This window comes from Phascolarctos cinereus, unplaced genomic scaffold (assembly GCF_003287225.1).
Source record: "Phascolarctos cinereus isolate Bilbo 61053 unplaced genomic scaffold, phaCin_HiC Scaffold_726;HRSCAF=1367, whole genome shotgun sequence".
Classification (NCBI taxonomy): domain Eukaryota; kingdom Metazoa; phylum Chordata; class Mammalia; order Diprotodontia; family Phascolarctidae; genus Phascolarctos; species Phascolarctos cinereus.
In genome coordinates, this window is record NW_027556098.1 from 349,408,958 (window position 1) to 349,481,046 (window position 72,089).

The window sequence follows — 72,089 nt, forward strand, 5'->3', positions numbered from 1 at the left end:
AAGTCACATTAAAAATTAATCTGTTATGGTCCATCTTATGCCCATAAATTGGGGAATAGATAAATAAGTTTTGGTGCATAAACATAATGGAATATTATTGTATTGTAACTATGCATGAATTTGAGGAAGTGAAAAAAGTGTGCGAAGATTCATATTAACAGATGTAGGAAAAATATACATAGTGGTTATAGGAATATAAGCAGAAAGAATGACAATAAAAGAAATGGAGATTGACTAAGCTTGACCCTAGCTAAAAGTTGAGAAAATAAACCTCTCCATTCTCTGCAGAGGTGGAGGCAGAACGGATGTGAAATCTAAAATGTGATATTGGACATGATGGCAGTATTGACCGATTTCTTTGAACAACTCTTTTCTCCATTTCTTTTTTTTTTTATCTTCATTACATGGGATGATTCTCTGTGTGAGGAGGAAGTGGGGAGGAATATGTGATACAAAAACAAAAGATACCAATAATACTTTAAAAATGAGGTCCATCCTACATCTCCTACTGTAAAAAAAACCAGGTAAATGCAGAGGTTAGCAAAAAACAAATAGCAAATCTAATGTATGTAATATGCTGAAATGTTGACTAGAATCAATCATATGGCATGGCAATAAAAACATTAATACAATCTTAGGCTTTAATGAGGGAGACATCCTGTCTAGTTCAAAGTGGTTGATAGCCTCATTATACTTGGTCATAGTCAGACTTCATTCGGATTATTGTGTTAAGAGCTATGCACTAGTTAGAATAAATGACAAGCTGGAGAGGAGGAGAAACAAGGATGCTGAAGTCTTGCTGTATGAGTAATGATGGAAGAACCTGGATGTATTTAGCCTGAAGCAGAGACAGAATAGCTGCTTCAAACATTTTTTTCAGAATTTTACTTTTAAAATTTCTGTGTGATAGGCTAATTAGAGAATATTGGGGTTGGTAGCTTTTGGGCTTATGGATTCAAGAAAACCAAGTATAGAGCTGTTTCATATATGACTGAAGATGAGGCATCAAATCAGTGGCACATATGAGAACACAGCTTCATATATATCTCCCAGCCTAGCATTTCAAGATAGGCACAACTAAAGGCACATAGAGAGGGAATGGGAGATAAGGGAGAAAGTACATGCACAACAATTTGTATAATAGTAAAGAACATGTTCCTTTTCATTGGAAATCTTTGAGCAGAGGCTGGATGGTCATTTATTATATATGCTATAGAAGAGATTCTTATACAAATATATTTGGACTAGACAGGCTCTGAGGTTCTTTTCAAATATGAAATTCTGTGATTGTGTGAAATTAATCATCTGGCAATCAACAAACATTTATTTAATGTTTACTGTTTGCCAGTCACTGTTTTAAGTGAGAGGTATACGAAGAAAGGCAAAGAGAGTCCCTGACCTCAAAGAGTTCATTTTAATGGAGGAAGGCAACATGTAAATAAATAATTCCATATAAGATATGTACAGAATTGATGGAAAATAACCTTTGAGGGGAATATTGTAGTAGCTAAAGGAACCAGGAAAGGTCTCTTGTTGAAGGTGGCTTTTACTCAGAGTTTTGAAGGAGGCTAGGGATTTTAAGAGGTAAAGATGAGAAGGCAAAGAATTGCAGACATCCAAGTGTATGTTGGAACCAGCCCTAACCAGCAACCTAATTGTTAAATTTCCAGTATAAGCATTTTTACTTCAGAAATTGAAAATATGAATCATCTTATTATTTTGTTTTGTTAATTTTTCTTGATTTAAGAAAGTGTTACTAATGCCGATTAAACTTAAAAGTATGTGTGCATATATTTTCCTCCTATTCCATTTACTAGAACATCCCTGAAAAGCCCTATAAACATTATTTGAGTCTTGCAAATGTGCAATAGAAGGCTTAGAGAATGAAGTCATCACCAGACTGGAGGGCTGTAACTATCGGATGATAATAATCATAATGATAATAATAATGATGATGATGATGATGATGATGATGATGATGATGATGATGATAATGGTGACAAAAGTTAGCATTTATATAGTGCTTTAAAGTTTTCAAAGTGTTTTATATCTATTATATCATTTGAGTCCCACAACATCCTTAATTACATCCAGTGCAAAGGTACGATATTGAGAAACAGGGCATTTATTATATGCAAGAATATCTGCTAATCAAGTTGCCTATTGGATAAGGTAATTTAAATTGCTTTGTAAAGTTAGCAAACTGTGAATGCACTAATTTCAAAAAATGATAATCACAGGGATTTCTGCTGTTGGTCATAAAGGCTTCGGTATTCACTTCCCTTCCTTTTCCTCCTCTCAATTTTTTCAAAGCCTTGGGTAGAGGAATTAGGAAGCAGAAAACTGTACACATAAATATGGCCTTTTCTCTAAATTTAATTCTACAATTTAATTAAACAAATGTTTATTATTAAGAATCGCTAGTTTTCTTGAAAACTAGTCTCTCTTGATTCTTGCCCCTTCCCTACCTCAAGTTTTAGTGCTCCCCTAATTACCTTGTTTTCATTTTGAATATATTTTGTATATGCCTATGTGTGTACATGTCCTCTTCCCCAGTATAATGTAAGCTCCATGAGGGCAAGGATTGTTTCATTTCTGACTTTTTATTCTCAGTGCCCAGCACATAGCCTGATGGCATTTACTATTTGATTGATGGATTAATTAATTAAGGTCCCATTATGTGCAATCAATTATCCATGGAATTCTTGACAGGAAATGTATGTGGGCTGATCATTTTCCAAATGTGAAAAATAAAATATCGATAGTCTAATACAATGGCACACCATTTTTCATAAAGTATGAAGAAAGGCAAATGAGAGACACCAAAGTATTGCCTGAATTCAATGTGGAGGATTTACAGAGACACAAAAATCCTATGGGACAAGAAGGTGTGAAAGGTTTCAACATGGACCAGTGATGGGTGTATCTGTATTGTTGAGATGATAGATCTAGTGAAGTAGAGTTGACATTTGGACAAGATATTGTGCTGAGTAGTGAGATTATAGAACTAAGCAATAAGATTACCATATCCCACTTTCAGACCAGAAGCTTCTTGAAGGCAGGGATTTAAAAAATTTGTCTGGATATTTTCCTTGTCCTTCTCACATTCTGCCTTTTATTATAGTTCATCTTCACTATCCACAAGCATTTATTAAACACTTGGTATATGTCAAAAATTGGTGCTAAGCAGTGGAGACACAGAGAAAAGCAAAAACAAAGCCAGTCCTCAAGTTGCTTACATTCTAACAGCATGTATACTTTTTTAGGTATCTATGGGCAAACAACTATGAAAGCATAAAAGCTATACTGTGCAAATGGGAAGCACTAACAGGGAAGGACTAGGAAAGTTTTCTTGCAGAAGTGGGATTTAAGCTGTCTTGAAGGAAGCCAGAATATGAAAAAGGAAAACATTCTAGGCATGGAAATTCACAGATTATGAAAAGGCACAAAATTAGGAGATGAAGTTTTTTGTCTGAGGAACAGCAATGAGGAACAGTGTTGTTGGATTGAAGAGTACTCAGAAAGTAGGAAAGTTTAAGTTGGTCTATGCAAGAGAATTTGAGGGAGAGACCAATTTTACCTGGGCAGAGTAATCAGGGAAAGTTTCATGGAGGAAGGAGCCCCTGCTTGGAGCCCTGAAGGAAGATCGTAGCATAGTGCATTAGAAAGAGTCCTCTGGCAATCAGAGAACCTGGGTTCAAATCCTTTCTCTGGTGTTTACTGACTGTATGACCTTGAAAAAGTCACCTAGCCTCCAGAGGCCTCAATTTCCCAAAATGTAAAATGAGATGGTTGGACTAGATGGTCTCTGTGGGTCTCCCCTACCTCTAGGTCTAGGATTATACATAAATTTCAATGAATGGATTTTGTATCGAATAGCGCTCTACAAGCAATAGATGCTTAAAAATGTCAATTATTTTGTATGATCTCTAGAAACAGTTAATAGCAAATGAAGACAATAATATTAAGCAACAACTAGTCAACTAGTAGTCCAGTTTGGATAGAATGTAGGATGCATGAAGAGGAAAGAGGGCAAAAATTCTGGAAAGGGAAGCTGCAGGCAAATTATAAATTACAGAAGATCCTTCAAATGCCAGACTGATTAAGGAGTTTACATCACATCATAATAGAGAGCCAATGAAGGTTTCTGAGCCAGAGAGTGGCATGGTCAGTTCTGTATCAGGAAGAACACTTTGGAAATTATGTGAGGAATGATAGAGAGGGAAGGGACCAACTGTAGGAAGGCCAATTAGGAGACTATTATATTGCCTTTTCTTGAGTTTAGGCCTTTGTTTCTCATCTGGGTTATTTTGCGTAGAAAGACATTCAGAGAGGTAGGTAAGAGATATTGCCATTGGCTTTTTTCTCATCCGGTTGACAGGTCCAGTTGAATCAAGATGACTAAGAGAGATTTCAAACCTAAGGGAAATGGAAGTTTGGTGGTAGAAGGAATATATCAACACAAATAGAAAGTTTGGAGAAGGGACAGGTTTTGAGTTGAAGATAAGGAGATTTTTTTTGAGGTATCAATGGAACGTCAGGTGGAGAAATCCAGCAGGTTGCTGGTCATGAAAATAAGATCTATTGTTTGATTTAGGTTGCATCCCCTTTGATAATGCTGGCATTTGGTATGAATCATCCCTTTTATGAGTATATTCAGAAATGCTATATTGAAGCCTAGGAAAAAAAATGTGAAATCCTTCAGTGATCCTTCAGGATTCAGAGAGAGGCCTAGGTATCATATGAGCATGGTAGTGAAGAGGATAGGAGAGAACTAATAGCAACAGACAAAGTGAATTTCATCTCCCCACGAGGAAGTTTTTCCTAACAATCATCTTATCAACAACAGAATGGACTACCTGAGGATGTAGCGAGTTGTATCTGAGGAGGTAGTGAGTTCTCTGTCATGATATTCAAATAAGGGGAATTACTGGTCATGGATGTTGCAAAGGGGATTTCTCTTCAGATGGGGTTTGGACTCTGTTCCCTCTGAAGCCTTTTTCAGTGGAAATTTTTTGATTCTGTTATATCTATATCAGGGTAATGACCAGGTACTGAGGAAAACCCTATTTCCTTCTTCCTTTCTGCCTCCCTTCTCTCTCCATCTTGGCCCCCACTCCTAATATTCTTCTTTCTCTTTGTTTATCCCATCCAAGGTAGAAAGATGAAGGAACTGAGGACTAGGAAGAGGCACCAGGTTTCCCTCATATCTAACCACTTTGTACCAGGCTGTAACGTAGGGAAAAAGGACTGGGAAAGGAGTGAGAGAGCAGAGGAAACACTATATACTATCAGTCTTCATATGCATAAATACTACTTTGGAATAACATTAGTAATAATAGCAATGATACTGGTTATAATAATAATATAGATAACAGTATTTGCCTTTGAAAAGTACAAAGTATAGAACACTGCACTTTCAAAGCCACTATTTCACTGATTCTTCATAACATCCATCCCACTATCCAACATAAATAAGATTTTTATTTTATAGAAAAGGAAAGCGTAATACAGAAAGAAGATTCAATAAATAGATTACATTTGTTCTTAGAAACCATGATTCCTCCCCATAGTGAACTTATAATTTGGTTGAGGAGAGGGGAGAAGAAATATCTGTCCAGGAAGCAGAACTCATTTTTCCTTCTATGAACCTTGTGATAGCACATAGCCCTGAACATACAGGTGGTGCTGACTTGTCCAATGCCTGTGCGTAACATATCTTCCTTTACAGACACACACATGTACAATTCCTTTTTCATTGATCCCAACCATCTTGCCCCTCACTCACTCACTCACTTAGTAATTGTCCTAAGATGCAGCAGAAGATTTGGAAAGCTGGTACATTTGTAGATACTGTTCCCAGGCCCAGACAAATTTCTAATGCAATCTTCTCATTCAGTTGTTCTGCCTTTCCAGTCTCCTCCCAGGACCTAGGTGTTTTGCTTTCTATTCTCTTTCCAGGATCTAAGGTTCCAGACTTATTATCTTGAGAGGAGAAGCAAGTTTCAGGACGTCTGGGTTTTAGGAGAGGAAATTTAGGTTAAGGTACTTGGATGATAGAAGAGGAACAGTGTCTTCAACACTTCCTCCTCGCTGATCTAATACATCCAGGCCCTGACTGGGGTAAGAAATACCCAGCTTTCCTCTGGATATTCCTTCTATCTTGGCCATACCATGCACGGTATTGAACTTGGAACATGGCATTTAATGCTGTCATTCTCTCGCTGGGTCCAGCTTATCTGTCAAAGAGACTAGCAAACCACCAATAATCATGAAACAATTATAGTGGATACAAGACTACCCTAAATATGTAAGAGAAGGAGATCAGATATAGGAAACAACCTCTCAAGGGTATCCTTTGTTTATCAACATTCACTGAAAGGTATGAAGTATAGTACCATATGGAGAGAGAGAGAGAAAGAAAGACAGAGAGAGAGAGAGAGAGAGAGAGAGAGAGAGAGAGAGAGAGAGAGAGAGAGAGAGAGAGAGAGAGAGAGATTGTTAGAGACTTAGGAGCAAAGACATTTCAGAGCGCCCATTCGATTGGAATACTTCGGTCACTCTCAAACTCGAGGTGACCCCTTGAGGTCCCTTTCAAGAGTTTGAGGTGTTTAAAAATGAAAAATAGTTGATTTTGAGGTTTTGACAACAAGATTGTTTTCTCTGCCTCATTCCTTGATTAAAAAAATGTCATATATTCATGTCTCCCAACATGTAGTTACTCCAAGAAATCCCCATATATTCTCCTGAGACAATCAAGCTGTTTAAGGTCATGTGCTTCCCTATGTGTTTTGGCTCTGTCCTCCTTAGGAGGTCTCAACTCTCTTCTGCCAGAAGCGTCGCAAGAGACCCTGTCGGATCTGCTTGGACTTGATGCAATAGATAATGGGGTTCATGAAGGGTGGGACCAAGAAATGTAGGTTAGCCATGAGCACAGCCAGAGCAGGGTAGGTGTGTTTCTCTACACGGTGCAATATGGATAATCCCAATTTGGGCATGTAGAAAATAAGCACGATGCAGAGGTGTGAGACACATGTGTTGAGTGCCTTGAATCTCCCTTCAGGAGATGCAATGCCCAGTACTGTGTGGAGGATTAGCACATAGGAAACTATAATGAGGGTGGAGTCAATGCCCAAGAAGAGGAGGATGGAGACCAGGCCAAAAAAGCTGTTGTTCTTGGCGTCAGAACAGGCTAGTCCCACTAGGTCACAGTGTAGACAGTAGCAATGGGAGAGGATACTGACTGGAGGGAAAGTCAGCCTCTTGAGCAGGACAGGACCTGGGATGTTGAGAATAGCTGCCCTCACAAGAATCCCAGCCCCTATCTTGGCCATAGTTGAGTGGGTGAGGACTGAAGCATAGTGTAATGGATCTCTGATGGCAACAAAGCGGTCAAAGGCCATAGCCAGGAGCACACCTGACTCCACATAGGTAAAGGCATGGATAAAGAACATCTGGGCTGCACATAAGTCCAAAGAAAGCTCACGGGCACCCAGCCAGAACAGCTGCACCATGGTGGGAAAGGTGGAGGCACAGAGACCTAGGTCAGAGGCTGCCAACACTGAAAGAAAGATGAACATGGCCTCATGGAGGCTGGGGTCTGTGCAGATCAGGAAGAGGATGGTGCTGTTGCCCAGAATAGATATTATGCAGATCAGGTTGATGGGGATGGATACCCAGTGGTGAGAGGCCTCCAGGCCTGGGAAACCTGTCAGCAAGAAGGTTGGGAGATCATAGCTGCTGGCATTGCAGGAAAAGATGGAGGGATCCATATTCAGAGATACTTTGGTTCCCTAGGGGCAAGAGGACAAGAGATTGATTCAGAGCCCTTTCCAAATAATCGTGTTTCCCTTCTGGTGCATCTCCATTCCCTCCTTTGCCTCTTGCTGCTCAGGGGGGACTTCTCTGTTTCTTTTGGCTCACAAAAGCATTGAGCAAAAATTCTGGATTCAGAGCTCGGACAGAGGGATAAGAGGGTGTAATAGAATGGGATTAATGAGAACCACAGGCTCTAGAACTCAGCACAAGGCTTTATATCTAGGAACCCTTCACCTAAGCCCATAATATGAATTCACACCCATAATTACCTTATAGATGTAGCTTAACAAAAGCTGTCTCTTCCCATTCTAATCACTGCCCAAAGTACCCTTTCTGCCATCAGGCCTCCACAAAAAATAGCTTTTTATTAGAGGGGATAACTTTTTTTTTGTGGGGAAAGGATTTTGCCAAAGTCATATAAATAGTAAACAGCATAGACATGTTCAGAATCCACAGCCTCTGACTTCAAATCTATTGCTCTGCCTTTTCTACCACACTGCCTGAAGTTGAATGCCAGAATTCATCAGGTTAAGTTGGTGAGTTTGGGGGCAGAGGGATTTTTTAATATGGCATTAAAATAAGCCTTCAGATCTGTACAGTGTGAATATTTCCTAAAGTTCTTTCATCAAACAAGCTTTCCATCTATGTAAATAACCCAAAATTGGTATTAGACTTCTAGGAAGAGTTAAGAAGTGGCTTGGCCAGTTAAGAAGAGACTTATCTAGTTATTCATTCATTCATTTTTAAATTTATTCAATCATTCATTTGTTCATTTATTCATTTATGCATTTGCTTATTTGTTTATACATTCTTTCATTTATCTATTTGTTCATTCATTCATTTAGTTTGCTTTTTTTTTATCAGCAACAATTAGTAAATTGTCTGGTATGTAGTAGGCACTTAATAAATGTTTGTTGGATTGACTTTGAGCCAAATCTAGAACCCAAGTCTCCTTTCTCCAAGCCTAATGTTCTATAATCTGCCTTTTTTACAGAGCAGATTTATCTGAGGGGAAATAGTTTTCCGTTATTGGACATTTACTTTAACCTGTGGGGAAAGGGCTGCTAAATTCTCTTCCAGGATTACCCAATCTATCCCAATAAAAGGATTGATTAATGGCCTTCTGGAGGAGATTAAGCCAGATTGTTCATTGATCACATCAATGAATTGGGATGGGTAATAAAAAGAACTAGAAATGAGTCAAAACAGTAAGAGTCAGAGCATCCATATCAGTCCAGAGCAGAGGTTCTTGAACATTTTTGTGTCATGGACCCTTTTGGCAGCCTAGGTGAAACCTTCTCAGAATAATTTTTAAAGAATCATAATTGAAGGAGCTTTTAAATTTCAATTAGAGGCTAGTGAAAACAAAGATGATTTTTTTCTCCATCCAAATTCATGGATTCCTCTATATTTCCAACTAATATAGATTCTATGCCCAGCATAGATCTCCTGGAAAAAATGCCCTATTAGACCTCTCTCTAGATTTGGTGTGCACAGAGAGAATTTCAGAGGGGGGAACAATTTATGGGGGAGGGAAACACACCATTATTTTCACTAATTCCTAATTTACTATTAGCTGTTACATACATGTAGAAGCATCGTCGATGAAGCTACAGATTGTCCTCTAATGAAGCTGGATGTGTGAAGGGAAGTTGTGGGGTGTTACCCAGAGGCTATAGATTTATTCCCAAATAATGGTAATTGGTGGGAAAAAGTCATATTTGGGAATAAATAGGCAGGTTCTGGATAACAACCTTTCTGTCTTCTCTCTACAATCTCTTCTACATATGTACTCTCATGGCTACTTCATATTTCTTTTAGTAAAGCCTTCTAAGCATAGGAATTGAGCGGCTAAATTTGGTTCCTTCTTGTGAATTTCTCTCTCAAGAATCTTTTCTACTGAACATACATACCTGTGTAATAAGTATAGTCAAGACAGAAGTTCTCATGCCAAAGTTCAATCACCTACATTTGGGAACAGAAATAAAAACTGAAATATAATTTGTTGACTTTACATTTCACCCTATTACTGATACAGAGTTTTAGGCTAGATAGATGGTACAGCATATAAAATATTAGACCTAGAGTCAAGAAGACCCATCCTTAGATACTTACTACCTGAGTGACCCTGGGTAAGTCACTTAGCTTTTTTTCAGGCTCAGTTTCCTTAACTGTAAAATATAGATAATAACACCTACCTCCCAGAGTTGTTAAGATCAAATGAGATAATATTTGCAAAATACTTTGCAATCTTTAAAATGCTTTATAATAATAACAATAGCTAGCATTTATGTAACACTTTAAAGTTTGTAACATGATTTACATGTTATCTCATTTCATCTTCACAATAACCCTGGGAAGATAAGTGTTATTATTATCTCCAGTTTACAGATGAGGAAACTAAGGCTGAGAGAGATTAAGTGACTGGTCCAGGGTCACACGGTTAGTAAAGCTATTATTATTATTATTATTACTATTATCCTTTTCTAGCTAGGGAATGTTTTCCTCTCCAGGTACTTCAAGCTACATTTGTCCTTGCGTTCTGACCTTTAGAAGATGATCTAGTTAACTGGCAATAGCCAGATGTCTAAATTAACCTGAATGAATTTCAGTTACATACTTCAGGTACCTGCCCTTTCCCACTGTGGGTCTGCGCCTTCTGAAGAATTAAAAAAAACAAGGTGGGGGGAGTAAGGGGTTGGCATGGGCCTCGCAAACTGAACCTGAACTTGTCCTGATGGCATGGTTCCCTTCCAGTGTGATTTCATAAGCCTCAGAGAGCTCAGATACTTACTAGAGTCCTGGATCATGCGCTGAGCTCCGCCATGTGAGAGGGATATGAACAAACTGAGATGCCACCCAGAGGAATGTAATGAACATGATCTGTAGGGAAAACAAATGATCTGAGCTCTGGAAATGCAATGTATTATGTAAATATGATGCTGAATTTAGAGTCAGGAAGATACGAGTTCAAATCTGGCTTCAGTCACATGTGTGATGCTAGGCAAGTCACTTAACTTCTCTGTGCCTTGATTTCCTCATCTGTAAAATAGGGATAATAATAGCACCTCCTGGGGCTGTTGTGAAGATAAAATGAGATAATAATCATAAAGTGATTAGCATATAAGAAATTATAAAGTGCTGGCACATAGTAAGCACTACATAAATGTTAGCTATTATTATATTTGTGAGGCATTTTGTAAATCTCAAAGTACTATACGAATGCATGCCATTGTTTATGATGAAAATAGAGCAGCTGGGTGGTGCAGTGGATAAAGTACTGGGCCTGAAGTCAGGAAGACATCTTTGTGAGCTGAAATTTGGCCTCAGAAACTAACTAGCCTTGCAACCCTGGGCAAGTCATTTAACCCTGTTTGCCTCAGTTTCCTCATCTGTGAAATGAGCTGGAGAAGGAAATGGCCAACCACTTCAGTCTTTGCCAAGAAAATCCCAAATGGGGTCAAAAAGAGTCAACAAAAATTTTACAACTGAGGAAACTGAGTCACATAAAACTGAAATGACTTGCCAGTGACATAACTAGTAAGTACCAGAAGTGGTGATTGGATCTAAAATCTATCTAGTGCTCTTTCCACTCTACCACAGTGCCTCTCCCTTCATAACATAAGAGAAAGACTCTCTTCATCCCTATAATTAAAGTCTTGACTTGTTTTAATAGTGAAACATAACAATTTTCACTGACTCTTCTGTGGAGGGCTAGAGAAAGATAGAAATATACCTATCACTGTGCCATACCTATCATTATTATGAGGAAGGGGGTGGGGAGCAAGAATGACATGTCTGGCAGAGATACTATGATGGGAAGGGGTAGTCAATGGGGGAGTTGAAATATAGGGGAGACTTTCCTTGGCTGAAGGAACCTCAGAGGAATGTTTGTGGAAGACCTGAAATACCTCTCCTCAGTCTCCCTCTATCATTGATATCATTCTTGGCCACTATCTTAATATGCCTTTGTGAGTATGGTAGGATTGAGATGGGGGAGGCAGAATTAGTGTTTGGGGACTATCAGGGGCCAAGGATCAATGTTTTTGCTACTAACCAGAGCCCTGATTTCCTATTCACCCATCTCTTCATAGCCCTTTTTTGTCCTCTACCTTTCCAGAATAACCCAAGCTTTAGGAACCCTTGACCTCAGGAAAAGAATAGACTCATCTCCCAACCAAGCCAGGATATCTACATTGATATCATATAGGAAAATGTAGCCTGTACAGCTCAAATTAGTCATGCCTGTGAGAGTTTCCATGGCAACAAAGTCTAGCTTCCCTTATTTAGGCTATTTCCCTGGGAGAATTTGAGGACTTAAGCCTCACTCATTATTTACCATCTGTGTCCTGAAAACTGGTGGATATACCTGCCCATCAGTAATGCTGGATATTTAGGCACTCCTGGGTAAATGGGGAGGTTATAGGTGTGCCAAGAGCCTAGCGGCACAAAAGGACAAGGGCTCAATCTATTCCTATCACAGGACCATGAGATGATGGGAGAGGGGGATGCTAAGACCTAGAGAATCCTTTATTAATATAATAGCTCAGGGCTGCCATCATCTCCATTCTCCAAGCTTCTCTCTGTCCTGCAGTCTAGGGGAGGGGGTATTTTTGTCTGGGATTCTTTGTAACATTACAATGCTAGGACATTGAGTTTGGCTGTGATAGTCCTCGGAAAATCTCATAAGACAGAGCCACTGAGGACAGATCTCACTGACCTCCCCTTACTGTGCCTCTGTCCCACATACTGCCATCCCATCGCTCCCCAAGGGACCCTCAGATCACTTCATTTGTCTGAATGATTGCCTGCTTCTGGGGACTGCTTCTGTTCTGCTCATGGTCAGGGTGTGTGACTGAGTTCCTAAGATCACAACTACAAAATAAAAGAGTTAGATTAGATTTCTGATTTCCTCCCAGCTCCAAATACTATAATTCTGAGGTCTGGAGATGGGAAGTGATTTGTCTTAGGCAATATAGGTTGTAAAAGGGTCAGGATTGGAACTTAGAACATTTAGGAGGCAGCCAGGAACAATTAAAAGAACATTTGCTGGGAAGGCAAAGGGTCTGAGTTCAAGTCCTATCTCTGTCACTTAGTATATGTATGACACATAAATTTTGGGGGCCTCCAGCTTCCTCATTTGTAAAAGGGAGGAGCTGGAGTAAATGCCCTCTAAATCTAGGATCCTCTCATTTTAAATCCAATAATTTTCCCACCATGCCACGGAGTTCTATTTTTTTAGGGACCTGCTGATATGAAAAGTCAAGGAAGAGTGAGTCCAATAACTGAGATCTTTTCACCTATCATCTGGTCTCTTCCATAAGCTTAGCTCCACACTCACCATGGCCCCAGAGGTCTTGCTTTCTGTCCCTTGGTTAGCCAGAAGTATTTCTTGCTGGAATCAGGCACAGGTGGATCTTATATCTTCTCCTTAATTTGAGCTTAAGTAATGGGGGTGGGAAACTGGGTCAGCTGGGATCTGGGTACAAATCCAGGAGATTTTCTTTAAGCCCATGAGTGTTAGGGAGAGTGGCTCTGAGGTTAAAGTTGTGTCCAGGGGCCAAGTATGCCCAGAAGAGGATGGAGATAGCAGAAAAAGGCATCGAGGGAGGGCTGGATTTAACTTCAGCATGTGTTGCTCTTTGTTTGGGAGCCCTTGTGGGCCCAACCCCAGATCCATTTCTTCTGAAGGAGCCAGGACCCCTCCGCTCACCTTAATGGCTGTTTGGGATGGGGAGGTAGAAGAGGGAATTGAGATATAGGTGAGGTTCTTCTTAGTCGGAGGAAAGTCAGAAGTGAGGCTGTGGAAGTCCTAAGACTGAGCCTTTCTTCCCCTCTCTTCAGTTTCCTCCTTCTGTTGATACTATCCTAAGATACAATCCATGGCTTTGACAATATGGTGGGGCTAAAGGCAGTGTTGAAGGGGGTGGAGTTAGTGTTTGGGGATTAACAATGAATAAGGAGCATGATTGTGTTACCAACCAAGGCCATGATTCCCAATGGACAACCCAGGTCCTTTCGTTTTGCCTACTCCCTAGATTCCTCAGTGAACCAATAGATAGGCAAATGTCCAAACCTTCAAATAGTTCCCTGGCCCAGTGAACTGTCTGAGGACTCAAATGTATCACGTACTTAGATAAATAATTCTAGTAAAAGTATACCAAATTATCTGAGAAATCTAGGCAAAGTAACTCCTGTCTCAGTCCTAGGCTACCCCATTCAGTGTTAGATGTATCTAGTCTGCCAACATTCCCAATCAAGGCTTCTTGGTTTCTGAACTGAACTTCATTCCTCGGGCACTTTGGTCACTTACTCCTTCCCCTGTCCTGGATTGAGCCTGTCTGCATTTCTTCTTCTTCCTCTTTCCAAAGGGAAGATATTCAGCTGCGGATATTTAGCTTAGAGAAAGGAAGGCTTGAGATAACTATCATCAAGTATCAAAGGCTACCACTCAGAAATGACTTTGAGGTCCCTTCTGACACTTTCTGTGATATTTATAAGTATGTCATTTTAGACTTCATTGGAGGAGCCATAATAGAAATCCAATATGGACCTCCTCTTGGGCCCTAGAAGCAGAATCAGAGGCAATGATTAGAAGTGAAGGAGAGTAGGGATATAAGGATAAACTTAGCAACAATGAGGGATTCCACAAAATGGAATGAGCTGTCTCAATAATGTAGTTTTAGAGCTGGAAGGAATCTTAGAGGTCATGTAGCCCATCCCGCTCACTTTACATTTGAGAAAACTGAAGCTTAGAGAGGTGAATCAATTTGTTCAAGGCCACACAGCTAGCAAACAGTAGATCCAAGTCCAGTGCTCTTTTCACAACATCATGTAACCTCCCTGGAAGGTGCCTTAATCACTGAGTCACACTGCTTCTACCTCTAGAGATCTTTACATAGAGACTAGAGAACCATTTGTCAAGCACATTGTAGAGTAGATTTCTGCTCAGGTATCCTTTGGACTAGATGATTGCTGGCATGCTTTGCAATTCTCCTTGAGATGTTTCAAAGTATACAAAATTCTGATTTCTGTGGAGAGACCAGATTTCAGTGAGGAACACCATCATAATGACTCAGATGTATATTATATTTTAATGCTTATAAAGCTTTCTTCACTCTGCACCCAGGTAATTAGGTAATAATAAAATTATTATACTAATTTTATATGTAAGAAATTCAATCCAATCGAATGAATATTTATTAAGCTCCAACTCTATGGGTTAGCTATCAAGGAGGCAGCATGATAGAGATAATGAAACACCAGATCAGGGTTTAAATCACTTGAGTTCCAATCCTCATTTTGCAACTCTTCCTGTACAGCCTTGGAGAAATCACTTTGTTTCTCCTGACCTGTTTGTAAATTATATTAATTTTTTTTCAATTGATGGAAATCTGCCTTCCTTATCTCCTATCTTATCCTCCAACCTTACTGAAGGAAAAAAAATAACATCAAAATGAACTCCCATTACCAGCTTTCTCATCTGTAAAATGAGGAGGAAGGACTAAATAAATTCTGAGATACCTTGCAGTTCTCAGTCTATATTTCTGTGAAATAGAAGATCAGAAAGAATAAATGATCTGCTCATGGTAATGTAGCTAGGAAGTACCAAAGCAAGAATTAGTTCAAATATCCCTGATACCAAGATCAGTAGTTTCCTGTGATACTAGCAGGAGTGGGGAATCTGTGGCCTTGAGGTCACATGTGATCTTCTAGGTCCTTTTGTGTGGCTTTTTGACTGAGTCCAAGTTTTACAGAGCAAATCCTTTTATTAAGAGGATTCTGTAAGGTTTGGATTCAGTCAAAGGGACACACCTGAGGATCTAGAGGACCACATGTGCCTTGAGGCTACAGGTTCCCCACCCCTGTAAGAGTGTTTTAAAACCATATCCAGAGAATTCAAGTGAAACATTATAATCATGGGTTGATCTACATAGGTTCATAATCTTTTAAGCAATTCCTACTTTCAGTCATTTAGCCTTTCTCCTTATTGAAGACACAGTGGAAGTCAATCAGCTTTTTAACAAGCACTTATAATGCACCTGCTATGTGCCAGGTACTATGGTTATTAAGCTTTATCTGAATGGAGATTGACTTGCTGAGGTAAAGTGTGTTTATACTGTTGAGAAGTTTCTAGTCCAGAGCCTCTTGTCAAAATCTGCAGTTTTGCATGCCCTTCAGGGTGGGAGAGCTTTGATAAACAGCTTCGGTACAGTAGATAAAGTCCTGGGATGGGAGGTAGGGTACTGGGTTTGAGGATACCTCGGCTACTAATTCACTAAATAAATTTGTGTATCTTACTTTATATCTCTGGGCTTCATATTATTACATGAATATGTTAAGGATCTATGATCTGTTACCACGGTGGGATCCTTACTCTACTTGTTCCCTCCCCTCCTGTAATGTGGACTATCTCAGAACCAATCCAGCATGGTAGTAAGGAGACGGAGGACAGAAAGACTGCTATGATCAAGGGATCCCTACTCCCCTTGGACCTCACCCTTGTTTCCTTTCCTGATTTACAGCTATCCCAGAGACCATCATTGTAGCTAATTGTGGAATGGATAACCATCACTCATGGCACTTTTTCCCTTTACTGTCTTGCATAACTGCTCACAAATATTGCATGAGATAGAAGTTAAAACTATATTCCTGAGAGCAGAGCTAAGATGGCAGATTAAAGGCACTGAACTGGGGCAGCCAGGTGGCACAGTCGATAGAGCACTAGTCCAGGAGGACCTAAATTGAAATCTGGCTTCAGACACATAACACTCATTTGCTGTGTGACTTCAGGCAAGTCACTTAACCCTAATTGCATCACATAAAAAAAAAAAGACACTGAACTGCCTGAGCTCCCCACCAAACCTTTCCAAATACCTTTAAATAATGACTCTAAACAAATTCTTGAGTGGCAGCACCAACAAAAAGATGAAGTGAAACACCTTTCTAGACCAAGACAAGTTAGAAGGTTGGCAGGAAAGGTCTGTTGCATCAGGATGAAAGAGTAGCCTAGTCCAGTGCATACTGGACCCCAGCAAACCAGGAGCAGGCCTTGGGACAACTGAATCATTGCCTGCAGTGGTGGTTTCCAGACCTCTCAGTCTACAGACTCCAAAGAAAATTTAGAACATCAGCAGAAAAGCTCTGTTGCACCTGGGTAAGAGAGGAACATAATCCAGCACAGGCTGTGCCAGCACATTCCTGGCCCCAGCCAATCCAGGAGCTGGCCTTGGCGAGCCCTTGAACCAGTAGTAGCAGAGGCTGCTTCTGGAGCTGTTAGCACACAGATGGTAATGGGGTCAAACAGCTGGTCAGAAGGAGATTGTAGGGGTGTCTCTGCTACCACTTAGGCAGGGCTCTGGATCTGGATCACAGTCCTGGGTGGCAGTCCCAGAGTGAGGAGAAGCAACTAGAACACCAGGGCTTGTAGCCACAGTGGAGCAGGGACCCTCCTCACAGTTCCAGAAGAGAAAAGAGGGCTCATGGTTGCTCACAGAACAGAGCACAGGCCAGGAGAGGAGTTAACACCTCTCCTTAGATCATACAACCTTGGAAGACCTGAAAACTTAGAGGTCCCTGGTAGTATTATCGAAAAGAGTTGCACAAAACCCCTGAAGCTTGGGACAGTGCAGAGCCCCATTTTAACAAAGAGTTAGAAGTCAAGTAATAGACTGGAAAAATGAGTGAACAACAGAGAAAAAAAATCTAACCATACAAAATTACTATGATGACACAGAAGATAAAATACACACTCAGAAGATAATAAAGTCAAAGCCTCCAAGAAAAATATGAATCATTTTCAGGCCATGGAAGAGCTCAAAAAGGATTTTGAAAATCAAATAAGAGATGTAGAAGAAAAATTGGGAAGAGAAATGAGAGTGATATAAGAAAATCATGAAAAATGAGTCAACAGCTTAGTAAAGGAGGTACAAAAAATACTTAAGAAAACAACACCTTAAAAAAAAGACTAGGTCAAATGGTAAAAGAGGTACAACAAGCCAATGAGAAGTAAAAAGCAGAATTGGTCAAAAGGAAAAATAAGCACCAAAATTCGCTGAATTTGAAAAGAGAAAAACTCCTTAAAAATTAGAATTGGCCAAATGGAAAAGAAGGTCCAAAAGCTCACTGAAGAAAATAATTCCTTAAAAATTAGAATTGAACAAATGGAAGCTAATGACTATAAAAAAAATCAAGAAACAAACAAAACCAAAAGAATAAAAAAAAATAGAAAATAATGTAAAATATCTCATTGGAAAAACAATGGGCCTAGAAAGTAGACGCAGGAGAGAGAATTTAAGAAATAGAGACCAGACATCATCTTTCAAGAAATTATCAGGGAAAAGTGCCCTGATATTCTAGAACCAGAGGGTAAAATAGGAATTGAAATACTCTATCAAGCACCTCCTGAAAGAGATAGCAAAATAAAAACTCCCAAGAATATTCTAGCCAAATTCTATAGCTCCCAGTTCAAGAAGAAAATATTGTAAGCAGTCATTAAGAAACAAAGTATTGTGGAGCCACAGTCAGTATAACACATGATTTAGCAGCTTCTACATTAAAGGATCAGAAGGTTTGGAGTATGATATTCCAGGGGCAATGGAGCTAGAATTACAACCAAGAATCATCTACCCAGCAAAACTGAGTATATTCCTTCAGGGAGAAAAATGGATATTCAATGACATAGAGGACTTTCAAGCATTCTTGATGAAAAGACCAGAACTAAATACAAAATTTGACTTTCAAATAAAAGACTTGAAACAAAAAAGGCAAACAGGAAGGGGAAATCATAAGAAAGTTAATAAAGTTAAACTATTTATATTCCTACATGTGAAGATGATACTTAGAAGTCATAAAAGCATTCTCATTATTAGGGCAGTTAGGAGGAGTATATGTAGACAGAGGGTACAGGTGAATTGAATATGAAAGTCTAAAATGAAAGGTGAATATGATGTCTAAAAAATAAAATTAAAGGATGAGAGAGGAATGTACTGGGAGAAATGGAAAGGGAGGGTTCAAATAGGGTAAATTATCTCACATAAAAGAGTCAAGAAAAAGCTTTTACAGGGTAGAGGAAGAAGGGGGAGTTGAGGTAGAGGGAGTGAACCTTCCTCTCATCAGAATTGCTCAGAGGGAATAACATACACACTCAATTGGGTATAGAAATTTATCTTACCTTGCAGGAAAGTAGGAGGAAAAAGGGATAAAAGAAGGGGGAATGGATAAAAGGGAGGGCAGATGGGGGAGGAGGGAGTCAGAAGCAAAGCACTTTTGAGGAGGGGCAGAGTGAAAGGAGAGAGAATAGAATAAACAGTGGGGGGTTGGAATGGAGGGAAATACAGTTAGCAATAGTAACTGTGGGAAAAAAAATTGAAGCAAGTTTCTCTGATGAAGCCCTCATTTCTCAAACATATAGAGAACTGAGTCAAATTTATAAAAATAACAGCAATTCCCCAATTGACAAATGTTCAAAAGATTTGAACAGTTTCAGGTGAAGCAATCAAAGCTATCTATAGCCATATGAAAAAAAAGTTTTAACTCACTATTGACTGGAGAAATACAAATTAAAACAATTCTGAGGTATTACCTCATACCTATTAGATTAGCTAATAGGACAGAGAGGAAAATGGCAAATTTCGGAGGTGATGTGGGAAAAATGAGACATTAATATACTGTTGGTGGAGTTGTGAACTGATTCAACTGTTCTGTAGAGCAATTTGGAACTATGCCCAAAGAGCTATGAAACCATGCATACCCTTTGACCTAGCAATACTACTATTAGGTCTGTAACCCCATAGAGATAAAAAACAGAAAGGAGAATAACCTGTACATACAAAAAATATTTTTAGCAGCTCTTTTCTGGTGTGCAAAGAGCTGGAAATTGAGGGGATGCCCATCAATTAGGGAATGGCTGAACAAATTGTGCTATGTGATTATAATGGAATACTATTGTGCTATAAGAAATGACGAGCAGAATGTTCTCAGAAAAACCTGGAAAGACTTACATGATCTGATCCAAAGTGAAATGTACTGCGTACAAAGTAACAATGATATGGTGCATGATCAGCTAATTCAATGATCCAAGACAACTCTGAAAAACTTATGATGAAAAATTCCATCCATCCACTAAGAAAGAACTGATAGTGTCTAAATACAGATTAAAGCATACTTTTTAAACTTTATTTTTCTTGAGGCTTTTTTTTGGTCTATGTGTTCTTTCACAGCATGACTACTATAAAAGTGTTTTGCATGACTACACATGTATAACCTATATTGAATTGCTCACCTTCTCAATGAGGAGGGGGCATGGAGAGGGAGGTAAGGAGAGAATTTGGAACACAAAGTTTTAAAAGTGAATGTTAAAAATTGTTTCTTCATGTAACTGGGAAAAATAAAACACTAAATAAAAAATTAAAAAAAACCTCTTCCTTCCAATAAAATGGAGAGCCCCCAGAATTGTCCGCTTGCCTTTCCTTACGTTCCAAGGTCCTCCAGGTCTGGTCATCTGCCTTGCCTCTCTATCCTACCATGCATTGGACTGTCATATTGATGGGGTATGGGCCCAAGCTGAGACATTTGCCCCTTACCCCCAAAAGAATTTGGGTCCCATTTGGTCCTAGAAAACCCCACCTTGGACTCTGCTTGTATTCTTATCTGATCAAGGAAGTCTCTAGCATTCACCTGAGGGTACAATCTTATCACCCGGCTTTTCCTTATGACCTATACCCAATCTCCCAAATCTCTGTTACCTCTGACCCAGCCCAATCTTCATTGTCTGTTAGCTCTCTATCACCCCTGGCCACTTCCCATCCTTGATCCTCTCTATAGCTTTTCTCCCAGACCTCTCCTCCAGTCACCCCAAACTACTCAGTCACTTCTAGATCCTTCCCATAATCTTTTTATATATAAGATTCATCTTGTTTCCGTTAAGGTATTGAAATTTAATCTGGCCCATGGCTCAGTTTCTTAAAATCTAGCCGATAGCTCACAAATGTTCAGATTCCTTAAGAGTTTGGCCAATATGGCAAAACTTTAATAAACCTTGTGTTTGGCTGAAAGAAGGATTGGGTCAAATTCATTCAGGCAGGACCTGCCTTTTGCCATTTCAGGGTCCCAGCCCCTCTAAACCCAAACCTCAAAAATATGACCTATTTATGTACCCTAAAGACTTTTGGGTCTTGTTATTCATTCTATGACTGAATTCTTATGGCTTCTAGGGTTTTCCATTAGTTTTACAACTGAAATTTCATTTTCTATATTATCTCCTCCAATTAGTATATAAACTGTATGTTCAGAAGAGGCCATACAAGGACATCTCAAGGTCTCTCTGAAGAACTTTGGAATTGATTGCATGACATGGGTGACACTGGGAAAGGACCACCAACCATGGCGTGCCCACGTCAAAGAAGAAACTGTGCTGTATGAGCAAAGCAGAATTGGAGCAGCTCAAAAGAAATGTGAGATGCTCAAATTTAGGGAATCCACCCCAAAAGTTCACATGAACTATTTGCATCCAAACCGTGGTAGAACATTCCAAGCTCATATTGGTCTGATCAGCCACATTTGGATACACTGAATCTTAGCTCTAACTTAGTGATGTCATTTTGGTCTTCTTCAAGAATGAAGTACACCAACCAAATTCCTTGAGAGTAGTGGCTACTTTATTTTATTTTTTTCTGTTTATATCCTCAGCACTTAGCATAGTGTTTGGCACATAGTAAGTATATAATAAATACTATTTCCTTTCCTTCTTTCTCCACTCTTCCTCCCTCCTTCCCCTCCTCATTTTATTTCTCCCTCTCTCCCTCCCCTCTTTCTTTCTTCTCTCCTCTTATCCTCCCCTTCTTCTCTTCATCCATTTCTCCCTTCCTCCTTTCCTTCTTTTTTTCCCTTTCTATCTCCCTTTGCCTTTTCCATCTTTCTTTTCTCATTCCATTCCTCCCTTACTTTCTTCCTCCCTCCCTCCTTTCATCTCTCCACTCCTCCCTTCTTTTCTTCCTCTCTTTCTTCTTTCCTTCCTCCCTCCTTCTCTTTCTCTTTTGCTTCTTTCCTTCTTCCCTCCTCTTCCTTCTGTCTTTCCTTTCTCTTTCCTTTTCTTCCTCCCTCTTCCCCTTCCTTCTTTTCTCCTCTTTCTTTTCTTCTTTTCCTTCTTTCCTTTACTTCCTCCTTCCCTCCCTCTCTTCTTTACTTCCTTCCTGCCTTCCTTCCTTCTTTCTCCCTCCCTACCTCCATCTTTCCTTCAGTGAAATTTGATCTTCCTACCTTCACACTCAAAACACTATCAACTATATTGCACAAAATTTTTTGTTTTTCTCCAATAGATCTTGAAACTAAAGTCACTTGTTACTCTAGAATTTTTATTTTAGGCTCCCCAAAACACAGATTTTTCTGGTCTAAGTCCTCATCTTATCGCTCCCAATAGCTCTAGCAAGTGGTTTTCCTGATTTAGCTGAATGCTTCCAGTAACAGGTAACTCATTAATTCCTAACAGATAATTCAATTTTGGGACATTTGTGATTATTAGAAAATTCTTCTTTAAATTAAGCTACTATCTCTTATCTTCCCAAACCCTGTAATTACCATTTGGTGTACCAAGTTCTTGTTTGTGTGGAGAACGATTACAATCCTTTAATAGAACAGCTTGTTAAATATCAGAAGACAGAGCTCCTGTGTGTGTGTGTGTGGGAGCATGTACTAGGGACCAAAGCTATGGGGGAAAAATAAATTAGTGGTCTGAGGAAGTAATTACTAAGAATTAAGAAGTACTTGGATATTGCCAAAAACCTTTGCAACTCTGGAAGTGGGGGAGAAAGTCAAGTTTAACGCTCATCCCAGTGAGGGAAATCTGCCCCATAGTGGCTCATCCTAAGTAAAAGCTAAACCCTGCACATTCTATTGATCAAGACATACTCTCATTCTGTGTTGTTGCTACCCAACTTCTCCCTCTCTAAGTTTCAGCCTTTAAAAAATACATGTCACAATTGCTACTAGAAGGAAATAACCTCCAGGACAGGAGTAGTCCTTCCACACATTTCTATGTGTTCAGGACAAGATGACTAGAGTGAAGAGAACACTGGAATAGGTCTTAGGTGACTAGGCTTCTACATTTGATTCAAATATTAACTAGATCTCTGACTTGACCATATAATTTTCTATTTATGGGCTGCAAAATTTCTCTTTTTGTGGCTTGGAAAACTCAGCTCTTGTGCATACTTTACAGATTTGAACTCTATGTTATGTCACTCTAACTCCCTAAATCTCAGAAATTCATTAATTCAAATAGCTATGATTTTGCAACTCTGTCCCAGTCTCCAAATCCCTAGATTATACTACAGATTCCTTCAAGTATATCTATTCCATTTCCTTCTCTGAATCCCTTACAAACTCAGTGCAATGGCAGTGGGTACATTGAAGTCGTTGGATTTAATTCGTCTTTGCTTCTTTCTCTTTTCTTCCTAGCTTCCTGTCTTGTTTTTGTGACTGGTTGAGCTCATTTCTTGAATATAGTAGGTACTTAATGAACATGTTTATATTCGTGGGGCAGTATCTAATAAGCATGGGTATTCAAGCCTCGCAGGTCTCAAATATGCCCATTCACCTTAGTACAGATCTTCATCATCTTCCCTTTGTTGCCTTAGGTTGATTTTGAGAATATATCCTCCTTCTTCAAAACCCCTAAAGCCCTACTTCAGCACTTCACCGTAGTCCAAAGGTAACTATTGTGTATTAGGCAATTCTAGTGGAACACAAGCTCTAGAAGATTCTCTCATGTTGGAATGGTTTTGATTATGGCCACAGCTAGACTGATACTTAGACAGGAGATCTAGTTTATTGTCAAATACACAGAGGCTCATCACCAGTGGGACAGGTAGGTGGTGCTGAGGATAGAGTATAAACATGATTAAGTGATTTGCCCCATGTCATACAGCTAGTAAGTGTCTGAAGCAATTTGGATGCAAAATTTGAATGCAAAAAGATGAGTCTTCCTAAATCCAGGCCTCCATCACCTGGTTGTGCTGTTATTTTCCTAATTTTACAGATCAGGAAACTGAAGCAAACAGAAGTGAAGTGACTTGACCAGGGTCATACAGCTAGAAAGTGTTAGAGGCCAGATTTGAACTCAAGTCTTCCTGACTTCAGGCCCAGTACCCTATCCATTGTGTGACCTAGCTGCCACTTTTTGGTTTTTATATCATCAACATTTCCCATTTCTAGACTCTGACATCCCTTCTTATCTTTTTGCTTATCATTAATGCAAAAGATTTCCAACCTCATGGTATCAAAACTGTTTTGTTTTTTGTAATTTACTCAATCCCTTGTTTGTTTATGAAATCAGCTTCTAGCTATAGTCACAAAATAGATTTGATCAGGTTGTCTTCTAATTTTTTTTATGAGACAGTCTTTAATTTTGTCTATTTTGAGTTTATTGTAGTATATGTTACAAAATGGTAGTTTAAATTTAATTTCTGTTATGCAGCTTTCTAGTTTTCTTACGTCTTGTGAAAGAGGAAGGTTTTTCCTCTCTTTTCAAGTTTATTGAACATGAGCTTCTTTAATTTGATTGTTTTTTTATTCTTCTTTAACTAATTTGTCCCATTGAGCTTATATTCAAATTTTCACAATCCAGATCAAAAGAGTTTTAATGCTTTTTTTTTCTAACAAATAGGTTGAGGATAAGAAGTATTAGACTATTTGCTCTTTTATAAAAAATTATTTTCCTTAATATTCTACAGCTGTTGTTCCTCCAGATGAATTTTGTTATGATTTTGTCTAACTATGTAAAGTTTCTTCTTGGAAGTTTGGTTAGAATCACAACAAATTTGTAAATTAATTTTGGTAGTATTGTCATTTTCATTGTCAATGACATTACATTGGCATGGATCAAATATGAGGACTGAGTGTCCTTCCACTATTTGAATTTTCTTTATTTCTTTAAGTAATAATTTGTAATTGCATCTCTACAACTGTTAGATATGCATTATTTAAGTAACTCAGATGTTACCTATTGTACATTTAATAATGCTCTTAATAACTTTCTAACATTTAAGTGGTGTGATATATAACAGTGGCATTCCTGCTTTACTCCTGTATTTATGAGTAAGATGTCAAATATCTTTTTATTACATTAATTCTAGCTTTTGGTTTTCAACAGATGCTTTTATTGTAGTAAAAATCCTTCTACGCAAAAGTTTTGTAGACTTTTTGTAAGTAAAAGTGATGATTAGGCTTTATCAAAGGCTTTGGCTTGAATCTTTTGATATAACAAGGTGATTTTAAATTCTTTGGATTTATCATATGATTGGTTAAATTAATCATTTTCCACATGTTGAAACCATCCTTCCATTTCAAACATAAATATGATTTACTCATAAGCCCATAAAGTAATCAGCATTTTTAATTTATTTTTTATCATGCTAGCTTGCTAACAATGCTATTTTCTCTAACAGCTTCCATGTCATAATGGATGGAGTGCTGCCCTTTGTAGTAAGTCAGATTTGGTAGCCTTAATGACCATACTGTCATGGAATCATTTTGACTCTTTCAGAGCTATATTAATGGACATTGTGGTCCCTGAGAATTGTGCTTAATGATGACTCAATAGTTCCCCCTTTAATCTCTCTTGGTCTCAAGGATCCAAGTGAGCAATGAAGAATCCATCTGACTCATTATAAATGTGCTCCCAATCAAAAAAACTCTGTAACTTCACTCACTAGGAACCCTACATTTGGTCGCTCTCCAAATTTGGGGCCCATGTTGCTGTGTAGGATAGGTGTTTTTTTGTCTGCCTAATACATGCACAGACACACACACACATGTGCACACACACACATACACGCACACACACACACACACACACACATATACACACACACACCAGATTAGCCAGGAGGGCATTGATCCTCTCCCAAGAAATCCCTCTAGACAAGATTAGGAACCAGGTCTATGACTAAGCTCCTACAGAAGCTGCTGCTGAGGTTACTAGGCCAGAACAGGACTCAAAGCCAAACTATGGGACTCCCATATTAGACTTCCTTGGGGAGCAGAATGCAATGCCCTTTAAGTCTGAAATCTCTAGATTGCAGTCACTCGTCTTACACTAATTCACTGAGTGGTGAAAAAAAAATCACAACTTTTCTGAGCCTCAGGAAGTTCCCTAATCTCCTAATTTTTTATCTATCTCCTAATAATTCATGGATGACTTTTGATTTTCTTAGGAGGAAGCTCCCATACTAATAAAATGATGATTTGATTCACCAAAGTTATATTCAGATGCCTCATTGTAACATAGGGATGGCCCTGAATTCTCAAAAGCTATTTCACTGGAGCTGAACTACTGGCTTGTCCTCCCAAGCTGGAAAGGTTTCAAGCCTGGACCCAGTGACCAATTGTGTCCCTGATGTCAAAAGACCAGACTAGCTATGTTCAAAAAGAGTTAGCAATCACATGGTAGATTGTGAAATTATGATTTGTTTTACCCATAACAACTCCTAGTAATTCAAAGAAGGGGATGCAACCTGCATTGGGGGAGGAAGAATTCACACCTTGCTAATTATAGAACCTTAAAGTATTGAACTAATAATATTTGATTGATTTTTGTTGTCTATAGGTTTTTCTAAAAGAAATCTTCAAATAAAGCTTTTTTGTTTTCTTTGCCTATATTATAGAGCTAAGCTACTTCAGATCATCAAGGCTGGCAAACATAAGAAATAATATTTTGATTTGTGTCATTTGGTATCTAACAGGAAGTTGTTTCTCCACAGCCTCTATCACTCTTCTTTCTGAACATCCTGAAGGAAACAAAGCTGAGGCTTCAGGAAGCCTGAATGAATGTGCCACACCCTGCTACTATTCATTGGCTATGTTCATATGGTGTCAGCCATGGTTCAGCATTCCTTTCCAAATGAGACCCTGACAATGGAGAAGGTGATGACACCTGTGAGGAGAACTTCCTCACTGGCCCCTAGGGAAGACTCTCAGCACCAAAGACATCTGGCCTCATTATGTTCCACTGTGGCCTTCTCAGCACCCCTTCATTCTCCTTTGAATGCTCAGGACTCCTTCTTCTCTGCTTAATCGGTCCCAAGGAGCTCAGTTAAGGTTCATAACATCATAATAACTTGAAACAGGATCACAGAGAAAAACTAGTCCAAGGCCTTTCATTCACAGATGAGAAAACTGGGCCCAGAGAAGGAAAGGAACTTGCAACATATTCCTCACTGACTCATTGACACAGCTGGGATGAGAAATCAAGTCACTCTCCATGTTTGTTTCCCTGATCATTAGGGAGAAAAGAGTAACCAGGCCTCTGAGGAATCACTGTATTTGGAAATGAGGGTGATACTGGGGCTTAATTGGGTGACTGCTGGAGGTTGGTGTTCTGGATGCCTCAGGGGCAAGAGGTAAAAGTGGGTCAAATCTAGAAGCTGCTTTTTACATATAAAGGTCCAATTCCATCTCTCGTCCATTTTCTTCTCCTTCTATCGCAACACATTTTACCATTAAGACACTTCATGGAAGATCTTGTTCCTTTGGATCAGAGCAAGCAGGGAGTGGTGAAGGGCCACTTCTGAGGACACTGGCAAAGGTCAGCCAGAAAGGTGGGTCACTAAGTTGGTGGATGGGGTTAATGGAGACTTGGGGTTGGGGTCTCCTCAGAGAGGAGCATTGGATGTCACACTAATTCTCCCAGAGGGAGGCCAGAGGTCAAGATAAAGGAAGAGGCAATGAGGATTCAATGGAATGATAGAGTTCTGCATCTGGAATGGAGGGACCTGAGTTCAAGTCCCACCTTTGCTTATTGACTTTTTAGCTGTGTGACCATGTGCAAGTACCTTTACCTGTCTAGAGCTCAGGTTAGATGCCCTCCAAGGGTCCTTGCAGATGTGACTTTACTTCAATGGCACATGCCATGACAGAGAGAGAAAAGGGGCAAAAGGGATTTGGGTCATAAAATCATAGAATCTCTGAAATGGAGGAGCTCTCAGCAGTGATTTCATCCAACTGACCCAATGTAAAGAGGAAGTAGGTTTATTTTAAAGCGGGACATATTCACAGTAGGCAAAGAATTATAGGACTTTAGTTTTGGAAGGGACTTTTGTGCTGCTGTGGGGAGGATTAACACCCTGATTAAGAGAATGATGGCATTAACTCACATTCAGATAGTTTCTTAAAGTCTTAAAAAGTATATCCATTTATTCTGTCATTTCCTCACAAGTTTCCTATGAAGTAGGTTCTCTTTTTTTTTTTTTTTTTTTTTTACAAATTAAGAAACTGGGACTAAGAGAGGTTAAATGACTTTCCAGGGCCACAGACCAATAACAATGAAACATGTGGAAGACTGGAAAAGCACTTTATATATTTTATCTTATTTGAACCTCACAATAACTTTGTGAAGTGAATGCCATTATTGTCACCATTTTACAGATGAGGAAACTGAGTCTGAGAGAGATTAAACGATTTTCCCAGAATCACAGAACTGTTAAGTTTCTGAGGCAGAAGTTTAACAGAAGTTCAATAGAAGTTTAAAGCTTTACTCATTACAAGTCTGGTAGTCCAGACTAGGTGACACCTGACAGGTATCTTGCTATTTCTTGAATACTTCTGAGGACTGGGAGCTCACTTCCTCTAACATCATCCAGTTTTATGGTTGGAAAATGCAACTATTTCAAAATTATTTCTATTATTGAATTTACATTGTCCTTCAAAAAAGTTCAAACTGTTGATGATCTAGCCCTTGTCTCTGGAGCTACATGAGGCAGGGTGCATAACAGCTTGTTCTAAGTTATCTCTTTTCCATGATTTAATATCTTAGAGGGATTACATTGACACTGCTGGATCCTGTCAATGACCATTAGGATAGGGGTTTTAGCCATAATGCTTTAGAGACCTGGAAACATGTTATACAAGGGGGTTAGGGAGTTGACTATGAAGGAAAAATTAATATGCCTATAAGTCTAAATTTCCTTTAAAAAGGAGGGGGTCAGTTTATATTTCATTCTTTCATTCCTTAATGGTAGCTAGGTGTCACAGTGGATAGAGGGCTGGACCTCAAGTAGACCCAAGGAAGACCCAACTAGACCCAAGTTCTAATCCAACCTCAGACATTTAGTAACATGTGACTAGGGATGAGTCACTTTACCTCTGTTTGCCTCACTTTCCTCAGTTGTAAAATGGGTATAATATTAACACCTACTTCACAGAGCTATTGTGAGGATTAATGAGATAATATTTATAAAGCACTTAGCACAGTGCCTAGTATATAATAGATGTTTATTAATGCTTCTTCCTTTCTCCCTTCCTTCCCCTCTTCCTTCCTTCCTTCCTTCCTTCCTTCCTTCCTTCCTTCCTTCCTTCCTTCCTTTATTCTATCTACTTGGCTACTGTACTCATCTAAATGGACTTTTTCAAAGTAATACTTCCAGGAGGAGAGAAGGTAAGTTTGGGATGGGATGAGTGAAATTTATTGAAACAACTGCTGCTGAGCTCATCCATGGAGGAACAAGGACTCGGAAAAGTGACTGAGGAGAAAACTATGGCAGAAAATGTTGGACTGGGTGATATCAAAGAGCCATTCAATGTCTAACTTCCTCATGTTTTAGAAGAAAGAGAAAATTCATACAATGAAGTGACTTGCTCAGGGTCACTCTTTCTCTGTAAGTGGCAAAGCCAGTATTAGAAGCTCCTTGACTCCTGTTCTTCTGGCTTCATGCTCTACCCATGAGCCCATGCTACATTCCACCTTCCCCTTCTACTTTGCATCCCTTCTTCAAATTTAGAAATCCCTGCCACAGATACATTCTGTCTTGCTCTGAGATCCAGTTATGCACTATTTCTCTGCAGCTTACTAAGTCAGGCACACTCACAGCAGGCAGGTGCCCTGGGGAGAGCATCAGATTAAAGTTAAGTCAGAGAGAGCCCACCAGATGAAATGTTTCTTCCTCCACATAAGCTTCTCAAGGGCAGAGGCTTATCTTGTTTGTATTTTTGTATCCCTGATACCTCACACTTTGTCTGCCTAACATTCAGTAAGTCCTCAGTTAATATTTGTTGAATTATTTGCACTGAATTTTACATAAAAACTTTTTGGCTTATTCTTTATTTTGGGAGGCAGTACCTTCTTTTAAGACTAGAAACAAATGTCCCTAAAAGGTCATATTTCCATCTGTCTAGACTCTGGTCTCCTGAGTCCTAAGGAGATTCTTGTTTTGAGCTGCTATTATAAATTATTAACCATGTTACAAGTAAAATGATTTATAAAGTTATAATAAAAATTCACAATTATATAGTGTGAGGTTTCCAAAGTAGTTTCATAGGATCATGTATTGAGAGCTAAAAGTGGCCTTCAAAATCATTCAGTCTAGTCCCTTCATTTTACAGATGAAGAAACTGGGAACCAGGAAGGTAGAGTGATTAGCCCAAGGTCACACAGGTAATAAGTGTCAGAACTAGGATTTGAACCCTAGTGCTCTTTAACAACAAATCCATTGCCTTTTCTTCCTTATCACACTCCATCCTACAACTTTGGCTTGTTAAAAATAAAACTGGAAGAAATCTCTCCAAAGCTGTATCTAAAGGGAAATTTTTGCTATGACAATCTTTGCAAAGATCATTCAGTCTGTGTATAAGAGCCTTGAGTTTTGGGAAATCACCTCTGTCCTAAGGCACCTATTTCACTTATGTGTAATTGTCATTGTTAGAAATTCCACACCCTTCTCGCCCTTTTATTGTGATTGATTTGTTTTGGTATAATTCAATTTTTTTTAATCGAAGTTCTGCCCTTCAGAAAACACAGAGAAAAAAACTGTACTTTATTCTCTTACAGTTATTTTTAATTCGTATTTTAATCTGAAAAAATCCACTTTCTCTCCTTTCCAATTCTACACCCAATAACTTCAATTGAGAATGAAAGAAAAACAAAAGCCCTACTACAAACATGTATAATTGAGGGAACCAAATTTTAATTTTGGCCATTTAAAAACAAAACAGCACTTTTCTACATTTTGAGTCCTTCAGGTTTCTATCAGGAGGTGTGTAGTTTGTTTCATTATGAGTCTTCTGGAACTATGGTTGTTCATTAGCTGATCAGAGTTCCTACTTCTTTCAAAGTTGTTTGTCTTTAACATATTGTCATTGTATTAATCGTTCTCCTGGTTTTGTTTACTTCACTATGCTTCAGTTCGTACAAATCTTCCCAAGTTTTGTGGTTTTGTTTTGTTTTTCTTTTCGAGGCAAAGTGACTTGCCTAGGGCACAGCTAGTGAGTATCATGTGTCTGAGGTAGGATTTGAACTCAGGCCCTCCTAACTCCAAGGGCAGTGCTCTATCCACTGTGCCGCTTAGCTGCCCTTTCCCAAGTCTTTTTTTTTAAATTTTATTAGTTTATTTTGATTTATCAGCAATCACTTCCATATGCTTTTGAGTTTAAAATTTCTCTCCCTTCCTCCCCACCACCCTCCGCAAGGTGGCGCACAATGTCATATAGGCTATACATTTACATTCCCATTAAACATATTTTAACATTAGTGAAGTTGTAAGTAAAAATTAAAACCAATAGGAAGAACCCTCAGAAAGAGGAAACAAAACTCAACAGACAAGAAAAAATGACAGCGATTCAACTTCCATAGTTCTTTCACTGGGTGTTGATAGCATTTTCCATCGCAAGGCCTCTGGAGATGGCTTAGATCCTTGTAATGCTTGAGAAGGGTTAAGTTTATCAATATTACTCATCGCACAATGTTGCTGATATTGTGTACAAAGTTCTCTTGGTTCTGCTCACTTCACTCAGCATCAGACCATACAAGTCTTTCCAGGTTTTTCTGAAGTCACCCTGTTCATCATTTCTTATAGCACAATAGTATTCCATTACATTCATATACCACAACTTGCTCAGCCATTCCCCAATTGATGGGCATCCTCTCAATTTCCAATTCTTTGCCACCACAAAAAGAGCTGCTATGAATATTTTTGTACATGGGTCCTTTTCCCATTGTTGATCTCTTTGGATATAGCCCTAGAAGTGCTATTGCTATCAAAGGGTATGCACATTTTTGTAGCCCTTTGGGCATAGTTCCAAATTGTTCTCCAAAATGGTTGGATCATTTCACAACTCCAACAATGTATTAGTGTTCCAATTTTCCCACATCTTCTCCAACATTTATCATTTTCCTGTTTTGTCATGTTCCATCTGATAGGTGTGATGTGGTACCTCAGAGTTGTTTTGATTTGCATTTCTCTAATCAATAAATTTAGAGCATTTTTTCATGACTATAGATGCTTTAATTTCTTCATCTGAGAACTGTCTGTTCATATCCTTTGACCATTTATCAATTGGGAATGGCTTTTCTTATAAATTTGTCTTAATTCTCTATATATTTTAGAAATGAGCCTTATCAGAGAGACTGGTTGTAAAAATTCTTTCCCAATTTTCTACCTTTCTTCTAATCTTAGTTCCATTGCTTTGTGCAAAAACTTTCCAATTTCATGTAATCAAAATTATCATTTTACTTTTCATAATGTTCTCTATCTCCTGTTTGGTCATGAATTCTTCTGTTCTCCATAGATCTGATAGGTAAACTATTCCTTGTTCTCCCAGTTTACTTAGTATCAGCCTTTATATCTAAGTCATGAACCCATTTTGACTTTATTTTGGTATATGGTGTGAGATTTGGGTCTATGCCTAGTTTCTGCCATACTCTTTTCCAGTTTTCCCAGCAGTTTTTTTTTCAAAGAGTGGGTTCTTATCCCAGAAGCTGGGGTCTTTGGGTTTATCAAATAATAGATTACTATAGTCATTGACTACTGTGTCTTGCATATTTAACCTATTCCACTGATCCACCTCTATTTCTTAGCCAGTACCAAGCAGTTTTGATGATTGCTGCTTTATAATACAATTTAAATCTGGAATTGCTAGGCCACCTTCCCCTGCATTTCTTTTCATTAGTTCCTTTGATATTCTGGACCTTTTTTTTCCAAATGAATCTTGTTATTATTTTTCTAACTCTATAAAATAATTTTTGGTAGTTTGATTGGTATGGCACTGAATAAGTAAATTAGCTTAGGTAGGATTGTCATTTTTATTATATTAGCTCGGCCTACCCATGAGCAACTGATGTTTTTCCAATTATTTAGATCTGATTTTATTTGTGTGAAAAGTGTTTTGATTGTGTTCATAGAGTTCCTGGGTTTGTTTCAGGAGTAGACTCCTAAATATTTTATAATGTCTACAGTAAGTTTAAATGGATTTCTCTTTCTATCTCTTGCTGTTGGGCTTTTTGGTAATATAGAAATGCTGATGATTTATGTGGGTTTATTTTATAGCCTGCAACTTTGCTAAAGTTGTTTATTATTTCAAGTTTTTTTACTTGATTCTCTAGGATTCTCTAAGTATATCATCATGTCATCTGCAAAGATGATAGCTTTGTTTCTTCTTTGCCTATTCTAATACCTTCAATTTTTTTTCTTCTCTTGCTAAAGCTAATGTTTCCAGTACAATATTGAATAACAGTGGTGATAATGGACATCCTTGTTTCACCCCGATCTTATTGGAAATGCTTCTAGCCTGTCCCCATTACATATAATGCTTGCTGAAGGTTTTAGATATATGCTATTTATTATTTTAAGGAAGACTCCATTTATACCTTGCTTTCTAGTGTTTTTAATAGGAATGTGTTTATTTATCAAAATTTTTTCTGCATCTATTGAGATGATCATGTGGTTTCTGTTGGTTTTGTTGATATGCTCAATATGCTGATAGTTTTCCTAATATTGAACCAACCCTGCATTCCTGGTATAAATCCTACCTGTCATAGTGTATTATTCTGTGATAAGTTGCTAATCTATTTGCTATATTTTGTTTAAAATTTTTGCATCTATATTCATTAGAGAAATTGGTCTATAATTTTCTTTCTCTATTTTGACTCTTCCTGGTTTAGGTATCAACACCATATTTGTATCATAAAAAGAATTTGGTAAGACTCCTTCTTCACCTATTTTCCCAAATAGTCTATATAGTATTGGAATTAATTGTTCTTTAAATGTTTGATAGAATTCACATGTAAATCCATCTGGCCCTGGAGATTTTTCCTAGGGAGTTCATCAATGGCTTGTTCAATTTCTTTTTCTGAGATGGGGTTATTTAAGTATTTTACTTCCTCTTCGTTAATCTGGGCAATTTATATTTTGTAAATATGTATCCATTTCACTAAGATTGTCAAATTTGTTGGCATATAGTTGGGCAAAATAATTCCTAATTATTGTTTTAATTTCCTCTTCCTTGGTGGTAGCTTCCCTTTTCATTCTTGATACTAGTAATTTGGTTTTCTTCTTTCTTTTTTTAAATTAAATTAACCAAATTTATCTATTTTATTTTTTTCATAAAACCAGCTCTTAGTTTTATTAGTTCAATAGTTTTCTTAATTTCAATTTTATTAATTTTTCCTTTTTCATATTTCTAATTTAGTGTTTAGTTGAGGATTTTCTATTTTTTAGTTGTATGCCCAATTCATTATCTCCTCTTTTTCTATTTTATTTATGTAAGCATTTAGAGATATAAAACTTCCCCTAAGAACTGCTTTCTGCATCCCATAAGTTTTGGTATGTTGTCTCATTATTGTCATTCTCTTGAATGAAATTATTGTTTCTATGATTTGTTGTTTGACCCAATCATTTTTAGGATTAGATTATTTAGTTTCCAATTATTTTTTAGTCTATCTTTCCATGGCCCTTTATTACATATAATTTTTATTGCATCATGACCTGAAAAGGATGCATTTAATATTTCTGCCTTTCTGCATTGGATTGTGAGGTTTTTATGCCCTAGTACATGGTCAATTTTTGTGTATGTGCCATGTACTGCTGAGAAAAAAGTATATTCCTTTCTATCCCATTCAGTTTTCTCCAGAGGTCTATCATACCTAACTTTTCTAATGTTCTATTCACCTCCTTAACTTCTTTCTTGTTTATTTTGTGGTTAGATTTATCTAGTACAGAGGGGGAGGTTGAGGTCCCCCACTAGTATAGTTTTGCTGTCTATTTCTTCCTGTAACTCCCTGAACTTCTCCTGTAAGAATTTGGATGCTATACCATTTGGTGCATATATGTTTAGTAATGATATTACTTCATTGTCTATGGTGCCTTTTAGCAGGATGTAGTTTCCTTCCTTATCTCTTTTGATTAGATCTATTTTTGCTTTTGCTTTGTCTGAGATCAGGATTGCTACCCCTGCTTTTTTTACTTCAGCTGAAGCATAATATATTCTGCTCCAGCCTTTTACCTTTACCCTGTATGTGTCACTCTTTTTCAAATGTGTTTCCTGTAAACAACATATTGTAGGATTATGGTTTTTAATCCATTCTGCAATCCATTTCCATTTTATGGGAGAGTTCATCCCATTCACATTCACAGTTATGATTACTATCTGTGTCTTTTTCTCCATCCTTTCCCCCGTTTATGCTTTTCTTTTCCTTTTCTTTCCCCCCACTAGTGTTTTGCTTTTGACCACCACCTCCTTCAGTCCCTCCTCCCTTCTATTATCCCTTTCCCTTTTCTTCCCCTTTACCTTACTGCTTCTTCCCTCCCTTCTATCCCCCCTCCCTTTTCTTTCCCCTTTTCCCTCCTACTGCCTATAGGGCAAGTTAGATTTCTATACCTAACTGATTATGTTTCCCTTCTTGAGCCAAATCTGATGAGAGTAAGGTTCAAACAATGCTCACCCCTCCCTTCTTTCCCTCTGCTGTAATAGGATTTTGTGTCTTTTCCTGTAATGTAATTTACCCTTGTCTGCCTCCTCCTTTCTCAGTACATTTTCTAAGATCAGATTAATCCACTTATTTGGATCCATTTAACCACTTGATTAGTTTTTTTTATCATTACATCAAAGTCAACTAATATCCACCCTCTTTATGTATACTCCTTTAACATGGTGTAATAACAATACAGTTCTCAAGAGTTGCAAGTGTCATATTCCCTTGTAGGGATGTAAACAGTCCCCCTTATTAACAACATATTGTATTCTGTCCATTTACCTTTTTATGTCTTCTTGAGTCTGTACTTGAAGATCAAATTTTTTGTTGAGCTCTGGTCTTTTTATCAGGAAGGTTTGGAAGTCTCCTATTTCATTGAATATCCACCTCCTACCTTGAAAAACGGTGCTCATTTTTGCTGGGTAGTTGATCCTTGGCTGCAATCCAAGCTCCTTTGCCTTATGGAATATCGTGTGCCACGCCCTTTGGTCTTTTAATGTAGAAGCTGCAAGGTCCTGTGTAATCCTGACTGTGGTTCCATGATATTTAAATTGTTTCTTTCTGGCTGCTTGCAGCACCTTCTCTTTCATCTGGTAATTTTGGAATTTTGCTATTATATTCCTTGGCGTTTTCAATTTGAGATCTCTTTCAGGTGATGAGTGGTGTATTCTTTCTATGGTTATTTTACCTTCTGGTTCTAGGACTTTCCTTTATGATTTCCTGAAAGATACTGTCAAGGCTCTTTTTTTCATCATGATTTTCAGGTATTCCAGTAATTTTTAAATTGTCTCTCCTGAATTGATTTTCCAGGTCAGTTGTTTTGCCGATGAGGTATTTTATGTTTTCATCTATTTTTTCATGTTTTTGTTTCTTTTTGACTGATTCTTGCTCTCTCATAGAGTCATTATTTTCCATTTGTCCAATTCTAATTTTTAACAGATTGTTTTCTTCTGTTAGTTTTTGAACTTCCTTCTTCAATTTGTCAATTGTGTTTTTTAGGGACTTGTTTTCTTCAGTGCATATTTTTTCCAATTTGCCAATTGCATTTTTTAAGGACTCTTCTACCTCTCTCATTTGCCTTTTAAAATTCTTCTTGGGCTCTTCTACAAAGGCTTTTTGGGCTTCAGACCAGTTCATATTTTCTTTAGATGTTGCAGATGTGGGTTTGTTGCCAATGTTGTCCTCTTCAGAATTTCTGTCTTGATCTTCACTCTTCTCATAATACGAATCTATGGTCCGTTTCTTTTTACTCATGATGTTTCTTTATTCCCTGGCCCTTAAAGAGATTGAGCTCTCCTTCTGGGGAACAGAGGGCACTAACCCTAGCTTCTCATGTTGGGAGCCTAGGTCTTGGTCACTTTCTTTATGCACTGGGGCCTCTTATGTTGGCAGAAGGAGGATGTAGGGTTTCGGCAGCTTACCCATGTTGGGCTGGAATCAGCAAGGCTGGAACTTTCAGGCAATTCTAGGTTGCCTGTTTTTCCTTTCCTTTAGCTTTCTTCAGCTCCTTTTAGGTGGGTGCTGCAAGGTGTTTATCTGCCTGGGGACCCTTGCAATGCTGCCTCTCTCATTTCTGCTAATGCAATGGGAGATTCCTTTGCATAGAGTGCTGAGGCATCTGGTGGTTTTCTGAGCTGGTTTCAACCATTTCCCCTGCCCTCACTGAGGCACTTGGGGGTCCAATGTTAGTGTTCACCTGCTCTACCACCTGGGCTTCAGGATTTCCACCTGGTTGACAGTTGGAGGCTGTAGGGTTCTGATAGCTTACCTGGTATTGGGTTGGAATCAGCAAGGCTGGGACTTTAGGAAGCCTCTAGGTCACTTTCTTCAGCTCCTTTCAGATGAATGCTGCAGGGTGCTTATCCACCTGGGGCCCTTTGTAGTGCTGTTTCCCTTATTTTTGCTGAGGCACTGGAAGACCCTTTTGTTGGGCTGCTGCACTGCTGCTACCCGTCTTTCTTCTAGTTCAGTTTTTCCAGGGTTTTTTTTTCTGGGGTGATATTTTTAGGGTTTTCAGAGGTTTATAGGGGAGAGTGAGAGTGAGTACCTTTTTACTCTGCCATCTTCCCAAGCTTTTCTTAAAACATTCTCTTCATTATTTCTTATAACACAATATTAATTCATAACATTAATATATTATAATTTGTTCAGGTGTTCTCCAATTCTTGAGTACTTTCTAAAATTAAAATTCTTTGAGATCTCACAAAAGCTAAAATTTTTTTGTACGTTGTTAGAGTTTATTTTGCTTAGCCTTAGGACAAATCTCTCCTTTATTCTATCCTCCCTCTGATTCCTTTTTCTCCCTTCTCCCCCTTTCCTCCTCTCTCTCTGTTGAATGAAATGTATTTCTTTACTGAACTGTGTGTATGTGGGTCTATTCTTCCCATGAGCCAGTTCAGGATAGAATGAGGTTCAAGTATCAGATGCTGTTGCCACTGTCTTCTCCTTGATTGTATAGAGATCTTCTTCCCCATGTTGATTATGTGAGAAGAGGTAAAATGAGGGAAGGATGAGAGACAGAGACAAAGATAGAGAGATAGTGAGACAGAGGCACAAAGACAGAGCCTGAGAACACAAATAAACAAATCCTGGCCAAATAAAGATGTCAGACTTAAAAAGCTCAGGATTGGTGAATCCTATGTGGGGATAATATTCCTCTATTGCCTTTATAGGTTAATGGTCATGTATATGCCCTACTTGAAGAAAAAAGATCAGAAAAATCAAATAGAAATAGATCAGTGTCACCTGGATATGTAAGAGAAACATGTCTTGTCCGAAAACTACATTTAGACTTTGGTCACCCATTAAAATTAGTAGCCTAGGGCCCCTGACCTCTGGTCTCTGATCACTGTTGTGGCTTTGTCTGCAGGAAAGAAGTCCTCTGTGATGTTGGCCTCTCCCTCCAACCACACATTAATGAACACAGCTACTTTCATCCTTCTGGGTGTCCCAGGGCTGGAGGAAGCCCACCTTTGGCTGGCAGTCCCACTAAGTGCCATGTACTCTGTAGCTCTATTTGGAAATATTATCATCATAATTGTGATCTGGACAGACAGTGCCCTGCATGAGCCCATGTATCACTTCCTATGTGTCCTGGCTGCTGTGGACATTGTCATGTCAACCTCTGTGACCCCCAAGATGTTGAACATCTTCTGGTCAGGCAATGGCATCATTGGCTTTGCTGCCTGTTTCACCAGATGTTCATTGTCCATGCCACCACAGCAATAGAAACAGGGTTGCTCCTGGCCATGGCCTTTGACCGCTACGTAGCCATCTGTAAACCTCTGCACTACCAAACTATCCTCACTCCACGGACCATGATGGGGGTGGGAATGGCCATCATAACAAGAGCTATCACAGCTATGACTCCAATGACCTGGATGGTAGTGCATCTGCCATACTGTGCCTCCCATGTGGTCCCCCATTCCTACTGTGAGCACATGGCTGTGGCCAAGTTGGCATGTGCTGATCACATGCCCAGCAGTCTTTATAGCTTGATTGTTTCCTTCATCATTGTAGGAACTGATGTGATCTTCATTGCTACCTCCTACAGTCTGATTCTCAAGGCTGTGTTCAGTCTCCCCTCTCGAGATGCACGGGTCAAAGCACTCAGCACATGTGGTTCCCATGTGAGTGTCATGATCCTCTTCTACTTGCCAGGCATATTGTCCATCTATATGGCCTGGTTAGGGCAGCATGTAGTGCTCTTGCACACCCAGGTGCTGCTTGCTGATTTCTACCTAGTCCTCCCTCCTATGCTGAATCCTCTTATCTATGGCCTGAAGACAAAGTGCATCCGGGAGCGAGTGTGGAATGCAGTGACTACCAACATCCCTGGCCATTTCTGCCAAAACTCAGCAAAAGAGAAAAGACCTACTCAAGTGTTTGTAATGGAACGCAGTGAATCCAGATGGAAGGCACAGGCTCAGAAGTAAGTGGTCATATTGAAAAGTTGTCTTTATGTCTATCATTCATTTGTGGCAGGGTTAGCCTCACACTGGGGATTTTGTAGAACTCCCCAAAATATCCTATCTAAATCATTTCCAAACTAATCATCCCATTTCAGACACTCTAGCATTTATATTCTTTATCTTGTGTCTTCAACCAAAGTGTATTTATTGAGATGGTGGTCAGTCAGTGAGTTAAGAAGTAATTATCACTACTTCTCTGTGCCAGGCACTGTGTTAACCACTGAGGATGCAAAGAAAAGGACAAACATGAACTTGGCTCTCAAGGAGTTTACACTTTAATAGGAGAGATATCATGGGTGCAAGATATATACAGAGAAAATTGAAGCTAATCACAGAAAGGAAGGCAGTAGCAGTTCAGGGGATTGACAAAGATATCCTATAGAAGGCAGGATTTGAGCTAAGACTTAAAGGTGGCTACATCTTGAAGGCATTTTAGTCTTTCCATATCCCCTGATATAACACATTAAAATACCAGTCCCCTGAGAGGGAGTTCATTTTGCTAATCACTATCCACTTTCTCAATTGTATTGGGCTTTATGTCTTACATCTGTTACTCCTATGGAAACTTGGGATCCTTCATAAAGACATGATAGTTGGAAATATAAGAAAAGCATTTTGCAATTTGCCACAGAATAAAACTGTTCTCCAAGATTAAGGCATTTTCCTCAGAGTCATGCATTAGGCTTCATTGAGGACTGATAGCACAACATCTTCATTTAAATATTTTCTTTTGTTAACACATGGGACAGCTTTCAGATCTATTATAAAACATTTAGAGTACCTTTGAAAATGGAAGTCTTTGCCCTAACACAGGCTATGAAACTACAAAGGACCTATAGATGTATTTAGTAGTAGAAGAATCATCAACACAGAATATTAGAGCTGGAAAAGATCTTAGTGATTATTTATCCCAATTTATTCTTGACCAGGAATCCTTTCTGGAACAAGAGTATTTAATTCTCTCTCTCTCTCTCTCTTTCTCTCTGTGCGTGTGTGTGTGTGTGTGTGTGTGTGTGTGTGTGTGTGTGTGTGTGTGTGTGTTTTAGCATTCTGGTAAAGCCTAGGAACTCCTCAAAATAATATTTTAGAAAAACTCATAACTGATAGAATTGCTAAATTTCAGTTAGATTTGAACAAAAATAAACTTGGAATTTTTTCGTTCACAAGAATAATGAATGCTATTGCAGAAATCTATCACCTCAGAATGCTAATAAAATCTACACACATTGAAAAACTAGTCCTTTTTGTCTCCTGCTGCTCCTCTTTTACAAGCTGAAGGGGAGCTGGATGTTGAAAGGAAAAGGGAAGTATTGACTCCTAAGCTGACTGGGATCCACATGGAAGTATTTCTTTTTAACACTTTGGGTTTTATCCTGCCTGATTGTTTCCATGAATGAGACTGACTATAAGGAGTGAAATATTCTCTGAATGAGGAAGTTCATGACAAATGAAAGAAGATTCCAAGTAATGAGATGGGGGTTCAAAGAGCATATGGAAGAGAAACTGTATTTTTGTTAATTGATGGTATGTTTCAGATCAGAAATTTAGCTCTTTATTACACCTCGGTGCCAATTGACTTTCCTCCTAGCTTTAGGAGTGTTCATGCACACCTGGGAGAAAGCAACATGCCACTACTACATAGTTGTGATGCCATCTTATGACAAAAAATGATGTGCTGACATTTGTTAATTAATTAATTTGTGACAGCTGGCTAGTCTATAGTTTCAGAAGCAAGACATTTATCCAGGTGTGGGTAGCTCTGACAGTGCCACTATTTTCATGCCTTAGCACATACCATCCATACTAATTGTCACAGAGTTATTTAAAAGATGGTGTAAATTAACGTTAACGCTATAGTAACAAATCATTCTACTCTTGAGCACAAAAATGCCTTTCAGACTTGCATTTTAAGTATATTAAATGGCTGGTGGATGGAGTATGAATTGGAGAGAGGGGAGACTAAAAGTGTTAAAAACATCTAGAATTGCGTTATGATAGACTAGCTGAGAGATGCTGAAGGCCTAAATCTGAGCAGTCTCTATTGTAATGGAGGTATTCGTATGAATGATAGAAATATTGCGGATTTAGGATCAATGGAACTTGTAATTAATTGACTTTTCTTTTCTTTTCTTTTTTTTTGTATTTTAGGCAGTTGGGGTTAAGTGACTTGCCCAAGGTCACACAGCTAGTAAGTATTAAGCGTTTGGTCTAAGGCCAGATTTGAACTCAGGTACTCCTGACTTCAGGGCCGGTGCTCTATCCACTGTGCCACCTAGCTGCCCCATTGGGACATTTGTCATACTGGGCAGACTCTTAAGGAGTCTGAATGTTAGTGAGCTATTGGCTAGATTATAAGAATTGTAGCCATTAATTGGCTTTTCTTTCCCATCTCTCACATCCAATGATGACTGAGACCTCAACTTTGGCTAATTAGGAGAAAATGATACGAAAGGAAAAGGGAAGTTAAGAGAATGTATTTTCTGACGCAGATGTTCAGTTTCTAAAATGTTGAATTAAGGTGCTAGTGAAACATCCTTTTATTCAACAAACATTTATTAGGTGCCTACACTATATACCTTTAATGTGCAGGTATCCTCTAAAGTGCTCTCCTTGGCCCTCTTCTCTCTATTTACATTTTCCTTTAATGATTCCATCTCCTATTCAATTATCACTTTCATGAAGATGACTCTCATATCCATACCTTCATCCATCAACCTCTTCCTAGGACTCCATTCCTCTTTCTTTCTTTCTTTCTTTCTTTCTTTCTTTCTTTCTTTCTTTCTTTCTTTCTTTCTTTCTTACTTGCCCAGGGTCACACATAGTAAGTATTAAGTGACTGAGGCTGGATTTGAACTCAGGTCCTCCTGATTCCAAGGCCAGAGCTCTATTCACTGCACCACCTTGCTGCCTCTCCATTCTCTATTTCTAACAACATGATGAAAGGCATAGATATAAGCAAAGACATTTAGATTTCCCCAAAATCAAGATGTTCTGATCAGAAGCCTTCAATTTTCCCTCAGAACCTGTCCTCTTTACTTCCCAATTTTATTGAATGCACCAGAATACTTCTATCAGCCAATACTCATGAGTTCAGTGTCATCTTGGATTGTTGTCTGTCCCTCATCCAAGACCTTAAACAGTTTCCTTTTAGATACATGGATAAGTTGAGATGTAGTTCCTATTATCCTAGAAAGTGCTATTGAAACCTTGAGTGGGAAGGGATCAGAGAAGGCTTCGTGGAGTAGGTGGTATGAATTGAGGCTTTGAGGATAAGTAGGAAATGAAGAAGGTGAAGGGATGACACTTTTTGAATAGTTAGGGGAGGAGAGGTCTCTAACCTCCAATCAGAGAGAGTGAAGTGCAGACAGTTTTGAGGAGGTATACTTTTACCTTTAACAAGGTAATACTAATGATCATTCTTTTATTTTAGTGTCTTTGCTATTTAATATTGTAATTGGTGTACATTATCTTTGAATCTGTTGCCTTATTCTATATTACTTCATTTAAATCTGTTTCCTTCAATTCTTTCTATTAGTTGTTGTTATGATTCAATTATATTACATTACATACCAGCACAGAATCATGAAGTCAATAGGTGCTTCATAAATCCTTGTAGGTGGATAGATTGATCTGGAATAATTTATTCAGACAGGCTTCTATCATTGGACATGTGGTTTGCTTCTATTTTTTTGTCTATTCTACCTACTGATAGCATAAATATTTTTTATACAGATAGGCCTTTTTCTCCTCCCCTGTCAAATATTCTCTTTGCAATAAATTTTCTAGGTATAAATAATTTTGCAATGTGGGCAAATCTAAACTCCTTTCCAAAATGATCGGAGTAATCCACAGACCTGCCAAATCAATTAATATTTCTGTTTCCTCATAGTCTCATCCATACCTAATTTTTACATTTGGAAAGAAGTTAACATTGATGTTAAGAAGATCTGAATTAAAGTCTTGCCCCAACCAAATGCTGATTTTGGATACTTTGCAAGTCACCTAACCACTCAGTGTCCCAGAAAACTGTACAAATATTCCCAATGTGGATTACAGTATGTATTGATCCCTTACTGCAAATTCCCTTCACTGATAAAATCACAAGTCTCAACCTTTGTCACCAAAAGTGATCATTTAGAGTTACTTTATTTGCATTTATGTGTCCAATGGTATCCTTCAACACTTTTTTTTTCAGATGTTGTTGATAATTCTTGTCTTTCCTTAAAAACTACCCTTTTATTTATTTTGACAACTTACCTTTTGGGGGGTGGCTCTTAATCTAACATATGTTAAAGCACACGTAGATTTTACATTTCAATCTTTTATCAGAGTTGTTTAAAGCAAAGAGGTTTTTCACAATATGAATTGATTATTCTTAGGTAAGCTATATTGTTTATTTGTACAAACAAGTTTTTTAAATTTTTATCTGCCAAAATTCATCTTATCATTTAGAACTTTCTTTGTAGAAAGAAAAGTAATTTCTTCATTACCAGAAAAGCACAGTGGTGATAACTTTCATCCAGCCCCTATCCTGGGGATGGTTGGCATGCACTTAGCATAACAATCACAAGTATGATTGGAGCTGAATGGAATTTTGACACCCTAACCAAAATAATAGAGAAAATTCAAAGAGTAATAGCTGACACAGAAGCTAAATGCTTGAAAAGATTGTACTAACCATAAGACCCTTTTCACTGGCTGTGTGTGTGGCTGTAGTTTTAACACAATGGTGCTGAAAGGTGCTAAAATGCATATTCCATATATGGAAAGATGTTTAACAATTGTTATACAGCAGATGACAACAGCAGAGACCCAATAAAGAGAGGCTCAGTGGAGACTGGAACATCTAGAGATAATCACAGAGGGAAGGCACTAACATTCAAGGGGATTGAGAAAGACTTCTTGCAGAAGGCAAGATTTTAGCCAAGAAACTAAGAAAGCCAGAGAGTGGAGATAAGGGGGGTGGCATTCTGGGCCTGTGGGATAAACACGGAAAAAGCATGAGAAATAAAGTGTCTTGTACAAGGAACTGCAAGGAGGCCAGTGTCATTGGATTGTAGAATACTGAGGGGAGTGAGGCATAAAAAGACTGGAAAGGCAGGATGGGGATAGGTTATGAAAGTTTTTAAAAGCCAAACAGAGGATTTTATAATTGGCCTTGCAGGTAATAGGGAAACATTGGAGTTTATTGAGTAGAAGAGCGACATGCTCATACCTCCTTTTTAAGAAAGTCAAAGGCAGCTGAGTGAAGGATGGAGTGAAGTCAGAAGAAATGAAGCAGGGATTTCTATTCGTGGCTATTGTAATAATACAGTGATGAGGGCTTCCGCCAGGATGAAGAAAATGTCAGAGCAGAGGAGAGTGTATATGAGAAAGTATATGGAGGTCAAGTTGAAAATACTTGGCAATACATTGGATATGGAAGTTGAGAATGAGTAGTTGAGGATGACACCAAGGTTAGCCTGGGTGATTGGGAAGATGGTGGTATCCTCAACAGTAAGAAGGAAATTAGGAAAAGTTAGGGTTTGGGAAGAAATATAATATGCTCTGTTTTGGACTTGTTGAGTTCAAGATGTCTATGTGACATTCAGTTCAAAATGTTCAATAAGCAGTTGGAGATGTAAATCTAGAGGTCAGGAGAGAAGAATGTGATTAATAATGTGAAAGGCTGAAAAGATAGGGTATGATTCTATCAGGACTAAGGAGAAAGTAAAAGTTTATGAACCAAAAGTTCACAATGGAAAGTACAAGCCTTCTTTCTAGGCTCAAGGCTATATCTAGCTTTTACACTGGATAAGGAAGCTGATTTCTTGTCCTCAGGGCTCATATAGTTTGATGGCATTCATAGCTTTGCCTATTTGTTTTTTCCATAGTTCCTTGGAATCACTTTCAGAAGCAGGTCTGGGGCTGAGCCACATGAATCCCTCTTTAAAACATTGTACAAACTTACATAAACAAACATACATACAAAACTTGCAATTATCCAGACTATCTATACATTTTCAGAAAATATTAAAAAAATCAGTTAATAATTCAACAAAAAGTTTTCATACATCTTTTTTTTTTTTGACCAAGCTTTACACCCTGCAAGTTCCAGAGGAGATCAGCACAGGTTTGAATTCTTAATGGTGAGATGAGATTTTCCCTGCCTCAGCTTATCCTAGATTCTCTCTGAGTGTTGGCACTGAATTTGCACTCATCCAACTTGAAGAAACACACTACCTAATTGTCATTCTTGTCTGCAATCCCAATGACCTACCCATTCCTTCTGAACCAGTAGAAAGTAGATATGTGTAAACACCTACAGGTAGGATGGGGAATTAATTTCCTTTTTAACTTAGGAACCAGGATCAAATACGCACAAATTGAAAGGGAAAGGAAGAATGAACAGCCCAGAAGCTTTTCAGACATTTTACACACACACACACACACACACACACACACATACATATATACATATATATATATGTATATATATGTATATATATATATATATATACATATAATATACATATACACACACACTTGTGTGTGTGTGTGCTAATGTAAAGGAGAAGAAAAATAAAGTTAAACTGAACTCCATGATACTGTTCTTTCTTGGTTCTCCTACATCTTTGATTTTTCCTCAGTCTAGTTTGCTGGATCAATATTCAGAGTGCACCCCTGACTATGGCTGTTCCCCAGTCTCTGTTCTGGGATCTTTTCTCTTCTCTCCATTGGTTTAATTATCTTTTCTCTGCAGAAGACTTCCACATCTCTAAAGCTACCCTAGCCTCTCTTAAGGTTCAGTTTCACATCACCAATTGTCTATCGAACGTTTCAAACTGGGTATCCCACAGATATTTTAAACTCGGCAAGTCCAAAACAGAACCCCACTTTTCCCCTGAACCCTACCCTGTAACTAAATCCCCTGTTTTAGTTGAGGGTACCGTCATCCTGCCAGGCATGTAGGTTTGCAGCCTTGCTGTGACTCCTCATTCTCTCTTACCATACATATTCAAATAGATGCCAAGTCTTTTGGATTCTGTCTCTACAATGACAGTAAATAATAGCTAGCCTTCATGTAGCAATTTAATATTCGCAAAGTGCTTTATGTATGTTATCTCATTGATCCTCACAGCCACCATAGGAAGTATGCACTATTATCATCTCAGTTTTGTGGAAGAGAAAACTGAAGCTGAGAAAAGCAAAACAACTTGTCCTGGGTCATATGCAGGTAAGTGTCTGAGGTCACATTTGAACTCATATCTTCCTGATTCCAGTTTCAGGTTTCTAGTACTACCTTGCCTCTGTTACATTATCATTCTGATTTGCCCCCTTCTCTCCAATGAAATGGCCACTGCACTGGTTGAGGCCTCTGATTCCCTCAACTGTTGAGAGTAAGACAGTGATCTATAATCTTAGTTCAGATAATCTATATTGGTCCAACTTTCTCCTATTCATGCTTTTCGTCTGTACTCTTTCTTGGTCCCACAAATATACAAGTGCACTTCTCATAAGTAATGCATGGGACAGACTTACATTTGTTTCTATAGCTTACAGTTCTGATTTTTCAAGGCTTACAAAAGGTCCATATCAGTTCATATAAGTCTTCCCATGTAGATGAGACGTTAGATGTGTTCTCCTTGGCCTCAGAAAGCAGAATCAGGAACAATGTGTAGAAGTTTCAAAGATACCTATTTAGGCTTGATGTCAGGGCAGGAGGAGAGGAACTTTCTAATAATTTGAGCTTTCCAAAAGTAGAATGGGCCACTTTGAGTAGTGGTGGGTTTCTGATCTTTGGAGGTCTCTCTGAGAAAACTGGATGACTACTAATTGGGCATATTATAGTGAGATTTCTTTAGATTATGGATTAGTCCTGATTCCTATTGAGGTCCTTTCCATCTCTCAAATTCTGTGATTCCATACATATGTTAGATGAAAAGGAAGTGTTTTACTCTGTAACTTTAACTAACTGAGGCTGATTCTTGACATCTATCCCACAAGCCAATAGAATTTTCTAATTTTACAAAATAAGTGAGGTTCAGAGAAAGGTTGAACTAGCTTATAGTCTTTTTAAATTTTTTATATATTTTTTTCCAATTACATGTAAAGATAGTTTTCAACATTCATTTTTATAAGATTTTGAGTTCCAATTTTTATCCCTCCCTCACACCCTCCACCCTCCCAAGGATGGCAAGCAATGTGATAGAGTTACACATGTCCTATTATGTTAAACTTATTTCTGCAATAGTCATGTTGTGAAAGAAGAAACAGAACAGAAGGGAAAAGCCATGAAAAAAAATGAAAATAGTATGCCTTGATCTACATTCAGATTCATTCTTTCCCTGAAAATGGACAGCATTTTCCATCATGAGTCTTTTAGAATTATCTTGGTTCATTGTATTGCTGAGAAGAGAGAAGCCTATCATATTAATCATTGCACAATGTTGTTGTTACTTTGGACGAAGTTCTCCTGGTTTTGCTCACTTCACTCAGCATCAGTTCATGTAAGTTTTCAAGGTTTTTTTGAAATCTGCCTGCTAATTATTTCTTATGGAACAACAGTATTCCATTACTTTCATATGCCAAAAATTGTTGAGCCATTCCCTAATTGATGGGCATCCCCTCACTTTTCCTTTTTGTGCCTCCACAAATAAGAGGTAATATAAATATTTTTGTACATGTCGGTCCTTTTCACTTTTTATGATCTCTTTGGGATACAGAAGTAGTAGTGATAAACCTGGATCAAAGGGTATGCACAGTTTGATTGTCCTTTGGGCATAGTTCCAAATCATTTTCCACAATGATTGTATCTATTCACAATTCCACCAACAATGCATTAGTGTCTCATTTTTGCCACATCTTCTCTAACACTTATAATTTTCTTTTTCTGTCATATTAGCCAATCTGATAGGTATGAAGTGATACCTCAGTGTTGTTTTAATTTGCATTTCTCTAATCAATAGTGACAGAGCATTTTTTTATATGACTACAGATAGCTTTAATTTCTTCATCTGAAAATTACCTGTTTATATCTTCTGACCATTTATCACTCAGAGGCTTTTTTAGATAGCTTGATTCCTGCACACAGTGACCTCAAAATTTGTTTAGGGAGAAGAGAGAACAGATATCATACTAGGACACAAAGAGCTCATTTTTATAACTGCAAACATCAGATTGAGAGCTATCTGAAAGTGTGGTGCTGCAGAAGCAGCAAAAGCTAAGTGGTGGTGGCAGGAAGCATCAGCAGTGTCATCAGTAACAAGTCGTCTTACTGAATACCTGGTCAGAAAGAGATTCCAGGAGACTTTTGTTCAAGCGCACAGGATTGGGTGATATTTGGTAGCTCTTTGGCCAGTTACAGATGACAGTTCAAGGGGGAGAGGAGCAATTACAATTACATGAGAGCAGGATCCTGCTTAGGTAAGGAAAAAAGTACATACCGAGAGGGCAGTGAACCAGACTTCTGTCTGGATTACACCAATTTGGAGGTAACAAAGACCTACAGGACTCCAGATAAAGCTGTGAAAACAAGATATAAATGTATAAAATCTCCAGACAATCTGTTCACCCAGAAGTTATCAGAGCTCAACTCTAACATAAAGTCGAAAGTCAAGAAGTAGGCAGAAAAATGAGCAAACAAATAAAAAAATTAGAACAAAAAAAATTACTGTGGTGATAGGGAAGTTAAAGATACAAACCCAGAAGAAGTAAATGAGTATTATCTTTTACAAGCAAAGACTGAAAGAAAAAAATGTGCATTGGACACAAAACCAACAATAATTTCCAGAAGACCTAAAGAGATTTAAAAAGAATAAAAAAAGTTTTAAAAATCAAAGAACAGCAGGAGACTAAAAATTGAGAGAAATTAGAGGTGCAATAAATTATGAAAAAAAATCATAAAAAAAGAAAATTATGAAATAATTAGCAGCTTAATAAAAGAGACACAAAAATACTGAAAAAATAACTCCTTAAAAATCAGAACTGGTGAAATGGTAAAAGAGGTACTGAAGAATAACTTTTTAAAAATTAGAAGTGGTCAAGTGGAAGGTAATGACTCCATGAGATATCAAGAAACAAAGTTGGGGGGCAAAGCCAAGATGGCGGAGTAAAAGCAGTGATTTGCTTGAGCTCTTCCCCACACCCCTCCAAATACCTGCAAAAAATGGCTCTAAACAAATTCTAAAGCAGCAGAACCCACAAAAAGACAGAGTGAAGCAAATTTCCAGCCCAAGACAACATGGATGATTGAACAGGAAGTGTGGGTGCGCAGGCAAAACAGGCTTCAGTGAACCTGAAGCAGGCCTCAGAGGACTGAATCATGGGCAGCTGTGGTGGTTTCCAGACTACTTAACCCCAAACATCAAAGACAACTAAGAAGGTAAGTAGGAAAAGTCTGTGACTGCAGTGAGACAGAAGTTTTGTCCTAGCCCTAGTGCCCACAGTCCTGGAGGAGCAGCTGCTTCCAGATTCCAGGCCACAGACTTGGGGAAATCAAGTGGCTGACCAGAGGGGATTGCAGAGATCTCTTTGCTTGTGCAGGATTCTCTTGTTTTGCCCGTGGTTGGATCTGGGTGCAGTTCTGGGTAGTGGTCCTGGGGCAAGGAGGAGTGCTGGCACAGTAGAGCTTGTAGTGGTAGTACACAGAAAATCTTCCTCACAGTTCCAAGGCAGAAAAGAGTGCTTGTGGTCACTCATAGACCAGAGCACAGTCCAGGAAAGGACTAAACACCTCACCCCTTATCAAGCCACCTTGCAAGAACTGAAAAATTTACAAGTCCCTAGAAATGTCTCTGAAAACAACTGCACAAAACCCCTGAAGGTTGGGAAAGTACATTCTCTGCACTAGAAGCAGACCCCTACTTTAACAAAGAGTTTATAACTGAAGTAATTGGCTGGGATCATGAACAAACCTCACAAAAAAAAAAGTCAGACCATAGAATCTTTCTTTGTTTACAAAGAAGATCAAAACATACAACCAGAAGAAGACAACAAAGTCAAAGTTCCTACATCCAAAGCATCCAAGAAAAATATGAATTGGACTTTGAGAATCAAATAAGAGAAGTAGAGGAAAAACTGAGAGTGATGCAAGAAAATCATGAAAAACAAGTCAACAGCTTGCTAAAGGAGACCCAAAAAATACTGAAGAAAATAACACCTTAAAAAATAGCCTAACCCAGGGGGGTGGAGCCAAGATGGCAGAGTGAAAGCAGTGACTTGCTTGAGCTTCCCCCAAACCCTCCAAATACTCATAAAAAATGGCTCTAAACAAATTCTGAAGCAGCAGAACCCACAAGAAGACAGAGTGAAACTAATTTGCAGCCCAAGACAACCTGGAAGATGATCAGAAAGGTGTGTCGCGCCGGGCTGGGAGCGCAGTGCAGTGCAGCGTGGGCGCACAGGCCGCAGCAAACCTGGAGCAGGCCTCAGAGGACTGAATTGAGGGCAGCTGTGGAGGTTTCCAGACTCCTCAATCCACTAATGCCAAAGACAATTTAGAAGGTCAGTGGGAAAAGTCTGTTTTGTCGGTGCTCAGAGAGGAAGGCAGGGTTTCAGCTCCATTCCCCAAAAGCATGGCCTTGGGGGGGCAGCTGCCTCCTGAGCTTCTGGCCCACAGACTGAGGGGGAATCCAGTGGCTGATCAGAGAGGGATTGCAGGGATTTTCTTTGCTAGTGCTGAGGCAGGAATCTCTTGCTTTGCCCGTGTGTGGATCTGGGTGGCAGTGCTGGGGTGAGGAGGCATGGTGGAGCTTGTAGTGGCTGTGGAGAGGAACCCCTCCTCACAGTTATGGGACAGAAAGGAATACTTGTGGTCACAGGCCAGGAAAGGAATAAACACCTCTCCCCTTATCATACTAACTTGGAAGAACTGAAAATTTACAGGTACTACAAGTATCTCTGAAAACAGCTACACAAACCCCTGAAGCTTGGGACAGTACACTCTCCACATTGGAAGCAGACTCTTACCTTAACAAAGAGTTTAAAACTCAAGTAATTAGCTGGGATAATGAACAAGCAGTGCAAAAAGAGTCAGACTATATTATCTTACTTTGGTGAAAAAGAAGATCAAAATATACAACCAGAAAAAATAGCATAACCCAAATGGCAAAAGAGGTCCAAAAAGCTAATGAGGAGAAGAATGCCTTAAAAAGCAAAGTTGGCAAAATAGAAAAAGTAACCCAAAAGCTTACTAAAGAAAATACTTCCTTGAAAATTAGAATGGAGCATTTGGAAGCTAGTGACTTTATGAGAAATCAAAACACTGTAAAACAAATTCAAAAGAATGGAAAAAATAGAAAACAGTATGAAATATCTTCTGGATGTATTAGGAGAGATCATTTAAAAACTATTGGACTATCTGAAAGCCATGATCAAAAAAAGAGCCTAGACATCATCTTTCAAGAAATAATCAAGGAAAACTGCCTTGACATTTTAGAACCAGAGGGCAAAACAGAAATTAAAGAATCCATTGATTACTTCCCTAAAGAGATCTCCAAGGGAAAACTCCTAGGAATATTGTAGCCAAATTCCAGTGTTCCCAGGTCAAGGAGAAAATATTGCAAGAGGCCAGAAAGAAACAATTAGGTTATCATGGAAACACAATCAGGATAACACAAGATTTAGCAGCTTCTACATTAAATGATGGCAGGGCATGGAATGTAATATTCCAGAGAGCAAAGGATATGGGATTACAACCAAGAATCACCTACCCAGCAAAACTGAGTATATTCCTTCGGGGGAAAAAAAAAGGTCATTCAGTGAAATAGAGGACTTTCAAGCATTCTTGATGAAAAGACCAGAGCTGAATAGAAAATTTGACCCTCAAATGCAATACTGAAGTTTAACATGAAGAGATAAACAGGAGAGAGAAATTATAAGGTTCTTATTAAGGTTAAACTGTATACATTCCTGCAAAGGAAAGATGATATTTGTAACTCATGAAATCTTTGTCATTATTAGGGCAGTTTGAGGGAAAAAAATTATATGTATGTATGTGTATAGATAGATAGATAATAGATAGATAGAGGGCACAGGGTGAGTTAAAGATGAAGGGGTGATATCTAGAGAACAAAATTAAGTGGTGAGAGGGATTATACTGGGAGAAGGAGAAAGAGAGAGGTGGAATGGGGTAAATTATCTCACATAAAACTGACAAGAAAAGGCTTTTACAATGAAGGGGAAATGGGGGAAGGTGAGTGGGAATAAGTGAATCTTATTCTCATTGGATTTTGCTTAAGAGGGAACAACATACACACTCAATTGAATATGGAAATCTATCTTACTCTACAGGAAAATGGCAGAGGGGAGGGGACAAAGGAGAAGGGAGATGATAGAGGGAAGGGCAATTTGAGGGAGGGAGTAATCAGAAGCAAACTTCTAAGAGGGACACAGTCAAAAAAGACAATAGAATAAATGGGGGGAGCAGGATAAGATTAAGAGAAAAAAAAACTTAGCTTTTCACAACATGACTAGTATGGAAGTGTTTTGCATGACTACACATGTATAACCAGTATCAAGTTGCTTTCCTTCTCAATGAGGGTGGGTAGGGAGGGCTGAAGGGAGTAAATTTGGAACCCAAAGTTTTAAAAACAAATGTTAAAAGAAAGTGTTTTCACATGCAACTGGGAAATAAGAAATGCAGGAAATGGGGTATAAAAATCTATCCTTCCCTACAGGAAAATTTAAGGGGAAGGGGATAGGAGAAGTGGGGGAGAGATAGAAGGGAGGGCAGATTAGGTGAAGTGGTATTCAGAATGCATGCCATCTTGGAGTGGGTGGAGGGATGAGATGGAGAGAAAATTTGGAACTCAAAATTTTGTGGAAGTGAATGTTGAAAACTAAAAATAAATAAATTAAAAAAAGAAACAAAGTCAAAAGACTGAAAAAAAGAAGAAAATGTGAAATATCTCATTGTAAAAACAACTGACATAGAAAGTAAGTGAAGAGAGATAATTTAAGAATTATTGGAATACTTAGAAGCCATGATTAAAAAAAAAGATCATAGACATATTTTAAGAAATATAATTTCTCATTTCTAGATTTCAAAATTTCAAGTAAAACTGCCCAAATATCATACTGGAGGGAAAAGAAGGAACTGAAAGAACCTACTGATCATTCACTGAAAGACATCCCCAAATGAATCTACAATGACTATCACAGAAAATTTGCAGAGCTCTCAAAGCCTGGCTGAACAAGTTATGGCCCATGATTATGATGAAATACTCTTGTGCTTTAAGAAATGATGAAGGGGATGGTTTAAAAAAAAACTCAAGAAGAGTTATATGAGCTAATGATGCGAAGTGAAAAGAGCAGAACTGGGAGAATACTGTACATATAAGAGCAGTATTATAATGACCATCAACTGTGAAAAACTTACCTAATGTGATCAATACAGTGATCTGCAATAATCTCAAGGCACTCATGATGAAAAATGCTATCCATCTCCAGAAAAAGGATTGATGAATTCTAAGTGCACATTGAAGCATATTAAAAAAAAGATCATTACTTTTCCTTTTCAAAAAAGAAACATGGCTAACATGGAAATAGGTCTTGCATGACTTCATATTAATGGATATCACATTTCCTGCCTTTTTGATAGGTGGGGCTGGGGCTGGAGGGTGGGAGAGGATTCAGAACTGAAAAAAAAAGTTCTTAAAAAGTTAAATATGACTGATAAATTATAAGGACTAAACAAGGTGAAACTTTTTACATTCCTATATGGGAAGATGATGAATTTATCCCCAAGAACATTATCTTCATTAGGTCAGTTTGAGGGAATCTAGTTAGAAGCAGAACAGACTTAAGGAGGCAAAATGATTTTTTTTAAAGGAGAAAGACAAAAGAAGAGAATAGGATGGAAGGAAATATACAATTAGCCACCGAAAGTGTGAATGTGAATGATGTGAACTTACTCATAAAGCAGAAGAGGGTAATAGAATGGATTAGAAACCAAAATCCAACAATGTGTTGCTAGAAGAGACACACTTAAAACAGAAAGACACACAGAGTTAACATAAGAGACTAGAACAGAATCTATTTTGCTTCAGCTAAAGTAAAAAAAAAGGTAGGGATAGCAATCATGATCTTAGACAGAGCAAAAGCAAAAATAGAACTAATTAAAAGATATATTCAGGGGAACTACATTTGATAAAAGGTAGCATAGACAATGGTGATGCAGTGAGTAGAGTGCCAGGCCTTGAGTCTTGGAAGATTCATTTTCCTGAGTTCAAATATGGCTTCAGACATTTACTAGGTGGGTTACCCTGGGAAAGTCACTTAACCCTGATGGCTTCAGTCTTCTCATCTATGTAATGAGCTGGAGAAGGAAATAGCGTACCATAGTAAGATCTCTGCTAAGAATACCCCAAATAGGGTTATGAAGAGTTGGACACAACTGAACAACATAGACAATGAAATAATATCAAGACTTAACATATATATACCAAAATGGCGTAGCATCCAAATTCTTCAACAAAAAGTTAAATGGTACAGGAGGAAATAGAGAGTAAAACTATCCTAACAGGGGAGCTCAATTTAGCTCTGTAAGAACTAGATAAATCTAACTATAAAAGATAAGGAAGAGGTTGAGGTGATGAATGGGATTTTAGAAAAGATAGATATAATAGGCCTGTGGAGGATATTAAATGGGAATGGAAATAAGCGTATCTTTTTCTCAGCTGTACATGGCACTTTCATAACATTGACCATATATTAAAGCATAAAAACCATAGAAACAAATTCAGAAAAGAAGAAATATTGAATGCACCTTTTGGGGGACCATAATGCAATAAAAAATACATTTAATAAAGGGCCTTTGAAACAAAGATTAAAAAATAATTGGAAACTAAATAATCTAATCCTAAAGAATGAGTGAAAGGATCTAGGTGGCTCAGTAGATAGAGTGCTGGACCTGAAGTCAGGAAGACTCATCTTCCTGAGTTCAAATCTGGCCTCAGACACTTACTAGCTCTGTGACCCTGGACAAGTCACTTAACCTCTGTTTGCCTTAATCCACTGAAGAAGGAAATGGCAAAACACTTCAGTATCTTTACCAAGAAAACCCCACAGACAGTATGGTCTGTGGGTTCATAAAGAGTTGGACATGACTGAATGAAAACAACTGACTGAATGAACAACAAAAGAATGAGTGGGTCTGAGAATAAATCAAAGAAACAATCCATTATTTCATTAAAGATAAAGACAACAATGAGATTACATTCCAAAATTTGTGGGATGTGGCCACATTAGCACATAGAAGGAAAAAACATACCTAGTCCAATCTATTCAACATGAAAGATTGCTTTTATAAGGGGCAGCTAAGTGGTGCAGTGGATATAACACCGGGCCTGGAGTCAGGAGGATCTGAGTTCAAATCTGGCTTCAGACACATAACACTTACTAGCTGTGTGACTCTGGACAAGTCACTTAACCCCCATTGCCTAGCCAAAAAAAAAGATCATTCTTATAATGTAAGCAAAGAGTAGCCATAGAGTTTCTGCTTGGAGGAAGAATGCATCATCTCTCAAAGAAGCTTATTCCACTTTTGTAAAGCTCTAATTGTCAAGAAGGGCAGCAAGGTAGCAGTGGATTGAGTGCTAGCTTAGAGTAGGAAAAACTCATGCTGGCAAGGGGCATAGAGCTGTCCCTGTCTCGAGGGGGTCCCAAAAAGGAGATTGACTGAAACTGTGCACAGGCTGCATCCAGGGAACAATGAGGGGACATTGGCTGGTACCCACTGTTTGCTACCAAGTGTAGGTGAATGGCCTGTACTCTGGAAACACAAATCTGACAACAAAAGACTGCAGGGTCCAAATATGACAAGATAAAACATCCTTTGTTCTGTTTGGATTCAGATAATTCAGTTTTCCAACCATGCAGTATCAAATCCACCTCATAGCTAGACTCAGGAATAGCCAGATGGGTAACATTCATTTTCAAAGGAACATGAGGAAACTGAGCCAGGAGTATCCCATCTTAGACTGAGGCTTTTCCCAATGCTAACTTCCTACCAGTATCACATTCTTTCTGTGTAGTTTGTGGCATTTCTCTCAGATTGTGGATTATTGACTATTGATGGATTATGATCTATCAGACAACTCAAAATAAAATCCCATGAGCTTTTGCCTCAAGCAGCAAGTTTCACTAATCACAGCTTAGGAAAAAACTTTTCCAGGATTTACATCTCAAATTTAAATTTGTCCTGCTGTTAAAATCCCATTCAGCCTCTCTTTTTACCATATCCCTATTATCTTTTCTTCTCCCCTTGCCCTCCTATTCCTTATTCTACCCATCTCTCTAAGAGCTACTCCCTTTCTCTCTTCCCAACCCTCCCAAACCTTAATATCTTTTGTTTTCTCTTTTGTAATTTACTCTATCCCTCTTTTGTTTATGAAATCATCTTCTAGTCATAGTCACAAAATAGATTTGATCTAGTTCTCTTCTTTTTTTTATGATATGGTTTTAATTTTGTCTATTTTCAGTTCATTGTGGTATATGTTAAAATATGGTAGTTTAAATTTAATTTCTGTTATACAGCCTTCTAGTTATCTTACTTTTGAAGAAGGGAGATTTTTCCTCTCTTTTCAAGTTACTGAACATGTAGTTATTTGATTTGATTTTTTTATTCCTCCTTAACTAATTCATCCCATTGACCTTATTTTCAATTTTTTCAAAATTCTGATCAAAAGAGTTTTAATACTCTTTTCTAATATAGTTGGAGGACGACAAGTGTTAGCTCCTTCATTCTTTTTTTGAATTATTTCACTCACTATTCTACAGCTTTTACTCCTCCAGATGAACTTTGTTATAATTTTGTCTAATGATATAAAGTATCTTCTTCGGAGTTTGGTTAGGATCACAATAAACTTGTAAATTAATTTTGCCAGTATTGTCATTTTCATTGTCAATGACATTACATTGGCACGGATAAAATATGAGCATTGAGTGTCCCTCCACTATTTGAATTTTCTTTATTTATTTAAGTAATAATTTGTAATTGTATCTCTACAACTATTGGATATGCCTTATTTGAGTAAATCAGATATTAACCACTTCACATTTCATAATGTTCTTGATATCTTTCTAACATTTTAAATGGTTTGGCATATAACAGTGGGGAAATGGAGCATTCTTCCTTACTCCTGTATTTATGAGGAAGGTGTCAAATATGTTTTATTACATTAATTCTAGCTTTTGGTTTTCAGTAGATGCTTTTATTGTAGTAAAAGTCCTTCTATGTAAAAGTTTTGTTGAGTTTTTTAAGTAAAAGTGATTGTTAGACTTTATCAAAGGCTTTTGTTTGAATCTACTGACATAATGATGTGATTTTAAATTCTTTGGATTTTTCATAGCATCAGTTAAATTATTTGTTTTCCTCAAATTGAAACCATCTTTGCATTTCACATATAAATCCAATTAAATGAGATTGAATGATTTAGGGGGAGATAAATTGCCTTAATAGTTTGTGTAGGATTTTATTTATTTTTAAAATATTCATTAATGATGTTAGTCTATATTTTAACTTCTTTGCTTTATCCTCTTCTGGTTTAGGAATTGGAATTTTGCATCTGTCCATCTTTGTTTTAACTCTTTTTTTTAATAGCAAATTGTTGGGCTTCATTTGGTCGAATAATACCCAAATACTTAATATATTGATCATTACTGTAAATGGCACTTAAGCTTCTTCAGGTTTTTTTTTAAATAGTAACAAACCCACAAAATCATCAGCATTTTAATTTATCTTTTATAATGCTAGTTTGCTTACACTGCTATCTTTCCCAAGAGCTTCCATGTCATAATGGATAGAGTGTTGCTCTTTGTAGTAAGTCAGGTTTGATTGTCTTAATGACCGTGCCATCATGGAATCATTTTGACTCTTTCAGAGCTAATATTAAGGGACATTGTGATCACTCAGAATTGTACTCAATTATTACTGAATAGTTCCCTCTTTACTTTCTCTTGGTAGACAGGATCGAGGTGAACAACAAAGACATCATTTGATTCATTGTAAATGTGCTCCCAATCAAGAAAAACCCTAGAATTCCACGCATTAGGAACCCTACACTTGGCCACTCTCAAAATTTAGGGCTCGCGCTGCTGTGTAAAATGGTTGGGTTTTTTTTCTGCCTGATGCACACACACACACACACACACACACACACACACACACATTTCCATTAAATAGCTAGGAGGTCATTGATCTCCTTCCAGGATTCTGTCTAGACATGAGAGGGAACCAGGTCTATAGCTAAGCTCCCACAGAAGCTGCTGCTGAAGTTACTGGGCCAGACCAGGATTCAAAGCCAAATTAAGTGACCCCCATATTAGACTTCCTTGGGGAGCAGAATGCAATGCCCTTTAATTATGAAGCCTCTAGAGCCATATCACCCATCTTAAACTGATTCACTGAGTGGTCATGAAAAAATCACAACTTTTCTGAGCCTAAGAAGGTTCTAATGCTATCTTCTAATAATTTACAGATGGCTTTTGTTTTTTTTTTCATGAGGAAAGTAATTTTATTTTTCATTAATAAGATTCATACACTAATATGAGTAATAACTTGATTCCCTGTGCAGGGTTAATTTCATCCAAAATATGTTCATTTGTGCTTGAACACAAAAATAAAATGCCACCTGGATTACCATGTAGGAACAGATTTGTTCATTGGCTTCTGCTTCCATTTTCTGTCCTTTTTTCCATTTTCTTGTCATAATTATCTCTGTCCAAAAGCAGCTACAAACTTAATAAACCACCAAATCCTATGTTCTCAGGAGATTACTGCTTGTAAGCTGAAATAAGAGAGACTGGAAAATGAGTAGAGATGTCCAGAAACAAAAAGACCTTAGTTTAAGTCTTTCCACTGACATCTGCTTGATGCTCAATAAGTCACTTGTACTCTCAGTTCCCAAGGTAACTCTCTAAGATTATGCATTGCATAGCAGTTACTGATTTACATTGGTAGAAGACTTTCTCAACCAAAACTCCCTGCATCAATAAAATTTCAGGTTCAAATCTACAAGGTTGGATAAAGAAGAGTTAATCTTTTACCCAGAGAAGTTGATATCATGGGGTATTTTAATATTACAATTTTTAAAGCATATTGTATCCAATCTGTCTTTCTTAGTAATATTTATCTTCCATGTTTTGGTCATTTAACTGTTAAGGACAAAATCTTCCTTTTTTTTAAGCCCAGGAATAAGATATGCTTCCAAATTGTCTACACAATCTCATGAACAAAGTGGCAACCATTCACTGGTTTCTGTTGTAGAAACTGTGAGCTTAAAGTGGCAGGGCATGGATGGTTTTGACAGACTCTTTAAGATAAATTGCATGTAAACAAGGCAAAAGTCAGGGAGGCCAACATGGAAAGGATGATATTTGTCCTAAGACATGAGGAAGACGGTAGCAATGGGAACAGATAGGAATGAGGTTAATCTACGTGAAGGTCTGTTATATCTAAATGGCATATGACTCACTGGTGAGATAGATTCAGGCCTAGGGGTAAGATATGAAAAGGATAGAGCTAATTATGATCCCTAGGTTCTGGGCCTGAGAGATTAGTAAAATGGTGGTACTGTCAACAGCAATGGGGAAGGTAGACAGGAACTGTCATGCCATTTTCACTCTGATAAATAACTTTCCTCTTGCTAGCTCCCTAGGTGGAGAAAAGGAAAGAAAACCATTGTATTATCATTACTCTGCCTAGGAAAGAAATATAGAATGTGTCCCGTGAATAAAAAAGAATTTAGTGGTACATTGTGAAAAACAAACAGAGTGCTTATTCTCTGCCTTGGCTGATATTCAACAGCAGGAAACATGTTGCAGACAGAACATGTGGAAAGGGGGATAGGGAACATAAAATGAGAGAAGTGGCCAGAGTTTACATAAGAATAGGGGTTCTACATATGCCAGAAAAACCTCTTGAGCTAGCTGTAGGATTTTTCATCTGGATCTTAATTTTTTGGCTATCTTCCTTGGCCTTCCATGACATACCCATAGTGACTAGTACTCAAACCAGTTCCAACTACTTTTATTTCTGCTGAATAGCAGTCTTGTTTTATTCAATGATTCTGTATCATTCAGTATTGCATAATGTACTGCAAAGAGTGAATGTTTTGTGTCAGATCTTTGGCCCAGAAAAAGCAACTGATGTAGCAGCTAGGCCAGAGTGAGTAGATTCTGTTTTGCCTTTTCATGCTTCTCTTCAGTCTGTATTTGAAAGTCAAATTTTCTATTCAGCTCTGGTCTTTTCATTGAGAATGCTTGAAAGTCCTCTATTTCAATGAATTCCAATTTTTCCCCTGAAGGATTGCGCTCAGTTTTGCTGGGTAGGTGATTCTTGGTTGTAATCTTATCTCCTTTGCCCTCTGGCATATTATATTCCAAGCCCTCCAGTCCCTTAATGTAGAAGCTGCTAAATCTTGTGTTATCCTGATTGCGTTTCCACAATACTTGAATTATTTCTTTCTGGCTGCTTGCAATGTTTTCTCCTTGAACTGGGAGCTCTGGAATTTGGCTATAATATTCCTAGGAGTTTTCTTTTGAGGATCTCTTTTAGGTAGTGATCAGTGGATTCTTTCCATTTCTATTTTACCCTCGGGTTCTAGAATATCAGGGCAGTTTTCTTTGATGATTTCTTGAAAGATGATGTTTAGACTCTTTTTTTTTTTTGATCATGGCTTTCCTATAGTCCAACAATTTTTAAATTCTCTCTCCTGGATCTATTTTCCAGGTCAGTTGTTTTTCCAATGAGATATTTCACATGGTCTTCTGTTTTTTTTTATCCTTTTAGTTTTGTTTAAATTTTTTTTTTTTGATTTCTCATAAAGTCATTAGCTTCGATTTGCTCCATTTTAATTTTTAAGGAAATATTTTTTTCTGTGAGCTTTTAGACTTCTTTTTCCATTTGGCCAGTTTTCCTTTTTTAAGGCATTCTTTTCCTCATTGGCTTTTTGGACCTCTTTTGCCATTTGGGCTAGGCTATTTTTTAAGGTGCTATTTTCTTCAGTATTTTTTTAGGGTCTCCTTTAGCAAGCGGTTGACATGTTTTTCATGATTTTCTTGCATCACCCTCATTTCTCTTACCAGTTTTTCCTGTACTTCTCTTACTTGCTTCTCAAAATCCTTTTTGACTTCTTCCATGGCCTGGGACTGATTAATAGTTTTCTTGGAGGTTTTGGATGTAGGAGCTTTGACTTTGTCGTCCTCTTCTGGTTGTATGTTTTGATTTTTTTTGTCACCAAAGTAAGATTCTATGGTCTGACTTTTTTGCACTGTTTGCTCATGTTCCCATCCAATTGCTTGAGTTATAAACTCTTTGTTAAGTTAAGAGTCTGCTTCCAGTGTGGAGAATGTACTGTCCCAAGCTTTGGGGGCTTTGGGCAGCTGTTTTCAGAGATACTTCTAGGGACCTGTAATTTTTCAGTTCTTCCATGGTGGTATGATCCTTTCCGGGCCTCTGCTCTGGTCTATGAGAGACCACAAACACTCTTTTCTGCCTTGGAACTTGGAGGAGAATTCTCTCTCCACTGCCATCTCAAGCTCCCCCATGCCAGCACTCCTCCTCACAACAGGAATGCCTCCCATAACTGTGACCCATATCCAAGCATGGACAAAGGAAGTGAATCCTACCTCAGTGCCAGCAAAGAGATCCCTGCAATCCTCCTCTGATCAGCCACTTGATCCCACTTCCATCTTTGGGCCTAGAGCTCTGGAAGCAGATGCTGCCCCTGGGCTGCATTGAGACTGGGGCTGGTACCAAGATCCTCTCTCACTGTGAAACAGAACTTTCCTACAGACCTTCTAAGTTGTCTTTGCTGTTTGTGAGGTGAGAAGTCTGGAAACCAGCACAGTTCCCTTTGATTCAATTCTGTGAGGACTGTTCCAGGTTTATTGAGGATAGGTCTTTGCCTGCACAGCCTGCATGGCCCACTCTGAAATGTGCTCCTCTCCCAGCCCTGTATGACAGATATTTCCAGTCAACCTTTCAGGTTGGCAATTTGTTTCACTCTGTATTTTTGTGGGTTCTGCTTTTCTAGAATTTATTTAGAGCCATTTTTATGGGTATTAGCAGTGTTTGGGGGAGAGATCAAGCAGGTAACTGCTTTCACTCTGCCATCTTGGCTCCACCCCTTGGCTTTTGATTTTCTTAGGAGGAAGCTTCCTCACTAGTAAAATGATGATTTGATTCATCAAAGTTGTATTCAGATGCCTCATTATAGCATAGGGATGGCCTTGAATTCTCAAAAGCTATTTCACTGGAGCTCAAGTACTGTCTTGTCTTCCCAAGGTGGAAAGGTTTCAAGTATGGGCCTAGTGACCAATTGTGTGCCTAATGGCAAAAGACCAGACTGGCTATGCTCAGAGAGAGTCATCAATCACATGGGAGATTGTGGAATTATGATTTCTTTTACCCAAAGCAACAACTAGTAATTTAAAGAAGGGGGCGCAACTAGCATTGGAGGATGTAGAATTCACACCTATCAAACATAAACTTTTAAAGTATTAATATTAAATTATCCTTAAAGTATTGAACTAATAATACTGTGATTGATTGTTTTTGAAGTCTACATAATTTTCTAAAAAAAATTCAAATAAAGTTTTTGATCCTTTGCCTATATTAAAGAACTCACAGCTATAATTTTTAAGCCATTAAAATTTTGGCAAACCTAAAAAATAATATTTTCATTTGTGTGACTTGGTATCTAACACGAAGAAGTTTTAAGTTGTTTCTCCACAGCCTCTATCACTCTCCTTTCTGAGAACCCTGAAGGAAACAAAGCTGAGGCTTCAGGAAGCCTGAATGAATGTGCCACACCCTGCTATTATTATTAATTGGCTATGGTCACATAGATGTCAGCTATGGTTCAGTATTCCTTTCCAAATGAGACCCTGACAATGGACAAGGTGATGACACCTGTGAGGAGAACTTCCTGACTGCAGCCTCATTAGTGTTGATGTTCCACTGTGGCCTTCCAGCAACCCTTTGCTCTCCTTTGAATGCTCAGGGCTCCCTTTTCTCTGCTTAATCAGTCCCAAGGAGCTCAGCTAAGGTTCATAACATCATAGTAAGTTGGAATAGGAAAGGACCATAGAGAAAACCTAGTCCAAGGCCTTTCATTCAGATGAGAAAACTGGGGCCACAGAAGGAAAGGAACTTGCAACATATTCCTCACTGACTCATTGACACAGCTGGGATGAGAAATCAAGTCACTCTTCATGTTTGTTTCCCTGATCATTAGGGAGAAAAGAGTAACCAGGCCTCTGAGAAATCACTGTATTTGGAAATGAGGGTGATACTGGGCTTAATTGGGTGACTGCTGGAGGTTGGTGTTCTGGATGCCTCAGGGAAGAGGTAAAAGTGGGTCAAATCTAGAAGCTGCTTTTTCCATATAAAGGTCCAATTCCATCTCTCATCCATTTTCTTCTCCTTCTATCACAACACATTTTATCCCTGAGACATTTCATGGAAGATCTTGTTCCTTTGGATCAGAGCAAACATGGAGTGGTAGTGAGAGGCCACTTCTGAGGAAACTGGCAAAGGTCAGCCAGGAAAGTAGATGGGCTAATGGAGACATGGGGTTTGGGTCTCCTCAGAGAGGAGCATTGGGCTTCTCATTAATTCCCCCAGAGGAAGGCCAAGGCCCAAGAGGAAGGAAGAAGTAATGGGGATGCAGTAGAAAGGAAGAGTTCTGCATCTGGAATGAAGGGACCTGACTTCAAATCCCACCTTTGTTTATTAACTTATTAGCTGTATGACAATGTGCAAGTCCCTTTACCTATCTAGAGCTCAGGTTAGAAGCCCTGCAAGGGTCTTTCCAGGTGTGACTCTACTTCAACGGCATGGTGGAGGGAGAGAAGCGGCAAAAGGGATTTGGGTCATTAAATCATAGAATCTCTGAAGTGGAGAGCTCTCAGCAGTGATCTCATCCAATGTAAAGAGGAAATGGGTTTATTTTGAAGCAGGACATATTCACAGTAGGCAAAGAATTATAGGATTTTTGTTTTGGCAGGGACCTTTTTGGTGCTGTGGGGAGGATTGACACCCCGATTAAGAGAATGATGACATTAACCCACATTTAGGTAGTATTTTAAGGTCTTCAAAACTATGTCCATTTATTCTGTCATTTCCTCCCAACTTCCCTGTGAGGTAGGTTCTATTATCTCTTTTACAAATGAGGAAACTGAGACTGAGAGGTTAAATGACCTTCCAAGGACACTGACAAATAACAATGCAATAGGTGGAAATGTGAGACTGGCGAGCTTTAGGATTGACAAAGTACTTTACATATTTTATCTTATTTGAGCCTCATGACCCCTTTGTGAAGTGATTGCCATTACTGTCCTAATTTTACAGATGAGAAAACTGAGGCTAAGGGACCTTAAGTGATTTTCCCAGAATCACAGCTAGTAAATCTTTGAGGCAGGAGTTTAACTAAGGCTTTTCTCATTCCAAGTCTGGTGATTTAGACTAGGTGACACCAGACAGGTGTCCTGCTACTTCTTGAATATTTCCAATAATAGTAAGCTCACGTGCTCTAACATCATCCAGTTCTATAATTGGAAAATGCAGCTATTTCAAAATTATTTCTATTGTTGAACTTAAATTGCCCTATAAGTAAATTCAAACTATTGATGATCTCACTCTTGTCTCTGGAGCTGCATAGGGCAGGTGGGATAACAGCTTATTCTAAGTTATCTCTTCTACATGATGTCATAGCATAGAAAGATTAGACTGACACATCTGGATCCTGCTCATAGCCACTATGTTAGGATAAGGATTTAAATATAAGACTTTGTAGACCTTGGAACATGTGATGCAAGGAGGTTAGTTAGTTAACTTTAAAGGAACAATTACTGTGCCTATAAGTCTAAATTTCCTATAAGGAGGGAGTAAGTTTATATTCCATCCTTCCTAATGCTATCTAGGTGGCACAGTGTGTTTGATGGATCTGAAGTGAGGAAGACCCAAGTTCTAATTCAACCTCAGTCACTTACTAACATGTGAACCTAGGCAAGTCATTTTACCTCTTTTCCTCGGTTTCCTCAGTTATAAAATGGGTGTAATATTAACAGCTACTTCACAGTGTTATTGTGAGTGTTAACGAGATAATATTTATAAAGCACTTAGTACAGTGCTTGGTATATAGTAGGTGTTTATTAATGCTTCTTCCTTTCTCCCTTCCTTCCTTCCAACCAACCTTCTTTCCTTCCTTTCATCCTTCCTTTCTTTCCTCCCTCCATCCATCATTCCTCCCTCCTTCCCTCTAATCTCCCTTCCATCTTCCTTCTTTCCTTCCTTCTTTTTTCCTTCCTCCTTTTTATCTATGTACAGGCTACCTTATTCATCTAAAAGGATTTTTCAAAGTAATATTTCCAGGAAGAGAGAAGTTAAGTTTAGAATGGGGTGAGTGAAATGTGTTGAAACAACTGCTGCTGAACTCATTCATGGAGGAACAAGGCCTGAGAAGAATGACTGAGAAGAATATATAGCTTCAAATGCTAGACTGGGTGATTTCTAAGAGCCATTCCAGTTCTAAGTTCCTCATGCTGTATACGAGGAGAGAGAAAATTTATACAGTGAAGTGACCTGCCCAGGGTCACTCAATTTCTCTGTAAGTGGCAGAGTGAGGATCAGAAGTTGCACTTGTGCTGTACTGGACATGTGCTCTACTCACGAGTCCATGCTATATGCCACCCTCCCCTTCTACAATACATCCTCTTTTCAAGTTTAGAAATCCCTGCCACAGAAGCATTCTGTCCTGCTCTGAGGCCCAGTTATACACTGTCTGTCTGCAGCTTACAAAGTCAGGCACACTCACAGCAAGTAGGTCCCCAAGGCAAACACTAGATTACAATTAAGAGAAAAACCAACCAGTTGAAATGTTTCTGCCTCCGCATATACTTCTCCAGGGCAGAGGCTTATCTTGTTTGGGTTTTTGTATCCCTACTACCTCACACTTTGCCTGACATTTGGTAAGCTCTCAGTTAATATTTGTTTAATTATTTCCACTGAATTTTACATAAGGGTTTTTTGGCTGCTTCTCTATTTTGAAAGTCAGTACCTTCTCTTAAGAGTAGAAACGTATGTCCCTAAAAGGTCATGTTTCCATCTTCCCAGACTCTGGTCTCCTGTGTCCTAACAAGATTCTTATTTTGAGACTCTATAATGAATTATTAATCATGTTACAGCTAAAATGATTTATAAAGTTATAATTAAAAACTCATAATTATATAGTGTGAGGTTTCCAAAGTACTTTCATAGGATCATGTATTGAGAGCTAAAAGTGGCCTTAGAAATCATTGAGTCTAGTCTCTTCCTTCATTTTACAGGTGAGATAACTGTGACCCAGGTATAGTAATTGTTGTTTCAAAGTTAACTAACTAATCTCCTTGCATAACATGTTCCAAGGTCTATAAAGTCTTGTATTTGTACCCTAACATTGTGGCTATTAGTAGGATGTAGAACTGTCATTCTAATCTTTCTATGCTATGACATCACGGAAAAGAGATAACTTAGAATAAACTGTTATGCCACGTGCCCCATGTAGCTCCAGAGACAAGAGCTAGATCATCAATAGTTTGAATTTAATTGAAGGCCAATTTAAGTTCGATAATAGAAATTATTTTGAAATACCTTCATTTTCCAGCTACAGAACTGGATAATGTTAGAGGGAGTGAGCTTCCTTTGTTTACTTCATTTTGCACCAATTCATGTAAGTCTTACAGTAATTTGCTGAAGGTTGCAAGGTAATTAATAAGTGGTAGAGCTAGCATTTAAACCCTAGTTCTGGGACTACAAATTCTTTGCCTTTCCTGCCTTATCACACTCCATCCTACAACTTTTACTTGTTGAAAATTAAACTAGAAGAAATCTTTCTAAACTTGAACCTAAAGAGAAATTTTCTCTGTAACGATCTTTGCAAAGGTTATTCAATCCATGCATAAGAGCTTTGACTTCTGGGAAAACATCTCTGTCCTGAAGCAGCCTGCTTCAGTCTTGTATAATTGCAGTTGTTAGGAACTGCCCCACCCTCTTTTATTGTGATAAACTTGTTTCACTATATTTCAATTTGTTTGATCCTAGTTCTGTTCTTCAGGAAAGGCAGAAAAAATCTGTGCTCTATTCTATTTATTTTTAATTTATATTTTAATCAGAAAATAATTCATTTTCTTTTCTTTCCAATCCTACATCCTAATCTCAATTGAGCATGAAAGAAAAACAAAAGGTCTGCTAAAACATGTATAATGAAGGGAAACAAATTTTAGCTTTGGCCATGTAGAAATAATCACTTTTCTACACATTGAATCCTTCCCCCTTCTATCAGGAGGTGGGTAGCTTGTTTCATCATGAGGTTCTAGGGGCTATGGTTGTTCATTATGCTGATCAGAGTTCCTACTTCTTTCAACATTGTTTGTTTTTAATATATTGTCATTGCATAATTGTTCTCGTTTTGTTTCTTTTATTATGCATCAATTGATACAAGTCTTCCCAAGTTCACCTTAAAACATTCTCTTCATCATTTCTTATAGGACAATAGTAGTCCTTCACATTAATATATTATAATTTGTTCAGCTATTCTCCAATTCTTGAGTACTCCCTAAAATTGGTATTCTTTGAGACCTCAAAAGAGCTAAATTCTTTTTGTAAATTCTTAGAGTTTGTTTTGCTTAAGACAGTTTCCTCCTTTTCCCTTCTACCTCCTCTTAGTCTCCCCTTTCCCCCATTTCCTTCTATCTCCCTGTTGAATGAAATGTATTTCTTTACTGAACTGTGTGTATGTGGGTGTATTCTTCCCATGAACCAGTTGGTTAGAGTACAGTTCAAGTGTCTCTTCCTACTCTTCAGTTTTGTAGGATAAAGAAAGATCTTTTTTTCCTGATGATTATGTGAGAGGAAAATAAGAAAGAGGTAAGGAGAGAGGATGACAGAGAGAGACAGAGACAAAGAGACAGAGATAGAGAAAGACAAAGAGACACAGAGATAGAGAGACAGAGGCAGGGAGACAGAGAGAGAGACAGAGTGAGAAAGAGAAAGAGGGACAAAGAGAGAGACTGAGAACACAAATGAACAAATCCTGGTCAAATACACATGTCCAACTTAAAATTCTCAGGACTGGTGAATCCTATGTGGGGAATGGTGTTCCTCCATTGCTTTCATGGGTTAATGGTCATCGATATGCCTTATTTGAAGAAGAAAGACAGGAACAATCAAATTGACATAGGTCAGTGCCACCTGGATATGTAAAAGAAATGTCTTGTCCAAAAACTACATTTGTATTTTGGTCACCCATTAAAGTTAGTAGCCTAGGGACCCTGGCCTCTGGTCTCTGATAACTTTTCTGGCTTTGTCCGCAGGGAAGAAGTCTCCCCTGTGATGTTGGGCTCTCCCTCCAACCACACATTACTGAACACAGCTACTTTCATTCTTCTGGGTGTCCCAGGGCTGGAGGAAGCCCACCTTTGGCTGGCAGGCCCCTTGATTGCCATGTACTCTGTAGGTCTATCAGGAAATATTATCATCATGACCGTGATCTGGACAGACAGTGCCCTGCATGAGCCCATGTATCACTTCCTATGTGTCCTGGCTGCTGTAGACATTACCATGTCAACCTCTGTGACCCCTAAGATGTTGAACATCTTCTGGTCAGGCAATGGCATCACTGGCTTTGCTGCCTGTTTCACTCAGATGTTCATTGTCCATGCCACCACAGCAATAGAAACAGGGTTACTCCTGGCCATGGCCTTTGACCGCTACATAGCCATCTGTAAACCTCTGCACTACCAAACCATCCTCACTCCACGGATCATGATGGGGATGGGGATGGCCATCATAGCAAGAGCGATCATAGCTGTGACTCCAATGATGTGGATGGTAGTGCATCTGCCATACTGTGCCTCCCATGTGGTCCCCCATTCCTACTGTGAGCACATGGCTGTGGCCAAGTTGGCATGTGCTGATCACATGCCCAGCAGTCTTTATAGCTTGATTGTTTCCTTCATCATTGTAGGAACTGATGTGATCTTCATTGCTACCTCCTACAGTCTGATTCTCAAGGCTGTGTTCAGTCTCCCCTCTCGAGATGCACGGGTCAAAGCACTCAGCACATGTGGTTCCCATGTGAGTGTCATGGTCCTCTACTACTTACCAGGCATATTGTCTGTCTCTGTGGCCTTGTTAGGGCAGCATGCAGTGCCCTTGCACACCCAGGTGCTGCTTGCTGATTTCTACCTAGTCATCCCTCCCATGCTGAACCCTCTTATCTATGGCCTGAAGACAAAGCGCATCCGGGAGCGAGTGTGGAATGCATTAACCACCAGCATCCTAGGCCATATCTGCCAAAACTCAGCAAAAGAGAAAAGACCTACTCAAGTGCATGTGATGGAATACAGTGAATCCAGATGGACGGCACAACCTCAGATGTAAGTGAGGATACTGAAATTATGTCTATCATTCACTCCTGGCAGGGCTAATCTTACATTGGAGATTTGTACAACTCCTCCAACTACAGTGACAGTCATCCTACCTAAAGTGTTTCCAAACTAAAGATGACATTTCAGACACCCTGGTATTTATATTTCTTATCTTGGGTCTTCCATCAAAAAGTATTAATTGAGTTTGGTGTCAGTCAGTAAGTCAACAAGCACAGATTGCAATATCTATGTGCCAGGCTGGTTGGTTGGTTGTTGTCCTTTGTTCTCAAAGAAGACCAAAATGACATCATTATGTTAGTCAAGTTACACTGCATGTGATTGTGGCTGAAAATTGAATAGACCAGTACAAGTTCAGAATGCTGTCCCACAGATCAAGGACAAATAGTCCACGTGAACATTTAGGGTGGATTCTCTAAATTTGCACATGTCATATTTCTCTTTCAGCTACTTCAATTCTGCTTTGCTTATAGAGCATAACACCTTCTCAGCTGAGGGCATGCCATGCTGGGTGGTCCTCTATAAGTGTCTTCCATGTCACATTCCAAAACACTTAAGAGAGATCTTGAGAGTGTCCTTATGTCTCTTCTTCTGACCACTATGTGAACACTTGCCCTATGTGAGTTCTACATAAAATGGTCTTTTTGGTAAGCATATGTCTTCCATTCAAAAAATGTGGCCAGCCATCCTAGCTGCACTCTCTGAAGCAGAGGTTGAATGAAATTTAGTTCTAGAAAGGGAGCATAGGCACTTGGTATCTTATCCTGCCAGGTAATCTTCAGAATCTACTTGAGACAATTCAAATGGAAGCAATTTAGTTTCCTGGCATGGCACTGGTATACTGTCCAGGTTTCATAGAAATAGAACAATGAGGTCCACACAATAACTGTCTACATTCAATTTGGTAGTCAGTGTAATACCTTGGCTTGTGGTCTTTTCAAGGTGAGGAATTTACCATCAGTGCAATAGCTAATCGTGATGTTGTGTTTGTTCTCATCAAAGGTGTTTGAGAACATGGCTGAAAACATCATGCTAAAAAGCATGGGAGCAAGCACACAGCCTTCTTTCACTCCATTGGTGACTGGGAAAATGGGAGAGCTTTGTCCATTATCCAGAACCTGGGCAAGCTTACCATCATGAAATTAACTTACAATAATGGTGAACTTCTCCAGGCAACCAAATTTTGAAATAACTTTCTAGAAACCCTCGTGACTGACAGTGTGAAAGGTCTTGGTCAGATCTACAACTATTGTGTACAGACAACTGTTCTACTCTTGGCAATTCTCCTGCAGTTGTTGGGCAGCAAACGCCATATTTACTATTCCTCAACCCCTTTTAATGCCACACTGGTGCTCATGTAGGTGACCATTTTCCATGTAAAGGATCAGCCTATTAAGGAAGATTCTGTCAAGAATCTTGCCAGCAATAAGACAGTGACCCCCCTGTGAATGTCACAAGACAATCTATTTCCTTTACCTTTACAGAGATGAACAATGGAGGCATCCTCAAACTCCTGGGGGATAATTTTCTCTTGCCATATAACCCAGAAAATTTCAGTCAACTTTTGCATGAGCAATGGACCTCCCACCTTTTAAATCTCATCTGGAATAGAATTAGCCCCAGGTGCTTTGCCACATGAAAGGAGCCTAATGGCATTCAAAACCTCTTCTGCAGTTGGATCTAGCATTAAAGTCACCCAGAATTGCAAGCTTTTCCTTCTTTTGGCACATTGATGATGACGGCCTCCGTAAAATTTTTCTTTAATTTCAGTGGGGGTCGTCATGGTGGGAGCATAGGCACTGATGTGATAGCATGGCATTTTCCTACAAAAGGTAATCACATTGTCACAAGTCTGTTGTTCACTCATTTTGGTAGGCATACCAGCTTGTTGACTAAATTAGTTTTGATTGCAAAACCTACATCAGCTCGACAGCATTTTTCTTCACTGAGGCCACTCCAGAAAAACATGCATCCAACTCTGATTTCAGTAAGCTGGCCCTCATTTGCCAGCCTTGTTTCATTTAGGGCTACTATTTGGATGGGATGCCTGATGAGTTTTTTTTCTTTTTTTCAACAAGAATGTTTGTCTTTTAGGTCTACAGGATGTTGTGTTGTCTATAAGTGTGAGCTTGTACTGATGGTTAATGGAACGA

The 72,089-nt window shown here is 38.5% G+C and overlaps 3 protein-coding genes across 3 annotated transcripts; 2 read left to right on the plus strand and 1 right to left on the minus strand.

Annotated features, from left to right (window-relative positions):
• Nucleotides 1-6,806: 6,806 nt before the first annotated feature.
• On the minus strand, nt 6,807-7,772 carry LOC110195020 (olfactory receptor 51G2-like). The gene has a single exon (XM_020967669.1). The coding sequence runs from the start codon at nt 7,770-7,772 to the stop codon at nt 6,807-6,809; it is 966 nt and encodes a 321-aa protein (XP_020823328.1).
• Nucleotides 7,773-29,305: 21,533 nt separating this feature from the next.
• On the plus strand, nt 29,306-40,115 carry LOC110195139 (olfactory receptor 52I1-like). Its single transcript, XM_078146206.1, is given in 4 exon segments — nt 29,306-29,369; nt 38,424-38,744; nt 38,747-39,367; nt 40,057-40,115. Coding segments are annotated over 4 exon segments (1,065 nt in total).
• A 28,766-nt stretch (nt 40,116-68,881) lies between these two features.
• Nucleotides 68,882-69,931, plus strand: LOC110195138 (olfactory receptor 52I1-like). Its single transcript, XM_020967772.2, has one exon. The coding sequence runs from the start codon at nt 68,882-68,884 to the stop codon at nt 69,929-69,931; it is 1,050 nt and encodes a 349-aa protein (XP_020823431.1).
• Nucleotides 69,932-72,089: the final 2,158 nt, after the last annotated feature.

Coding starts and splice junctions, on each gene's coding strand:
- LOC110195020 (XM_020967669.1), bottom strand. CDS start 7,772: ATGGATCCCTCCATCTTTTCCTGCAATGCCAGCAGCTATGATCTCCCA.
- LOC110195138 (XM_020967772.2), top strand. CDS start 68,882: ATGTTGGGCTCTCCCTCCAACCACACATTACTGAACACAGCTACTTTC.